The sequence below is a fragment of the Phragmites australis genome, chromosome 20 (genome assembly GCF_958298935.1).
Source record: "Phragmites australis chromosome 20, lpPhrAust1.1, whole genome shotgun sequence".
Taxonomy (NCBI): Eukaryota; Viridiplantae; Streptophyta; class Magnoliopsida; order Poales; family Poaceae; genus Phragmites; species Phragmites australis.
In genome coordinates this window covers 16,054,886-16,126,974 of record NC_084940.1, presented here as the reverse complement: position 1 = coordinate 16,126,974, position 72,089 = coordinate 16,054,886, and the positions used below count along the sequence as shown (strand labels likewise).

Genomic DNA, 72,089 nt, shown 5'->3' with positions numbered 1-72,089 from the left:
CTGCTCCTGCCACGCTCGTTGTCAGTCCCTACCACGGCCTGACAGGGAGGCGTGGGGATATTTAATGTACGAGTCCCATCGCAGGACATCCGGGGAGCCTCGGGATGGCATCGCGAATCCCAAGGCGCCCCGCATGCTACCATGCTGTGTCAGGTATACAAGACTGAGCGGGCACGCCGGGTTGTTTAGTGGCTGCCCGGTGGGCCCTCTCCGTGACACCCATTGCAGAACGGTATGATGATGAATAAGACCAGATGGGGGCGCGTTTTTAACCCTCCCCGTCACTTTGCGCAGCAGCCTATGATGGTTGCTTTCCATTTATGGCGCCTCAGAACTCGCGCCCTCCCTTTCTGGGCACGCTACCGCCCAGCGAGTATTTAAGGCGGGGCGGGCTCCCCGGAGAAAGGGAGGTTGAGGACAGCAAGCCGAGGAAGAAGACAGAGGTTCAGTACAAGCACAGAAGCTCAGATCACTGAAGAACAAGGAGCCCGAGGCTCTAGGCTAGACAAATATTCTTGTAACCAGTAATATCTCTAAGAGACATTCTCAGAGCATTTATAGCATGCACACAGGAGTAGGGTGTTACGCTCAGTGCGGCCCGAACCTGTCTAAAAGACCTCCTGTGCATTTACTACTTCTGCATCCGATCATTCCATTCCACCTGCATCGCATTTACGCCCATTTATTTCACCCATAAAACAGATTCAGAATCATCCCCCCGGCCGAATCTCAAAGGGGTCCCTCCGGATCCCTACTTGAGGAGTTCACCCTCCGATAATACCCATCACAGGTAACTAAGAACCATCCACTGACATTTACCCATCACAGGTAACCAACCAAAACAACTAAACCAAACTAACTAATCATGTGAGGATCCAAGTCTCTCATGACCGTGAGCATGGTTGATATATTAGATTGTACACTATGCAGAGGTTATCCGGCTTTTCCCATGAGTCGTGATTTCCTTGTTGCTGTGTTGCGCAAACGCTTAACACACGCTAGTGGTATGTCACCCGAAGATCACTGCAAGACTATTACAAAGGATCCTCCCTACAAGAATAAGCCCGCTAAGGTTTCACCGCCATCAAAGTGGAGTCACACCACCCAGAAACCCCCTCATGCGCCTTGTAGCTCCGAAAAGAATCACTCTTCCCTTCCACTACACCATCAGCGGCTCATTCTATGCTGATGATCCGTTAATTACTAAGCTAGGCCGTACCCGTATAAGTCTCGTGGATGGACGATAATTCTTGGGTTGTCACTCCATGAATCGGTCCTTAGGACACCAACCAAACACTACCACCCACCAAAGTGTTTTACACACTTGTGCCTCACGCACCATCATCAACCAACCTTCTGCTCGACATCCCTAAGTTCCATATTACCACACAAGTTACCATAATTCCCAACTCATAGCTGCATAGTTCATTAATCATGTTTAACGGATAACCTATCCATACCCTTGTGCAAAACTAAGCATAAACTACCCATAAACCACTACTACAGCTAGGCGATAAGGAATATATGGAACATGGTACTATAAGTAAATAGGATTCAAACTTAATAGCATGCATGTTTTAAATAAATAACACATTTGAAAACTTGGATCAAAATATTCACGGACACTTGCCTCTTCCAACTTGCTGTTCAGACTCTTCAAAGGCTTGGTTCTAGAGATTCTCGAACTGCTCTTCGTCGGCTCTCGGAACACACCTGAAAAGCACACATAAATCTAGCTAAGAATAGTACACCAAACAATAGCTAATATCTATAAAAATGGTACTAAAAATAGTACACGCTGCTACGAACGTGAGAGAGCAAAAATCGCCTAAAACGGAACTAAAACGAGAAAGTTACACTAAAAACAAGTTTTGGACTAAATCTGAAAAAGAAAAGGACCTGTTTTGAATAAAATAGAGAGCACATGGACCTTTTTGTAAAAATAGAGGGACCTAATTATAATTATGAAAAAGTTTAGGGTTTAAACTATAAAAAGACATGCATTTTTGGTAATTTTAGATAAGTACAGGGACTTATTTGAAAAATTGGCATTTTTCCCTAATTAAAAATAAAAGGAAAAGCTGACTGGGTAATTGCTAGCTGACAAGGCTTTGACGTGGCATGATACATCGGCTTTGGAGCTGAGGTGGCCGGCTGACTTGGCGCATGGGGCTGACTGGAATTATGGTTGCCACATGGCAACACACGATTGGCTCTACAAAGAGGTATTTGGATTCTAATTTGGGCCACATGTTTTAGATCCAACAACCACGGGAGAGAGATGGCCGGAGAGAGAGACTAGCGGTGGATAGCTCAAGCACGGTGGCGGAAGGGGAAAGACGGTGGCTGCCTCGCCGGCACTCGAGCAAAAGCTCATCACCAGCCTCGAAATTCAACTACGAGCGGCGGATAACACTGTAGGGGCTACGACAAACTCGTTTGAGGGAAACACGGTCCTTACTGAGGTTCACCGAGGTGTCTCCACAGCGCACAACAGCAGAGAAGATAGACGAGCGGCGGAGGGGCACTTCCAGCGATGGAGAGGCGGCAAGGAGCAGCGAGGTCGACACCATGTGAGCACGCGGTCCTGAGGGTGCGCTCAGAAACGCTGGAGAGGCGGCGAGAACGGTGGATGACGAAGCTCGGTCGATGACAATGGAGATGGCGGTGGTGGCGTGGTGAGGGCGAAATAGATTGAAAAGAGGGGGAGGGCTCGCACTTATATAGGGGGGAGAAGACATAGGCGTAGAGAGCGGCTCGGATTCGGCTGAGGTTGGTTGGGATTTGGACGCGGAGGTCGGTGGCGGCATGCTTCCGACTCGGGCTCTACAGAGGAGTCCAGCATGGGGACGAATCCGACGCACGGGGCTCGCATGTCGGTGGCACAGGGAGAAGGCGGCTCGGGCAAGGGCGCCAGCAGGGAGGTGGGTGGCAACTGCTGGCTTGGCTAGGGCCTCCGGTCGGCCCAGGCGGGAGGCGGGAGAAGGAATGGTAGAGCGGGCTCGGCCCAAGAAGAAAATGAAGATGGGCCGAAAATAGGGGAAAGAAAAAGAAAAGAAAGAGAGTCGGCCCAAAAGAGGAAAATTGAGGTTTTCTTTTGTGAAACATTTTTCAAACTTTTCCAAAATTCTAATCGATGCTCCGTAGTGTTTTCAAAAATTATTTTCCACACAATAAAACCCTAATGCTTCTATTCCGGCATCAATGCAACACAACAATATAACCTAGATTGATTTTATTTAGAAATTAAACTTTTCTCCTAGGGTTTTCCAACACTAAAATTAACACCTCTAATTCTAATAGCAAAAATTATTTACTATTTCCAAAAATTGAAAATTAGGGTGTTACACCATGGCACGCTGACCATGGTATGTGTCTGTAGGAGCACTAGGGATATACTCCTGGAACTGAGTAGGAGAGTCCTCGTTGGTCTCGAGGAACTCAGGATACCTAATCGCGTGAGCTAGTAAATGTGAAATAAATTACATATGACTGTTGTCTAGTTAGAGACATCCCCTTTGCTATGGTATCCTCAATCTCATAGAGAATCAGATCCAATATATCAAAATACTGGTAAATGAGGATAGAGAGGATCAACCACTGCTGCAAACTGTTGATAGCCTCTCCGTAGCCAATCCTCGGTAACAAGCTGCGTCTTAGGGCCAAGTGGATGGCCTTCGCCTGAGGTGTCAACATGTCTAGTAGTCTCGGTGATCCTGGAGTGAACGACTGACTGAACAGTGGTTTGATCTCCTCATCAGTGGGAAAGACACCATGAGCGAGAGGATGACGAGGGGGCTCGATGTTTGGATGAACAAACTCGTGAAGAAACCTAGAACTTGCCTGAACCCCTAGAGCCTAAAGTATCATGTTCCTGAATAATATGATCTACTCTCCCTGGAACATGAACTTGATGAAGTTCCACTATGGTTCAACCCACACTGTGGCGTAGAAGACTTTGACCCACTCTACAACATATCTGTCCTCACATGTGACCAAAGCTGTAAGACCTAGGATGGTGTCAAAGTGCTGGCTCACGTCCACTCCCGCTGCAACCAACTGCATATAGTGCTAGTTGACCGTCCTGTGCTGGTTCAACTTGACCTTCTTCTTGAGATAAGAGTGAAAGAAGCTCTCCTGAAGAATGGTGTAGAACCTGTGATCTACCCCTCATTTTTGACCGGGGGAAACCACTCATCGATCATCACAAACCTCTGTTTCTTGATCTTTGGTGACTTTTAAGAGGTCAAGTCACACAAACGGATCTCTCCCTGGGGCTGAGGCTGCTCTCTCTGCTCTGGCTCAAACTACTCCTCCTCCTCTAGCTCTAACTCGTGACGAACCCTCTTCCGGCCGCCTGACTGGCCGGAAGGCGTCGAGCCCATCCTTGCGGCAGGACGGGTGCATGTGGACCGACGAGGAGGTGAAGCGATGTCTCTGATCTCAAAACCTCGTTAAGCATCTGCTGCATCTGCCACTGCAATGTTATGATCAATCTCTTTCTAAGCCTTTGACTTCTGCTACTCAATGGTCTTGCCCTTGCCCTTATCACTACGCCCACGACCCATCTGACAGATACACAGATGATAACAAGGTGAGAGAGCGCTTCAGGTTTTAAGGATTTGATATGAAATTACCCAAAATTGAACCCTAAGCATAAAATTGATATGAATTTTGACGAACATGCTATGGGCTCAAGCTTGTGACAACAGACATTGATGAATTTTAGAGAATTTGACTAGAATTTAAACAAACTAATCAAATTAGGCACGAATTTGAGGCAAAAATTGCTCAGATTTGAAAGAATTTAGCAATTAAAGCATAAAATTTGATAAACATGCCCTCAATTCGTGACAATTGATTGTAATTGCAACACATTGTAGCAAATTTGCACTGAATTGATCAAATTATACATCGATTTTGGGCAAGTTTGCATGAAATATGCTTCTAGGGTTTGCAAAATTGAGGAACCAACCGAATATGTGCTCACCATAGCGAAATTGAGAGAGAAGCCAGTGGTGAGGGAGGAGCTTGACGGTTGGCGGCACTGGACAGCAGCGGTGGCAGCTCTGGGCATGGCGACGGGGGCTCAGGGTGGTGCGGCTACTGCGGTGAAGCAAGGGCGACGATAGGTGGAGCTAGGAAACAGACCTGATCGACGGTAGGAGGCACGTCGGCGGTGAGGTAGGTGGAGGTGAGAGAGGTATGGGTGGTGGTGCGGATCGAACCAGAGAGAGAGATATGGCTGAGAACGAATGCTTTGTATGATAGGTGGGTCTCGCAAAAATTGCAAGCACCGGAAAGTCCGATGAAGCTTAGATATAGCACCAAACAAATATTACAGAGTGCCTGTCAAACTTTAGCCGACACCAAACTTAAACAACGGATGCTCCAGTGATAATATATTGAACATCGGACAGAACCACCAGACAACCTCTAAGAGAATTTTCAATTTTGAACACCGGATGTTTCGGTGACACTACACTGAGCATCGAATAGATCCACTGAGGTGAATTGGAGACCTTCTGATTTTGGCTACCACCGATTGAACATCGGAAGGTCTGGTCAAGAACACTTTGCCAACACCAGACCTTTTTCTGAGTGAAATTCAGTTTGCAAACACCGGATTAACCATTGATTCTAAATTGATCACCGGACACATGCACTGGACCTTTACACAGGAATGTTGATCTAGTAGAACTGAAGACCAGATGATCAGTTGATAAGAAAGGAAGGAGCACTGGACCATTCGGTGAGAAGGAAAACTCACTGTCGAACTAAAATGTCTTACTAAGTCCAAACTTCGAACAAACACACAACAAAAATACATGTGTGGACTAGTTTGAGTGAAATCCTTACCCTCTCAAATACTGATTTGCAAATAGTTGACAAAACGGCTATATCATACATAATTTATGAGTCAAATTGCCTATGAACTTACAGGTTAAGACTTTAAATTCGTTAGGACATGACTCAATAGGCATTAAACACTTACATCTATCTAATCACACTTATTGAGGTGTATGTTCACACCAAGAGTAAACAACAATACCAAAGAGTGATATTCTCCTTTGTGATCTCTCTACCGCCAATGCATATGCATTGTATAACAAGTGCATGAAAGTAAACATAAGTGCAAGATATATGACATGTCAATGTATAGCATAAAATAAATCTATCCTATCATATTACTTCCCTTCTCAAGCTTTTTCATGGTAAACTCAACAACATGCCTTGGGTGAAATTAGGGGGCCACCAACTCAAGCAAAACCAATATTGACCACTATCTTAAGAAGGTTAGACAAGCACCTATCATAAAGTGCATCTATATGATAAGGCATCACATAACATTTGAAGCATCTATCACATTCAACTCACTTCGCAATCTACAAAATATGACTTCATCTAGAGGTTTTGTGAAGATATTCACCAATGGATCTTTCGACCTGACACTACCAAGAGAAATACCATTTTTGGCCACATGATCTCTAAAGAAGTGATGACAGATATCAATGTATTTTGTGCAGGAGTGTTAAACAGGATTGTTTGCAACTTTTACGGCATTCTCATTGTCACAAAGGAGTCGAACCTTCTCTAGACGAACACAAAAGTCTAACAATATTTGCTCCACATAGAAGATTTGAGCACAACATGCTCCGACGTCTATGTAATCAGCTTTCACGGTGAACAAGGCTACAGAGATTTGCTTTTTATAGGACCAAGAGACTAGGGAGTGCCCTAGCAAGTAGCACCCACCCGGAGTACTTTTATGATCCACACGACATCCAGCAAAGGCCGAATCTGAGTAACCCAAGAGTAAGAAACTAGCACCTTTGGGGTACCACAATCCTATGCTAGGTGTATGTTTTAGGTATCTAAGGATCCTCTTAACCATGCAAGATGTGATTCCTTAGGATTAGTTTGAAAGTGAGCGCACATACATACACTAAACATAATATCAGGTCTAGATGGAGTAAGGTAAAGTGACCTAATCATAGAACAATAAAGCTTGTGGTCTACCAGTTTACTCATTTCATCCAAGTTGAGGTGTCCATTAGTAGGCATGGGGGTCTTGATTGGCTTGCAATAATCCATCTTGAACTTCTTAAGGATGTTCATCGTGTACTTTTCTTAATAGATGAATGTCAAATCCTTCAATTTCTTGATTTGAAATCCAAGGAAGTAGTTAAGCTCACCAATCATCGATATCTCAAACTCCCTAGACATCATATCACAAAATTTCTTGCAAAACTCTTTGTTAGTTGAACCAAATATTATATCATCAACATAAATTTGATAAAAGAAAAGCTCATTGTCGATGATCTTTGTGATAAATGTAGTGTTCATCCTCCCGATCTTGAATCCTGGGTTAATGAGGTTGTCTCGTAAGCATTCATACCAAGCTCTTGGGGCTCGCTTGAGTCCATAAAGCGCCATGTGCAACCTATTGACATGGTTAGGATATCTAGAATCTTCAAAACTGGGCGTTGTTCAAAATAAATAAGCTCATTAATGAAGTCATTTAAAAATGTACTCTTCACATCCATTTGATAAAGCTTGATGTTATGATGTGAAGTAAATACAAGAAGGATACAGATGGCTTCAAACCTTACCATGGGAGTGAATGTTTCACCAAAATCAAAACCTTCAACATGTTCAAAGCCTTGCGTGACTATTCTTGTCTTGTTGCGTATCACCACACCATGTTCATCTTGCTTGTTGCGCAAGACCCACTTGGTTTTAATCACATTCTTGTCTTGATGACTCTCTTCAAGTATCCATACTTCATTACAGATGAAATTGTTGTGTTATTCTTGCATAGCAATCACCTAAACCAGATCTTTAAGAGCCTCATCTACATGTGCGGGTTCCAAACATGAGATAAACGAGTAATGTTCACAAAATGAATCATATTGATGAGAGCGAGTTCTTACTCCCCTAGATGGTCTCTCAATGATCAAGTCAATTGGGTGATCCTTAGAAATGTGTGTTTGCTTCACTTGTGGTTCTTGAGGCGTATCTTGTGGTGGTCCAATATCTTGAGCTTGAGATTGAGCATCCTCTTGAGAGATATGGACATCTTATGATGGAAGTTGTTGATCATTATTCTCATCATCTTGATCAACGTGGGGTGCCATGGAGGTTTGTGGAGTGGAAGTAAAAAGTACATCTTCATCATCCTCCTTAGGCTTGATATCCTCAATCGTCATATTCTTCATCACATCTCTCAATGGTTCATCACCTACATCATCACAAGAATACCTTCTTCTTGGGAGCCATTAGATTCATCAAACTCCATATCACAAGTTTCTTTAACAAAATCAGTGGCATTGTTGAATACTCGATATGCTTTGGATTTTGATGTATAACCAATAAGAAAACCAATATAAAACATTTTTTAAACTTGCCTAAGCATTCTCTTTTCTTATAGATAAATCACTTACACTCGAACACCCAAAAGTAAGATATATTGGGTTTTCTTCCAATGAGAAGCTTGTATGGCGTTTTCTTCAAAAGTCATGGAGATACACTCAGTTAGATGCATGTCACACCGTGTTGATTGCTTCCTCCCAAAATTTCTTCAGTGTACCATACTCATCTAACATTGCTCTTGCAAGAGTGATCAAGGTCTTATTCTTTCTCTCCACTACACCATTTTGTTGAGGCGTGTAGGTTGATGAAAACTCATTCTTGATGCTTCTATCATCACAATAATCTTCAATTTGAGTGTTTTTGAACTTCGAGTCATTATCACTCCGGATCTTCACAATTATGGCCTCAAACTCATTTTGAGCCCTTTTTGTGAACTTCTTGAAGATCCCAACAGTCTTGCTCTTGTCATCTAAAAAGGAAGTCCAAGTGTATCTCAAATAATCATCAACAATGACAAGGCAATAGAGATTTTGTAGGTAGTTGGTCCAAAAAGGTCCATGTGTAGAAGCTTTAAAGTTCTTGATGTAGACATTTTTGACTTATATGGATGAGAACTTGCAACTTGCTTTCTCGCTTGACGAGCACTACACAATTTGTACTTCTCGAACACTACATCCTTCAAACCTACCACCACTCCATTCTTGAACGCCTTCTTGAGTTGGCTCATTCCAATGTGTTCAAATCGATGATGCCAAAACCAACCCATGGATGTCTTGGTGAAGAGGCATGTTGTGAAGCTAGCTTCATTAGAGGAAAAAATTCACAAGATAGATATGTACATATCTAAAACCTTTAAAGATTAGATCATTATGGTTCTTGCTAGTTATGACAATATTAACATCACTAAATAAACATGTGAAGCCTAAATCACATAGTTAGGCTACAGAAAGCAAATTAAAACTAAGAGACTTTACTAAAAGTACATTAGAAATAGAGAGATCATTGGAGATTGTCACCTTACCCAAACCTACCGCATTTGCCTTAGAATTATCACCAGAAGTGACTTTGTTATGATCGCCCACTTCCTTTTCTAAAGAGGTGAACATCTTTATATTGCCAATCATATATTGTGTGCATCCACTATCAAGTACCCAATGCTTTTCACTGGCTTTTTAGTTCACCTACACACATGGGAATAAGCTTTTTGTTTAGGTACCCAACCAAGTTTGGTACCTTTCATGTGAAACACAAGAGCTTTAGACACCCCAAGTTGCTTAGGAAGTTATCCCTTAGCTTAAATTCTAATGAATTTAGCCATAACTTTTCCACTTTTAAGCTTATACAATAGGAAATGATGATCATTGAAAGTGGACTTGTATTTAGGAGGCAAAGTAGAAAGGGGTTTAGTAGGATTCAGACACTCCCTTGTGTGGTGGCTGGTGACCTCGTAATGTTGGCAATATGAACCAACTAACTTAATGAAGTATTTCTTCATTTCTGGTGACTTGGTGGTGTTCTCCACCAGATTGGGGAAACATCCAAGGCCTCTCTTGTTATAGGATATGACATTCTTCATGAGGATTTTTTTTATGCTTGTGCTCCCCCTTGAGATTTGCAATCTCATTCATGAGCTATTGCTTCCTTGCATGGTTAGTCTTAGAAGATGGTATAGTATTACATGAAGAAGAGCATGGTATATCAAGAAAATCATCACAAGAAGTAGATGTATTGATCTTAACAACATCAATAGTAGACAATTCATTCATGCTAGGATCAATAGCACCATAAGCTAACTCAAGTTCTTGATATTTACGTTCCAAGTTAACATGCTCAAGTTTTAGCTTCTTGTTGCTCTCTTTAAAAGACTTGCTAGATACAAGTAGTTCATTATATTTTTTAAGCACATCATTGTATTTAGCAAGTAACTCATCATGACTAGAGCTAAGCTTAGCATTATCATTTTCAAGAGACTTGATTTTAACTTTTTGCTTCTTGATGATGGTAGCATAGTCATTTATAAGCTTAGATAGATCATTAGAAGAAATACCATTATCATCACTACTATCATCATCCTCACTACTCACCTTGTTGTTACCTTTTGCCATGAGGCACATAGGTGGTGGAGGTAGCGGTGGATCATTATTGGTGATGGCGAGGCCCGCGAAATTCTTGTCTTCATCATCACTTGAATCTTCACTTTAGTTTCCGGCTGAAACCCATTCACCAATAATATAATCCTTGTGGTCTTCACCCTTCTTGTTGAAGAGCTTCTTCTTCTTGTCTTGACCATTTTTCTTGTGCTTGTCCTCATCCTCATTTGCATCAGTCTTCTTGCTCTTGTTTTTGTTTCTCTTATGGGATGAGGTCAATCATATAATATGTGGCCATATTCATCACAATTGTAGTACTTCTTCTTGTCTCTGCCACTGAACTTGTCAAATTTCTTAGAGCAAAATTTGTTCTTTTTGGGATCATAGTTGTAGCCCTTCTTACCCAATTTAGATATCATCCTTATGGTTCTTCTCATGAGGAGGGCAAGCTTAGTGTCGGAGTCATCATCATCATCTTCATCGCTTTAACTTGTTGCTGGAGTCTTCACCATCTTCTTCTTCTTTTCAATCATTTTGACCTTGAGAGCAAGATTTTTCTTGGAGGAGGATTCTTCTTGATCTCCAAATAAGAACATCTCATGAGCACAAATCTTTCCCATGGAATTGGTGACGGTCATGTCATTGATGTCTTTCTCGTAAAGAAGAGAGATGACAATGTTGCATTGTAGCTTGAGAAGCACCATCAAGATCATATAAATAATGTCTCCTTGAAACAATTGAGTGGGTTCAAGAGAATTGATTTCTTCAACAAGTATATTCATATGAGAATACATATCATTGTATAGCTTATTGTGAAGTATCTTAAATTGATTAATGTTGTTCATTAGCACATGATATCTTTCCTCATAGATTTTTTATAAAACCCTCATGAATTTCACAATGACTGATCCAAATATCATGAGCTAATTTCTTACTCCTTACTCTAGAAAACACCTCTTCACTAATTTCCTCAAAATAGCATTTTTAGCCTTAGCAATCCATCTAATTTGTTGTTTGGTAAATTATTGATCAAACCCAATGAAAGCAGCTAGCCAAACTTTGTGGGAAATAGCCTCAAGATAGCTTGCCATGCGAACTTTCCAATAGGAGAAGTTCTTTCCCTCGAACCTTGGCATGCTACTTCTATTCACGAGGGCCATTGCTCTAGGATTTTAAGCCTATCAAGAGCACGAGCCTCTGATACTAATTGAAACGATCGAATGGCCTAAGAGGGGGGAGGGGAGTGAATTAGGCTATTAAATAAAAATTTACTCATACCAAATTCTAGAACAAGTAGCAACCTTAGCCTAGATGAAATAAAATATGACTATACGATCAAACTCGATAGAAGCATGAAATACAAGTAAGCTAGGACACAAGATAAATACGGAAAGTAAAGCTTACAAGTAAGTAAAATGCTCAAATGTAAATATGGGAAAGTAAGGAGATGGACAAGAGAATACCGATTTTTCTCGAGGTATTGAGGAGTTGGTACTCCCCCTAGTCCTCATTGGAGCATCTACAAAGTATATCACTCCCATTGAGTCACGAAGTCTCAAGTGTTCACTCATGATTGTCACTTCTCCATCTCCGGATTGGCAGACATCAAACCAAGCACATAGCTCTTCCCGGGGTTCCCACAAGAACTCTAAGAGCTCATCGAGACACCTCTAATCAACAAAGACCGGCTAAGTGTTGCCAACCACCAAGAGTAACAAGCCAATAGCTTCACTTAACCAAGATCAAGATTAGACTACAGCTAGATACAAACTTGCTACTCTCCAAGCACTACAGATGTCCTTAAATTTTAATTAAGAACTTTGGAATTGACTTAAGTGCACTCTCTTACTTCTTGATGACACACACAATATATGAGTTCTTCTGGGGCCGCCAGAGAGTCAACTGGAACCAAGTGAGGGGGTATTTATAGGCTAAAGATCCAAATTTAACTGTTGCATAACAACCCACTTTTCTGTTAGCACTGGATGATCTGGTGAGTATCTTCTTGTAATCACCGGACAATCTGGTGAGCACAACTTCCAAAACCATAATGTGCCAGCTGTCATTAGCCATTACTACTGATAATAGTCTGGTGCAGCCATCCGGTGAGCACACCTTTAGCACAGAACCATCCAGTTAGTTAACCTTCAATTTTCAAACAGCTGCAACCTTCTCTACAAAAATTACTTTTATGCTTGTTTTGTTCATCACCGGACCATCCGGTGAACTCAGCAACTTTAAACTATCCGAAATAATTTCTCTGCAAAAATTAGTCTGGTGGTCTCATTTTTCATCACTAGATAATCTGGTGAGTTTAACTTCAATTTCTCTGAAAAATTTCGCTTCTGTCAAAATTAGGCCAGTGCTACCACCATACTATCATTGGACTATCCAGTGTAACACTTCTCAAAATTCTGACCACATGTCACTGAGAAAAGGTTCCGGTGAATACCATACTTATACAGCGGATCATCCTGTGCCCTCGATGTCTACTATTCCAGGTCTAGGAACAATGATTCGGTGAGAACATAACATCGGACTATTCGGTGGGGCTAAATTTACTAAGCTCGTCCAATTCAATCTTTTATTGAGCTCTAACTTTAGGACATCTCAACTATAGGTTTCTATGAGCTACCTAGTGCTAGAATTTCACAAGTGTGTATCAAACTAAGTCTAAACTCAACTAGTTCAAGCTAGTACTCTTAGTCCCTCTTTATAGTATAGTAAAAAAACTAAGAAAAAAAATATATACTACTCTAAGTATCCTTCATCTCCTTTGAAAATCTATTACTTCGTTTTCTCTCTATATATTGTACTTTCATCAAAATATATTGAGTTTGTTTTTTAACACGAAAATATTATCTATTTGACAATCTATTAATATTATCATCAAAATTTTCTTTTAAAAAATATCAAAAAATAACACGACAGCAATGTCTATACTAAACCAACAACGAATAAGTCATCAAACTTGGGTATTCCAGTCTTTTCACACTCAAAATAAGCAATCAACTGTATAAAAAACAAGACTGTCAAACGACCTGCTTCTACAGCCAGTAGATTCTCGTAACAACCAACTTTTCAAAACAGCTAGCTTCTAAAAAAACTCGTAAAAAAAAAAAGCTACGCCACCTTAGATCCGCCCTGCTGAAGAGCGAAGTAGAATAATTATTATTTTGGATGCTTGTGGTCTCCTCGTCGGCCCCCACGTTGGACAGGCCATGTCTCCCTAAAAGTGCACCAGATGCAAGAAATGTAATGATTTAACTGGGTCGGGTTTTGTGTAATTAATAGACCATAATACTGTGGTTAAGTGTCACGAGCCATAGAACCAAATTGATACACGTCATTCGCTATCTAAACAAATTTCTAATGAAACACGGTTTCAAATGAACCCACTTAGTTCAAAACAGAAAAAAAATCAATGTTACGAATTTCTATCTGCACCAATCATCCAACAAGACGACCACTTTTGTTCTGGAGAATACAACATACTAACAAGACGACGACTTACAGAAAAAAAAAACCCCCTTCATTAATACATAAAAGAAACATCGATCAAATCTCCAAGCAACAACCCTTACTGTCTGAGTCAATTCTAAACACCACCTTTTCTTTTCTCCTAGGAATTCTAAACACAACTAGGGATGTCCTACTTATACAAACAGAATGTGTCAGTCCATTACCAATGCCAATTTATCTTGTACATCATGCCCCTCGTACCAGATCCACCCTTATCTAAATTATAACACCAAACACCAAGCTCCTACACATGGAAGAAAAACAAAGCTCCTAATGAACTATCCATCATAGAAAGAAAAAAAAGACTACTACAAGAAATGAGGTGATACAGACGACAAATTACCAAAGATTTATCATCCCGGTTTGAGACTGCATCTCGATTTGTTATTTACCCACACTAGCTATGTTACACACTACATGCTGAAATGGACTAAGATCCATAAGAGTCTACCATCCCCTTTTACTGTACAAAATTGTCATGTGAATCTACAAGCCTTAGGTTCAGAAGCTATCCCTGCTACCAACTGTGATAACTTCTTCCCTCAAAAAAAACTGTGATAACTTCTTTACAACTGGTAACAAAGCCAACCGCCATGCTGAATACAACAGCCAGCTCATCGGAAATGGCCTAGTAACAACAAAACTCTCGAGCCTGGCTTGGCTACAAGTTTCCAATAAGTCACAGCTCATGATGCAGTTGAGCCAGCAGAAAGTGGACCATCTCTTAGCTGCTGTAAACAGTGTTGGAGTTGCTTTTGGATCATCTCAGCAACCATTCGCAGCCTTCCTTGGCCTGCTTCTCCAGTCACAGCAGACCCATTCACAGTCTCCACAGCTCTAGCAACCTTCTGCTTGCATCTTTCCCATTCCTCAAATTGCAACCAGCAGGCTCTCCCACCATGGCTCCCATCCATTGCAAGATATGCTATATGATTGTTGTCTCCAAAAGAATACCTTAGTCTCACAGAGACACAATATGGAAGCCAGGCAGCTCCACCAGCTACATTCATGTGAGGAATGAGAGCATGGTCAAGTACAAATGTCAGGGCAAACTCTACTGAACTGTGGGCCCTGTCATGATGAATATTACTCTTAGCTAAAGTGCTTTCTGTGTTATCAGTTGAAACTGATCCTGAGTGATTTTCCAAACAAAGCTCAATCCGAGCCCTCTGAGCAGTAGCAATGTCCCCATGAGCTTGGGTAAAACCTTTCTTCCATGCAATCAACTTCAAAAATTCACGAAGTACTGAAATCGGTAATGTAAGCAAAGTGATAAAAGAAGCAACTCTGGAAGCATCATATGGTTCAGAGGCAACACGCCTGCTAAAATAATCACATATTTCATTGATTTCAGCCGTTGCTAGCTCTTCCTGAGCATTGCTCTGAGCTTGCTGTTGCTGTTGCTGGTGGTGAAATCTTTTAACACTCAAAACTTGTAGCAGCAATTGAACCCGATGAACACTGACTGCAAACACATAACCTCTGCAAGGCAAAAACAAAAGAACTAATTTATTGGCAGATCCAAATATTTATATTTAACTGAAAGGAAAACTTTTGAGCTGCTGAAACTATCACTTTTCCAGCTTGTAACTCTAGACTAAGCTCAAATAATTACAGGTTGATAGCAGCAAAATAAATAAACAAACAGAAGAACAATATCTATATTCAGTAAATACAAGTCTAAGGCACATCACATATTCAATGCACATCTGAGACATGTAAAGTAGATGAATGGGTATAGGATTTGAAGCACACACATTAACAGAATGGGCATTATTTCCCAAAGAAAACCAGCAGAAGCTCAAAATTGCCAGGGGGATATAAAAAATCCATGCACAGTAAGGATACTTGGGCCAATGACTATTATGTAGCAGCTGAATCTTACTGGCACATTGGGAAAGGAATAACAAATATTTTAATAAGATCATTATGCTAGACATGGGTTTTCAATCAAGTGCACATACTAGTTTTATAATTTCTTACCCAACATAGAACCGGAGTGCAGGTTGCTCTTGATCCAAATTCAAAAGAGCCCCCTCATTGTCCTTCAAAATTGATCCCAGTATCTCTTTCAAAAGATCAGGCAATTGCGCAAACAACCATAGAACTCCAAGGTACTTAAGGATCCCTCTTAACACCTTTTTCAGAGCTGCCAAAGGAACCCAGCCACCACCGTATCCACCATCATCCCCAAGCCCAATAAAAGCTGTGTTCAGTTCTCCTTTCATATGAACAGGAAGGCCAGTTCCAGGAGTAAGTCGCACAGGAGTTCCAGCAATCCCTGAAGCAAGAGCTGACGAAGCCAACATGGCATTTCCTGCTCGACTCAAACTGGCTGCTACATGATTAGCAACACCAGAAGTCGGCCTGGACATAGCAACACCAGGGGTAGCACTTAAACGATTTGCACTAGGACCAGATTGCGGAGCTCCAGCATTGCTATTTAAGTGTGCACTAGCCTGTGTAGAATTCATGAAGTTGGGCTCAAGAGCATTTAGACCCTGAGCAACATGTTCCATTATGAAAGGTCGAAATTGTGGGCATGGCAATGATCCACCAACTGAAGGTCCACCTTTAGGAGGGGTAGCTGGCTGTAGCCAAACTTGATCTCCAGCGAAGCAGCGCATGTCAACAGAAAATTTCTTGCGATATATAATGCGTATCCAGTATGGCCCACGAAGCACGACAGAAACATCAAAAGGCAGTAATGAACTTGGAACAAGTCCAGGTCCACCCCGTCCAGCAGCGGAAAGCATAGCAGCAGTGTGAAGATTATGACCGCCCAAATGGGCTGCTACTGGATTTGAGGGGCCAGGTGCATGATGCATGCTTGATGAAGATGAACCATTTGCTAATGGCCCCTGTGTGGGGATGTTTGCCTGTTTTGGCATGGAACTGTATCCAGAAGAAACAGTTACAGGCATTCTTGCAGGACGAATTGCACCCCCAAGGGCAAGTAAAGGTCCTGCTGTGAGCCGAATGCAATCCAAGAAGGATGCTACCTCTCCACCATTCACAAAATCCTCCAAAAACTGCATTTATGCGAGCTTAGTTACAAGACGAATCTAGAAACTAGATGTGAAATTGATTACAGCATAAATTAAGTAATCTCATGGAAAATGTTATGCTTAAGTATAAAGTATAAGCTGTACTCAGGTTGTTGCTGTACATATGTACATGTAGGAGCCAACTGGAATAACTCTATCTGCTACTGCCAGTAAAGCAGAGCATAGGCATCGTCCTGTAGAACAACAATTAATTGCCAGTACCCATTTCTACTCCCAGAATATAGAATAGTGACCCAATTTTCAAATTATAAATAAAGGAGAAATCCACCATAAAAAAGTTCTATGGCCATGGATGTCAATTTGTCCACACAATAATCCTCAAGTGTGTGGTCTCAGATTAATATTGGTGGTTAGGATTTATGAATAATGATTTGAAGCTTGCTACAGTGTGTTGAGAGGTTCAGTAAGAACTAAGAGGCTAACTATGCTTACAAGACCATTACAGTAGCAAGTAGGAACTAGAAACAATTCTATAATTTTTCATCAAAAGCCTTAATACAATTATTTGCAACAATTCTATCATTTTAGTTAGTTATATGGAAAGATTAGATAGCATTTACAGATAAGATTAGGTTAGATTTGTAAGGCGTCATTTAAAAGGTAAGATTAGATTTGTTATCAATTAGAGATAGGATTCGAGTTGATTTATAAGTTTGGTAGGAGATAAGTTAGGAGTTGGAATTGATTTAGGATTGTAATTTTCCCCTCTCTATGTAAAGGGGCAGCCACACATCATCGTAATCAAGCAAAGAAGAATTAATCTAAGTCTCCCCAATCTATAGTCCAATTCCTCCCCTAGCAGCCGACGCCGCCCAGCTATCCTCTCTGCAGTGTTTATCCTAACAATTTGAGTTACCAAAAATATTGTTGATAAACTCTAAGACATTCCAAGATTCATATACCATTTACTCGTATTCTTAATATCAGTAGCAAACTTGGTCATGGTGAAAGATTCACTGATTAAAATTTCATTTACCTGTATTCATCTCATGCATGCTGTTTTGAGACAGTATACCTGGCACACCCCTTTGGCTTTCAGTACTATGTTTTACAATAGGCACGTGCAATGAAGCAAGAAAAGGGCATCCAATATAACTAAGAATTACTTGAAGAAAACATGAATCAGGCTGAAAAGCAAGAACAAACCTTTGTGTGTGGCCAAAGCTGATCGGGAGAAACATGCATCGTGCAACCTCCCTTAGCAGTCTCCCATTCAACAACAATGTGTACCATAGGCATGGTGCCATAACTGAACCACAAGCTCATTAGACCAACAGCTTCAATCCTGAATGTTTTTCTCATCTGTTCAGATAGCTTGTCAGCACCGTCACTGTTACTTTTATTAACAGATTGTGACTTCATCTCCATGGATGCCTGATTGTCATCTAGCTTGGCATCAAATCTCACGCCAATCAATCTTCTCATTCCACGAGAAAACGAACGAGCATTAGAAAGCCGTCGTAAATCTGACACAAGCCTCTGAACACTATCTACCTCAACAGTGCTGTAAGTTAAAACAACACCATCGGCATCAAAGAAGATATGTGAATCCATTTCTGAGGTGTTTGCAATGCGAACACCAACACCCCATTGTGTTGTGGTGCTTCCTCCATTGAGCTCCCAAAGCTCCCTGAAATGTGGATCGTTTATGGTAACATCCCAAGACATGCTTCCAGCCTTACCAAGGCGCAAGCATATATGTTTCCAAGAATCATCTTGAGCAAAAGGTAGCCTTAACCAAAGATTAGAGGATGGTGTCCGCAGACCAACTTCTTCAACATATGGAATCACAAGAGAATCCATCTGAGCAGTTAGTTGAGCATGTTTAATGCACAGAGAACAGTGTCTAATGACATGCAGTAGCACAGAAGCATATATAGTGGCAGGAACATAACTATTTCTTTCCACAAGAACATTTCCATTCGAGAGGCTGGCTCTTGATTGCAAATTAGATGAGTATGCCTGCAAGTGAAGAGGATTATGCATTGCTTCTGATATTTTTCTTCGCTTATTTGGCTCACTAGATTCCAGTCCTTGTAATGAAGGGAGACTTGGTAAGAAATCTGAAAGAGAACGTTTTCTAGGTGCACCATCAGAACCTGCGGTAGTGAGCTTCCCTGATCCTGTCAATGGCACAAGATAATCATATCCATAATAACAATGAAGCCTTGTATAATTGACCATGATTCTACTTGAAAACTGAAACCTAATTCTAATATGGACAAGAAATTTTGGCAAAATACCTCCTGCAGTAGTTGACGAAGGCACAAGCTGAAGTTTACTTCCATCTGCAATACCATGGTCGCTAGGAGAGCTCAGTGAGCTCAGGTCATGATTAGAATTAGAACCTGACAACTTGGTTGCAGATGAATTCCTTACAGGGCTTGAGGAAGAAAAGGTGTTTGTGCTCTGTAAATGTCTCAAATTACTTGGGAAATGACTGTTCAAACTAACTCCAGAAGAAACTTTCGAAGTAGTATTAGCTTGGATGTGAGATAAGCCTCCATCATGCATTGGTGAGACAGCTCTAGCATTTACTCCTTGAAAACCAACCGAAAGAGAACCCCAATGAGAAGTGGATGGCAAACTAGACGGTGGCACAGAATGATTTGGTGTAGCAATAGAAGCATGTTCATATTCGAAAACCTCATCAACAATAGACGAAAAAGATGGTGAACAAGCAGGCAGTAGAGGAAGAGGCTCAATTCCATTCTGGATGGTAAGTCCATTCTCCATGATGTCAACACAGTTCACTATACCTTGTAGAGCCTGCAGATTAACATCAAAAGGATTGGTTCTGGATTCATTATTAAGTATTTGCATCTGCCCGACATCAATCTTGTTAAACCTCATAGCTTCTTTAGCATCTGCATTTGCATTAGCCTTATCACTAGCATTACACTGAGTCTCAAGCAAATGGAAAATAGGCCTGAAGTCCTTATCAAGTTGCATCAACAGATAATAGGTGTTTGCACAATGTGGAAATCCCATGACCATGAAATCTGAACCATGTAATATGGTCTTTGGAATCTTCAGAGTATCCTGAGACTGCTGGTAAACCTGGAATACAACCATTGAGTTTAGCACTTTATATTTGTAATAAGTTGAAGTTTAGCATGCTCTAATAAGGAAATCATTTAGTAATTAATGAAAGGATGTCAACTGTGTGACCACAGCTAGCCAGGCAGACACTCAGAAGAATACACTGCACATAAGTTGTCATGGTGCAGAGTAGAAATATACCGGAAATAACCTCCATAACATGATGATACACAGTGCACTATCCCATACGAGAGTTGACGATTTGGACCCTGTGAATTATATTTGTATGTTGTTCAACAGCAACGTGTAGTTAATGCAGTATTAAACTTGTTGTAACTGTCAAATGTATTTATTTTATTCTGTACTTTACAAACACTTTTTCCTACCATCCACTAAGCCTGCAAAAGTGAGTTCATGTGAGGGAAGGTTAAAAACTGTTTTGCAGCTCTGAGGTATTTGTACCTAAGACATTCTCTGGTAGTATAATAGCATGTTGTATGAAATATGTAGTTATAGAATCTACATCAAATCAATTCCACAACATTAACAATTCTATGAGCGGCAGAATAAAACGGTTAATCTGGAATTTGTTCCAGGGTCAAAATTACAGTGAAGGAAAAACAAGTCCTAGGATGTTGCATAATGTAATCCTTGCAAACATGTTTAACAGAAAGATGAAAAAGCCCTTTCACCAAAAGAAAAATTGTATAATTCCTTATCCCATGATTTGAAAAGGCCTGTTTGTTTCAGCTTCGGATTATGGCTTTCAGCTTTTACAATCCGAAGCTGAAACAAACAGACAGCTTTTGATTATAGCTTTTTAAAATCTGCTGGTTGGATTGCGGGAATCTGAGAAACTGGTTTTTCTCAGCGTTTGATAGATTGTGAAAGTCCATTTTACTATACTGTCCATCAAAGTTTTTTAGAACCTACAATCTAAAAGCTTTTTACAATCCAACTTTTTACAATCCAGTTTCTATAAGCTGCTTTTCAGAATCTCCAGCTGAAACAAACAGGCCCTAAACAACCAAACAATGAATTATAGATGAGCCACAGTGGACTGTTTTTCCCCAGAGGTTAATAAAATTTTCCACTTCCAAAAGCATCATTCCAATAAGAAAAGAAGCAAGAATTTATAACTGACAAAGCATACTTGTAAAGATGTCATTTCCTAGTCCTAATATCATTGATATTACAACAATAGATTTACAGATATTTTTTAAAAAATATACCAAGAAAACATCCTTATATGAAAAAAATTCAACTAATAAATTTCATATGGCCAATCTAGATACTTCTAACTTCTAAGGATATTATTGGCCAAAATCGCAAAAATGTAATTGCATGCATTCCAGAATGACACTTCGCTAGCTATATAAGGAGCACTAGATGACAGTACATCTGCTAAAATGAAAGTCAGACAATATGGTAGGATGAAAACTGTTGTCAACCTTAAGGCCAAAAAAACTTCCAGTTGCTGCAAGTAGGTGAAGGATGCTCCTGGTCCTCAAGCTTGCAAAAATGTCTGTAGCTGCAGTACTCCCTTTGTTTAGAGCTTCCTCACAATCTAGCAGCGCAGAATGAGGTAATATATTTTCCGGTGCTTGGAGGAGGAAGCGGCCGGTCCTTATGGAGAGAGAAAAGAGTTACTTACACAATTAGGAAGTACAAAAGGCTAGACAGGGATTGAATACATAAGACATACACATAAATGTATCATTACTCCTCTTCAGAAATAAATTGTACCATGCCTCCTTTTACCAGTTTTAATGCACATTCATATGAAAAGTTATTGGAAAATTGCAAAAATCGCCACAAAAGTCACTTTGATTATGAGTTTCCCCCCTATAACTGTTTTTTTTTTGGCAAAATCACACCTACTATTTCGACTTGGTTCTGGTTGGCGGCCTATCACCTTGTGCGCAGGCACCATTGTCAATGCCTCTTCTACATTGACAACGATGAAGATGGCATGCCAGATGATGTTGGTTGATAGCGGAGTTCAAGTTTGACTCCCTGAGTGTCAGCTCGAGGATGAGCTGTTTGCCGAGGGAGGGAGTGATGTTATGGGCGGTAAGAGATAATAGTCCAGAGTTGGTTTGATAGTTCGAATCAGTTTGGCTAGAGATAACATAGTTCAGAATTAGAGATAGAGTTAGGTTTGAATTAGAGATAAGACTAGAGATAGAATTGGATGTGAATGTGGCTGGCTGGGATATCTCTCAGCATCAGCCGAGAGAGACCAAGAAATAGATCAATCAGTTATCCTCTCTCTCTCATGTCAGCACTTTCTCTTTGTCCGACGCTCTCTTTCTCTTCTGTTCAGCACAGCAAATCACAGCCATGGCTGGTGGACGCCGGGGATTCAAACCCCAACCCAAGGTGTATCACAGCTACAACCTGCGGAGGCCAGGTTCTACCACAAGTGATGATGATAACTGTGTAAAGAATGAGTCACACAAGCATATCGCATTGAACCCAAAGTCACGAGCTATCATCCAATCGTGTCAAGTGACAAAAAAATGAATCTACAGCAACATGTCGCATGAGTGGAGGGGGCAAAACCAAACAAAGGCGAAATAACTGGTGGTTATTTGCAATTAAATGGGTTATAAGGGGGAAACTCTGACAAAGCAACTTCTGGGGTGGTTTTTGCAATTTTTCCAAAAGTTATTCACAAAAATAATGATATATTATTGTAGAAAGTATCCAAACCCAGAACAATTAGGGTGCACGTACACTGCCAAAATGTGCCAGAGCGAGTGAATTGCAAGCCTCCCTAACTTATAGAACCAGTAACAGTGCATTGGACTAGGCCATAGCAGATAAATATCGCAATCCTCAAAATAGAACCCTTGTCATGTCCAGCACCACCGGCTCCAATCCACGTTGTGCTATGACATTGTCGTTAGGGAGGGTGTCCAGTGCTGCCGGCTCCAATCCTTGTCCACTGTTGCGACCAGAGGCAAAGTCAGGAACATAGTGAGCAACCCAACGTGGATGCCCAAGTCCATTGTTGCCACCCCCTCCTTGTTGGGCTGAGCGGTTGTGAGCAGTATATTGGAGTCAATACAAACACGGACAGAGCAGATGGCCAGCCAATAGATAACAGATACCGGGATAGAGAATCGCATTGAGAGCAGATAGAGTAGTTTGGGGCAGCCGGAGGGTGTGGAGGGTGGGAGACGGGTATGGTGGATCCCATTGAGATTAGATGGTAACTGCTTCTAACGCCCGGAGACTGGTCGAGTTAAATTATACTTTGATTTATCTACAATGGACCTCAAATTCCTAGATCCACCATTGGGTAGAGTTGACAAACCCCAAAGTTCATAGTGGGTCAGAATTTTTTCCATATTATTTTGATGATTAACCATTTACGAAAAATGAAAATCTTCTCATTACACCAACTCATTTGAGTAGCGCAATTATACGTGAAAAGGTTTTAGATGTAATATACTACATCAATCAAATGCTGACAGACCTGATATTTATTCCAAGGCTAATATATGCTTGACCATATGCCCTTACTTGAAGCACTTCGTTTCCACAACAATCTGAAAAGCCTTTCTTCTCTGCTTTCTGCACAATTCATGAAAATATATGTAAGTGCATTAACTATCAGTTCCATGAACTAGTATGATGCAAACACTGCAGAAAGTAAACAAATACAAGAAAAGAGTTCATAAGGAATCAGATGCAACTGATGATGGATCAACAAATCTATCCTTCCATGTATGTGCCAAATTTTATCATCGTATCTTCTGAAACTTGTATTAGAAGAGTATTTTGGCACAAAGATTCAGCATGATTCATTCCATTGGCACTTTGTGCATTGAAGTATTTAGGAAGAAAAGAAGATAGACAGCATAAATAAGACCGAACATGCCACAAATCAAGTTCGGATGTCCAATGCATATTGAGTGAGGTAGCAACCTTGAATTTAAATGTTCAAACATGAGTACAAAAAAACAAATTAGCTATAACTTGTGAGTAACTCCTGTCACATGGCCTTTCCTGTTTCTTTTTACTTTATCATTATCATAGTTTTCTCTGTTTTCCAATTTGTTTTTAAGAATTATCTGTGTTAATTTGATGCAAAAACCTTGGCTGTTGAAATTGGCCAAGCTCTAGAAGCCACTCAGGGTTGGTCTGATTCGTACCAATACCAAATCAATCCAAGATCAAGCATGATCTAGAGTTGAACCTGGATATTTGTTGTGCTTGGCTAGAACATAATTATGTTATAATTTTTAAAACAGGACTCGTAAACCTCAAACGAACTTGAGCTTATGGCCCCGTTTGGTACAGCTCCAGATCCAAGATTTCTTGGAGCTAGTCAAACCTAGCTCCAAGAAATCTTGGATATGGAACTGTGGTTGGATTGAGGGTATTTAGTTGAGCCATTTGGTTTTCATTTTGGACAAAAAATAAAAATTTAAACCACTTTATTTTATCATACAAACTCCAGATCCAACATGGATCTCGGAGTTGGAGTTGTGCCAAACAGGCCCTATGTTTTGATCCTATGAATATTGTTTGAACTTGCACAAAAACAACAGAGAAAAGAATAAGAAAGTTCAAAAACTACCAGTCTACAATAATACTATAAAAACATATAAAAAAAGGGAAGTGAAACACATCCATGGCATCTCCGACTGCAATAATACTATAAAAACATACAAAAAAAGGGGAAGTGAAACACATCCATGGCATCTTCGACTGCAAATAAAGAAACATTTAGGCTTGACACAATCTGAATAAAGTCGCATACCAGAGCATGAGTAAAAGGGCCATCCCAAGTTCCAACCATACACCAATTTCAGTGGTCCAAGAATAGACCCATTAAAAAGTTTCTAGAAATATGGGCAGCAACATGCTACTAGTTTGTACATTGGTAAACTCTTTCCAAGCATACCCAAATCAAAACACACATGTGCAACCAATACATATTATACACAACAAGAGATAACACCTGCTACAGCACATCAATCTCTATTTCACTACCCTTCATATCACTTGAGCAAATTATACGAGTCCACCACAAGTAAATATTGCAGTGTAATACGCAGGTTTAGGGAATATTTGCATATCCACAAATGGTACAAGAAACTAACATTCTGAATAATAATGTTTAGTCAATAGTAGATCAGTAAGGGCTTGCAAACACAAAGGTAATAAACAGAATATTTTCTATCATTACCTTCTGTGGGTCTTTCACTACATTGGCATCTCGTTTCAGGACAACATCCTTTGGGGACTGGGAAATTTGAACATTTTTGCACAGTTGTCTCTGAATATCAAGAAGACGTGTGTGCCTATTGCAAGCAATTGCCCTCAAAATGAGTTGTTCAACATCAATGCAACTGAGATCAAGAGAAAGATTGGCTTCTTTATCTGTAAAAGGATCGAGTACAAATGAACTATGCTGACACTTTATCTGCATGTCTTGCCCTGCCTCAATTTTGATGAATGGAGATGAATCAGATTCTGCAGAGCTACTGCTTTTCTCATCTAACCAATAATTCAGTTTTAGGCCAGGTATCTTAAAACCACTTAAATCGAATTCCCCATCTTGACCTAGCTGCATTAGAGCGGCATTCCCAGTTTGTCCAGTGGTGCTGTCGGAGATAAGTTCAGATTTTATTGCATCTTTCCACCTCCCTTGTCGAAGAACATTAGCCTGCCCAATAATTGTGTCCATTGCAAGCGAGATGCAGAATTCATGAAGTATGGTATATAGCACTGTGAAGGGTTTCTCAGAAGCTGCCATTCTTCTTTCTATATCATCACCAAGAGAAAATCTCCTACTTTCTTCCAGCTTTATTGGGCCTTTCTTCTCACCAACAAGTAACTCCATATGCAATATCCTCCATAGGTCTACATTACCACGGTAACCTAAAGTAAGAAGAACTTTAAACTCTCCATCCACACGAAAATCAGCTATTCCATCAGTTACTGAAACATTAGATACTTCTTTAGGTCTTGGTGTCACAAGTACTTTATACCGCACACTAGCGTCTAACTTCCGCAGAGCACATTTTTCCTCATCTGGGGAAAGTTTGTTTTGACTTCCTATGTCTTCCATGCATCTTGGCAGCCTCTGATAACCCCCTGTAAGCATGACTTCAATAGCAGATGGAACATCAAACATAGGAGCTCTAGCTTGCTGCAACCCCTCATGCATAAAGAACAGCGAGTCAGCTGTTTGGGTGAAGCATGTTTCATGGCTGGAGAGAGTTGATCCAAGCTGTTGACAGTAATGGACCAAAGGAACCTGCATAAATTGAAAATAACTATCTTAATTACAAAATACAGTATGATTCAACTCTTAGTAAAACTAAAGCAATGAGGAAATTTTCTGAACAACTCAAGTACACCAAAATAACAATGGTACAAGGGTAAATAAATTATGGCAGGACATAAAACAAACAATACTGCAGTTTATCATACACATGGGCAGCAAATAGTGTACCTACAGACAAACTGCAGCTAAAATAACAGATGGAATACAATGTCTGGCAAAACAACCACTTTTAACAACAAAAACATTTCTCGTTGCTATTGGAAATGAAGAAATAAGGAGTCATCTCTAATGCAAACTTAGGTTTGCAAAGAGAACTGGCAAAATTAGTTGGAAAATTAATCTATGGATTGTTAAATATTTCATATTCAAACTAAATGATGCTAGGAGCAAAGAAATGAAGAAATTTACAGTGAAGGTGAATTGAATTCGAACTCCATGTTTTATATGAATATAGACTCAATTATAGTTATCTAACTCATATTGATATAATTACCAAACAAAAAAGGCTTTGTATGGTTGTACCTTGGCATTTGTTTGCAAAAGACATGCCTCCCAATAAATAATTTACAATAGCATAACCGCCGCAGAAGCATATTTCAACATACAGCATAATAACATGATTCAAATTTCAATGAGGCATACTGTAACTAATTTGGGTCACATATACCATAATAAATCAGAAAAGCTTCAGTAAGGCAACATGGTACTTTGCTAGACTAGACTTAGGTTACTGAGCAAATAACAGCAAGACAAAACAATTAGCAAAAAAGATGGAGAAATTAAAAAAATATTGCTACATGAAAGATCCAGTAGCAAATAATCCATCAACTCAAGTAAAATGCCCTGCAAAACCTAGTTAATAACTCCCTCCATTACTGAATAGAAGTCTTTTTAGAATCTGTGCCCCCAAACTTCTAAGAAAATATAAACAAAAAAATAGTCTGGTCACATGGAAATAATATTAGTAGCTTGGTCGTAAGAGTACTTCAATATCTATATTTTTATGGCTTTTATTTAGCATTTTTTTAGAATGTGTGCAACCAAACTCAAATAATACGAAAAAAAAGAGAGATTGGTCACATGGAAATGATATTAGTAGGTTGGTTGTAAAATGGGGCAGCTCATGATTTTCATATCGATCTATTATCCACCTCCGCATCTATTCTAAATGCTATATTTTTCTAAACTTTTATTAGCATGTAACAAGAAAAATAATGGTCAAATATGTATATTAGATAACCTGCCGATGTCTGAAATAACATGTATTTAGTAACTGTGGGATAATTGCCTGATATAACAAAGGTAGTGTGCCTGCATCAATCTGATTTTAAACAAGTTTTACAACAGTAACACTAACACCCATTAACCCACCAAGACAATGGCAGAGGGTTTCAGTGTATGTTTCCCTATAATGCAATCATACATCAATGGGATAAAGTCCTTTTTGTGCCTAGCTAAGACCACATAAACATGGCAACTAGCAGCAATCAGGAGCCAACATACTTCTCCAACACAACAGTTTCAATCTCTGCCTGCTGATAACTTAAACGAGTGTGGTTAATTTCTTTTCTTGATTTCTCTTACCGTTCTCTTGGTCTATGTGCACAAGGTAGGTGATTACTATTTTGAAATGGAGGGGCTACATCGTAAAACGAATTTTTTTCATTGCTTGGTTTATGCCAGAGCACAGCACGAAAGTAACAGAAGTACAATACTCCCATCAGTCCAAAATATATGTTGGCATTACACTATTTATGGTACTACTAATTTGGAGCCCCCCCCCCCCACCACCACCACCAACTAAATTTGTTGACACTACACTATGATACTAGTAATTTGGAGCCATAACACCAATCAAATGAAAAAAGTTCACATGCCACTCCACTAGAATGATGACAAGGAAACTACAAGAGCAAGAAGAATCAGGGATGCTGAGTCCCAAATAGGGTCGAACCTGCTGGCACCACTTGGCGAGGACGTGGAGGCGGAGCATGCGCTGGCGCGTCCGGGCAATGAACTTGAGCAGGTCGATCTTCTTCTCGGAGTCGGACCGCTGCCGCCCGCCATTGGCGCCGCCGGCGCCCTTCCCCTCGGCCTCCCCTTGCGACTTCTCCACGAGCTCCCGCAGCGCGAGGTATGACTCCTCCGCCGTCCGCCGCACCACAGCGCCCAGCTCCACCGTCTGCTGCCCCAGTTCCCCCGCCATCCCCGCCCGCCGCAGCTAGGGTTTCACCTTCACCTTTCTGTTCCTCCCCTACTGGAACCCCGCGAGCGTCCGCGAAGGAACCCTAACCCCTCCCGCCAACGAGCGCATGCAAGGATAGGGCGGACTCGCGCGGGTTCCCCACGCCACGAATAGGGGTGGAAATGGGAGTGGAATTGAAAAATGAAACCAATCAACGGAGGCAAGGGGTTCCGGGAGGCGGCCGAGGCCGGCGGCGTGGGAGCGCGAGAAGGGGATCCGGTGGAGGGGGAGGAGGGAGATCGCCGGCGGCGAATCGGCGGCGGCGAAGGGGCGGGGCTGAGGCCTCCTCTCTCGGTCGGTCGGTCGGTCGGGACCGGACGGGGGTATGCGACTGCGCCCTAGTCGACGAGCCCACGCGGAGACGGCGGGTCGGGAGGTGTTATGGGCCGTACGATCAGGATGAAAGCTGACGGATCAACGGCTGGATGCAGACGCTGAAACCAGACAAGCTCTAGCCTTTTTTTCTAGTAGACGTTAGACGAGGAAGGATGGAAGCCTTCGCTGCAAAGGATACACGTAAAAACACTGACGCATAGCATGCCGCGCGCGCGCGGAGTGAAAAAAGTGAGAGGTGGCTCTCCAGAATGCGCTATGGCCGTTTCAAGACACAAGAATTAGGTACTTGTTTATTTTTCGAGCAGCCGGTACTTAGATTTCATTTTAATGGTCAGAACGAAGCTAAAAACGATGACTCTATTAAATTGAAATATCAAAAAATAATTAATATATAAATTATAAAGAATGTGTATTCATAACTCGTCAATTGATGACTTACTGTAAATCTAACATGGGTGGGCAACGATGCTAATTTGGGACTGAGAATCATAACCTGATCTAGTTGTCAATCTTCACCGAAGAAAGCAGTTGTACAGCAAAATGAAGGGTCGGAGCTGAAAATTCACATGAAGTTATTACCACTTCTGTTACATATCTGCACAAATTTTCTGAAAATCTATGTTCAATTCAGTACAGCACAGAGCAAAGACAATCGCATTTGCTAGAACTTCTGAGAGCATTTACAACGAGTAACTACTAACTAGTGAGTGATGAAGTAAAGCAATATGCTGCCAATACGTATATCGGATCAATCTCCAAATACAAATTAGAGGACTTTTACAGTACACCTAAATGAGTGTATGTCGTCCATTTTTCTCATCCGATGGTTTAAATTGGTCTAATGATACTCTATCACCCATCAGTATCATGGGTATCATTAAAGAGTATCATGGGTATCATAAGGGTAGGATTGGAAATAAAAAACCATGATAAATTTGTAAATTATATGTTTAATTAGGAAAGTTCAAAATATTAGTTTATTCTTCGGATAAGCTTTCACTTATTCTGTTCATTTCATTTATTAGGGTTTCCACCCTCCGTCGATCGGTCGATGATGGGTGATGAAGGTCCGAAGTCCGGTCAGTCAATGACGTAATTACCCCTAAGGGTATCAAGATAATTACAATAATACCTACTAAAATAGACGGTTGGATCACAACAATGATACTCTCCATCATCTAGTATCATGGTGTACTGTAAAAGTTCTCACAAATTAATACATGTTGGCTGGACGAGTAGTAGCAGTGGTATCCTAAACACCTGATGCTACCTGCACATTTCAGTAGCAAGGTAAAGTGAAGCAAAATCTACAGCGACACGGACAAGATCTTGCCCTCTGTGCGGTGAAGCACTACCTGGAGAAGTTCGACGTCATGGGCCACCAGAACCACTTCTTGTCCTCGGAGTCCCACCGCCTCATGGATTTGAGTTCCTCGTGTCAATCTGCTACGAGGAGTTGAGATCGCCAGTGCTAACCTGCTGGGTTTTTGGGTCCGAGGGGGCCGCCCCGCTGGCCCCTCTCCAGGGCCGGCCGTGCATACACTCTCCCGCATGGTTGCCAGAATAATAATAAGTGACTTTGCACCATGTGGTGCTGCCATTCGGTAATTCACAAGAAATTATCATTGCTTTTGTGTGTGCCGTTTCATGCCATCGCCTCCCTGACGAACAGGCCCCTTCGGTAGATCTCTAAGATTTCTCAAGCATTTTTTCGGATGGTCAACAGCTATTTTCCTTTATAGAAATGTTTCTAAAGTGGCCGAGAGTTTTCTAGTCTAATTTGGATATTTTTCGAGTGTGAAAACGAATTAGCCAAAGAAATCACCAACTAATAATTCCCAACAAAAAACCACCATCGGTTAATTACTAAATAGCACTCAGGAATTTTCCAAATATACTTGAAATCTCTTGGCCATTTGAGCAAATTTCTCTAAAAGGATAAAAATTGTCGACCATTCGTAAAAGAGAACTCGGAAAATCTTGGAGATTTTTTAGTGCTTATCTGCTAGTTTTTTTTTCATCTATTTAGTCCCAAGTCTCGGACTTTGTATACCCTCACGTGGCTTGTCATCAGGCCGAATGCGTGAGCATGTGGTTATGCTCGAGATATTTTTTCTTAACTTAATTAGGTAGGAGTAAATCTCTAGTTTATTATTTAGTTTTAGATTAACTTAATAATAAAAAATATAAAACTTGCATCCTTACCTTCATCTTTTGAAGTCGCCGCACGAATCACCGTTTTGCATCCTCTTCGCATCGAGGCCTTCTCTCACTGGCGGTCATCACCAACTTGTGCTTACCGTCTAACGAGCAATTATATTCCTGACCGTCATTCCGTTTTCTGTTCTTCTTCACTGGAAATACAGCTAGCTATGCGTATGCTTCGTATAATTTGAATGCTTGGTCCAAGTCCTTCAAGTCGATGTCCAAGATTGGTACGAATTTTGGCTCGGTATTGTCCATACAGTAAATCACACAAAGCAATTTTCTTTTCAGTAAAACACATCATTTGGATACTTCAAACACTTGGTACACCGAAAGCAATTAATCCAGCAAGCATTTTTTCAGTATACAAACAAGAAATGATTCAGGTATTATTTTGCATGAGAAAGAGAGAGAAGCTACTCATATGGACATATGTTTTCTCAGAGCTAGGCGTATCCATCTGTTCAGGGGATACATGTTGCAAAGGCGCCAGTGTCAGCTTGTACCTCAGCGCAGCCCCAAGCCACGGTAGACTCATAGCCAACGGCTCACCAATTGTTATTTCAGGTGGGGTCAAGCAAGCATCACCATGAGCCCGACTGTCCAGAAGGCCTCAAAAGCTATGCTCGACACCTGCATCGATACTGGCGACACCATTGTGCTGGCGTTTGGGTTGAGCGAGCTCCGTGGATGAGGGCCCTTCGCCATGTCGAAGATGGTTTACTGAAAGGAGCACAGCACAATTACCGCAAAGTTAGAGAGTAAACTTCTGAATGCAACAAAATTCAGTAAACCATCTTCACGTAAACTATTGAAACAATATTGCTTTTTTTGTGTTGAGTAACCAATTACCAACAGTGAACAGTAAAGTAGTGTAACAATCCAAGGGAGATTAATCACCATCTTTTTTCAATAAACTAATGAATGAACCTGAACGGATCATTTTTTATTCCTCTTTTTTACGCCAAACTACCGAACTAGACAAAAAGGACACAAGGAATCCAACAAGTGTAGAACTTCGGTGAACTACTGATGGTCATGAGAAATGAGGTGACTACTGGTAATGATGCATCAGTCAGCAAGTCAACGCTGGCGACTACTGATGCTGAAGCAGACTGCTAACACTTTTACGCAACTCCGACTATCTACCATAGATCATGATGACTACTGATGATGTACTCAACGCGACATATTACTGATGCGAGGTACTACTGACTACCGATGAGGCAGAGGAGGGTGTGCCAACGATGAGGAATAAGAAGAGGTGGGCTTGACTCCTGACCAAACGTGGTGGGTGCACCACCGATAACGTCTCTTGTCAATAGTAGACTCGCTGAGGTGGAAGAAGAGCTCCGATTTGCGACAGCACATGCTAAGGATCAGGATGTTGGAAGCAGAGGCGTAGGAGCTCCGATGAACAATGATTGCTGGGATTGTGGTGCCATGTCAACCTGGTAGATGGAAACATAGGTGTCGAGGAACTCCAACTACCGACGCTTCCTGAGATCACACTGGTGTGTCACTTCGTACATGGAAAAGGATGCGAGATGAGCTACCAGTGCAGCGCTCTGGTTGGCAAGTGGGTCAGTAGTGTCGGCACGGCACTCAGAATCGGCAAAGAGGCGGGGACGATGGTCCAACTGATCATGATGACAACAACCCCGCAAACACGAGGGGCCCTGCCGCTCCGGCTACTAGAGACACCACCCAGCCTCCGCTGATGATAACTCATCCGATCCAAAATCCCAACGGGATTCAAGATCTAGCGTCCCTGATCATCAACTAGGAACTCATCACTTCACATCTGCAACGGCACATAGACTACTCCTTTAACAAGAGGCCCTTCTACAACCCCCTACTGCAGATCTGACTACACCTGATAGCAAGGGCTGGATCAACTTAATAATCGGCCTAACCAAGGAAGCCATCTTCCAAGCCGAGAATTCTCACCTATCTGCAACCGCGAATAGCTCTAATAAAGAGAAGTCTCGCTCTGACTCTTCCAGTGGTGACTCAGATTCAGAAAGATGCAATCCCCGGAACAAGATAGTTCGGGAGGATAATCGAGCGCCTAGCCATCACAAGACCTCGCTGATCAAGGACCATCCCATCAATGATTTGCGTGAAATCATCAATCAGCTAAGATGCTCAAAGATACCTGAGGAGGAACGATCACCCCTCAACGGTCTAACCGGAGGACGTCCCAACACTATTCGAGTAGGAGCCATGGCTGGTCTCCAACCCCCCGTAGGCATAACACCTGCATCTACCCAAACTAAGCGAGGCTCCATCAACGGGTGTCGGGCTTTCTCTCTGGATCTATGGAAGGTGAACTGGTCAACTGGATTTCGGCCCGGGTCGATCGAGAAGTACAATAGGAACCCTAATCCCATCAAATTCCTCCAGATTGACACTATGGTCATCTAAACGGCGGGTGGGGATGAGAAGGTTATAGAAAATTACCTCCCTACAACCCTTGAGGGGTCAATAGGGACCTGGCTGACCAATCTACTGCCAAGAACGATCTACTCTTGGAGCAGCTCTGTGACTTGATTCGGGCAACTTCTAAGGCACTTACGTTCACCCTGGCACAAAGAACAACCTCTTCCATGTCATACAGATGGAGAAGAAAAACCTTGCATGAGTTCGTCTATCGCTTCAGCAACACTCGAAGCACCATCTCCAAGATAAACAACTATGACATCATCCAAGCGTTTACTCGGGGGGTCAAGAGTCGATGATGCATTGAAGATATCGCCAGGAAGAATCACAAGAAGGTCAATGAGCTCATGAGGATCGTTGACATGACAACCCATGCCGAAGAGGCGCTCGTGCTGGTAAAGAAAAGGGATCAGGGCATCAACCACCCTCAGCCCAAACTAGATCATGACATGGCAAAGAGCAAGAGCAAAAAGAACTCCAAGGGAGGTAAGTGCAAGAAAACCAAAACTGATGAAGTTTTCGCAGATCTTCCTGACACAAGCTCTAACAAGCGCTCTGGTTCATCCCGGGGCAAGGACCACTAGCCAGGCATGGGTGAACATGATGGCAAGCTCTGGTGAGACTTCCACCAGACTGGTAATCATAGCCTCCAACAATGCCGCATCTAGCAGAAGCTGATCAAGGTTGAAATCGACAAGGCCAAAGGGAAGAAGACCCAGATCGCAACCCAAAATATGGACTTCATCTTCGACAGCAGTAACAAAGATGACTCGGGCTCGATGTCCTACTAGTAGGAGGAGAGATTGACCACATGTTTGGCAGCTCCGCATCCCACGAGTCCAAATAACAGTACAAGACGGTAGCCCAGAGAAGTCTTAGTTGTTGTCCCAAGGGCTGTTAGGCAGTCAAGTGGTCGAATGTTGAGATTTCCTTCAGCTAAAGTGACTACAAAAAAAACTTCATACGGCTAGGTCGCTTCTCGATAGTGGTCGAGCCTACGATCAACAAATGTAAGGTCTCTTGAGTGTTTATTGATGGAGGAAGTTATCCGAACATCCTTTTCTCAAGAGCACTCGATGCAATGTAGATCTCCTAATCCACCATCAAGCTAGTTAAGGAAGACTTCCGCGATATAGTACCCGGATCTTCAGCCACGCCCATCGACCAGATATCACTACCCGTCACTTTTGGGAAGCACGATAACTTTCGAACAAAGAAAATTATGTTTGATGTGGTAAACTTTGAGATAACATACAATGTCATCTTAGGACGACCAACTCAAGCCAAGTTCATGGTTGTCACACACTATGCCTACCAGTGCGTGAAGATCCTGGGACCTAAAGAGGTCATCATAGCCTGGGGTTGCCCCAAGGTAGGTCTTCGCTGTGACAAACGCAATCTCAACATGACGACTGAACACCAACAACTCGGCAAGGAGACCAAGAACCTGAGGCCTAATGCGGCTGTGAAGACTCATGATGAAGTCAAAACCATTTCTCTGGACCCATCAAAGCCATCCAAGATCGTTCGGATCGGCTCTAACTTGGATCCCAAATAGGAACTCATGCTCATCACCTTCCTTTGGGAAAACACAGACATTTTCGCATGGCAGCCGTTCGACATGCATGTTATACCTAGGGAGGTGATCGAGCACAAATTAGCTTTTCATCCAGATGCCAAGCTGGTCAAATAAAAGCTTCATCGATTCGCACCTGACCTGAAAGAAACAATCAAGGAGGAAATAGAAAGCACATGAAGATGAGATTCATCAGAGAGGTGGATCATCTCGAATGGCTCGTCAATCCCATAATGGTTAAGATGTCAAACGGCAAGTGGCACATGTCCATAGATTTCGTCGATCTCAACAAAGCCTGCCCGAAGGACACCTTCCCTCTATCGTGGATAGATAAAATAGTCGACTCAACCTTCGGGTGTGATTATCTAAGCCTTCTCGATGCTTACTTCGGTTATCACCAGATCAGTATGCATCTAGAGGACGAGGAGAAAACCTCATTCATAACTCCTTTCAGAGTATTCTATTATGTCAAAATACCCTTTGGATTAAAAAAACGTTGGTGCCACCTACCAACAAGGTATGTGGATAACTCTTTTTTGACATGGAACCGTAGGGAAGATCCCCACAACACAATGTTCGATTAAAGGTTGAGGGGAATAGGGAGTACAAAGAACAAAAAGTAAGAATATCTTACCCGGGAAGGGTGAAAGTGATATGCCCTAGAGGCAATCATAGAAATGATTGTATGACGTCTATGTTTATGCACTTCTGAATAATGTGTTATTCCAGGAATGGCTATCATTTATATTGGTTAGCAAGTATGAGACTTGTTCGTGAAACTCTTTATTTGTATCTTGATGTCATTCTAAGTTGATCCATGGCCACATATCATTATGATGATACATGAAGTCAGCACATGTATTAATTGACGATCATGTTTCATAGATCATATGTATAGAAATACTGAATCAACAATATAGACATTTATAGTAGAGAATATGATGCTGGATAGACCCACCTTGAGATACCACTGGGATTGTTATTTATGATGTGCCATCAGTTGTTATCTTAAATGATGTACTTGGAGGATGCTTAGACCTGGGATCATCATTGACTCCTAGAATGTGTAGTGACATACTTTGGGGCTACCAAGTGTTATTCTATAATTGAGTAGTCAAAAAGGTAGTTTTTGAATTTGTCATGGAACAGTTCATAGGGTGTGAGCGATCAAGATGGAATTTGCCCCTCCTTGATAATGGGAGAGATATCTCTAGGCCCCTCGAGGTAGTTGGATTGAGAAAGTGCATGACCATGCTAATATATGATTAAAGAGTTAATCACGATGAATCCACTACTTGATCGAATGAATGGTCAAGCTATCCTAAAGATGGCTTGTATCTTGACTTAAGCTTAATTGATATCATGAGGTAAAGGGATTAGTGCATGTTTATGTCAAGGTTCAACTGGTATGATCTTTGTGTATATTCAGAAGTCAATATGTTCTGCTAGTGTCGGAGGGTGAACTCCTCAAGCGGGGATCCGGAGGGACCCCCTTTGAGATTCAACCGGAGGGATGATTCTAAATCCGCTTCGTAGGTGAAATGAATGGGAGTAAATGAGTTGCAGGTGGAGGTGAAATGATCGGATGCAGAAAGGAGTAAATGCTCAGGGGATTTTTAGATAGGTTCGGGCCGCACTAAGCGTAACACCCTACTCCTGTGTGTATGCTATAAATGTTCTGAGAATGTCTCTCTGAGGATCTGCTGGGTTACAAGAATATTTGTCTAGTCTAGAGCTACGTACTCCTTGTTCTTCGATTGATCTAAGCTTCTGTCTTGTGTTCTTCGAGACTTGTCCTTCGCTCCGTCGATCTCCACTTGGTTCAACTGAACTCAACTTGAACTTCCCTTGAACTGTCTTTCTCTAGGGAGCTCGCCCTGCTTATATACCCGCCGGGGCGGTGGCGTGCCCAAAAAGGATGGCGCGAGTTCCGAGGCACCATAAATGAAAAGCAACCATCATGGGCTGCTGCGCTAGGTGACGGGGAGGGTTAAAAATGCGCCCCCGTCCGGTCTTGTTCGTCATCATGCCACTTTTCAACGGGCACCGCGGGGAGGGCCCACCGGGCAGCCATCGAGCAACTCGGTGTGCCCGCCCAGTCAGAGCAAGCCTGACACAGCAAGGCGGCAGGTGGGGCGCCTCGAGCTCTGCGACGTTATCCCGAGGCGCGTCGGATGACGCGCGATGGGACTCGTGCATTAAATGTCCCCACTCCTCCCTGCTAGGCCATGGCAGGGACTGACAGCAGGCGTGGGGGAAGCAGTTGGAAGTGACAGGCCACGCGCCCTCTTAAATGCGACCTCGGGCCTCTCACAAATTGACACCTCACCGTTGAGCCTTTGTGGGGTCCACCCGCGAAGGACTTCTCAGGCCCTCGGGGAACCGAGTGCTTGGGGGCCACTGTTCGCAGTCCCGAGCACTCTCTCCCGGATATACCCTTTCTTAGTCCTCGGGGAACCGAGTGCTCGGGGGCCACTGTTCACGGCCCCGAGCACTCTCTCCCGGAATTGACTGTTTGAGTCCTCGGGGAACCCAGTGCTCGGGGGCCACTGTTCACGGCCCCGAGCACTCTCTCTCGGAACTGGCTGTTTGGGTTCTCGGGGAACCAAGTGCTCGGGGGTCACTATTTATGGCCCCGAGCACTCTCTACCGGAACTTGGCTTTTCTTATCATCGGGGAACTTGGGTGCTCGGGGGCCACTGTTCGCAGCCCCGATGATGGGAATTGTTAGCCTGATCTTCCGATAGGTAGCGATAAGTTGATAGGTGGAGAACTCGATGTTGATGATCCAAAGGCTTCGATCCGAACAGATCATCTCCCTTGCAATCACTACGCCACAGCTCCGTTGGTTATCAACCGTGTCGCGCGGTTGACCTCGCTAAGAAGGCTCAATCCCTGCAAGCGTACCGAGAACACAAGTAAGAACGTAGAAGATGCAATCTGAAATATTACGAATAGAATTCAAGCAGTCGAAGTTGGGGTTCCACAAACACTTGCGGCGGCCTAGTCGGTCCGGAACAAGAGCGAAAATCTCATAATCTGTGTGTAGATCAATATCTAAGAAAAACCCTAATTGGGGCGACGACTACTATATATAAGAGTCTAGGGTCGGCCAAGGACCCCTGGATGCGTCCCTAATGGACTCCAACACGTTACACGGCCCAACGGGCCAAAAGATGGTGGCGCAGCACCCTAACAGATTCTGGATGTCCACTTGTTTCAATGATTCCTGTTGACTCAGAATTTTTTTTGACATGGGACCAGTCCCGTTGGAAAGCCTATCTCCTTAGCTTTCCAACCATGTGTAGAATGTCAAAAACGGAGTCCGTATGCGTCCTGGGCGACGATTTTAGTGCAGTCTGGTCCTGGACTCCGAAACAGACTCGAACTTGATTGGACCTCCACCTTGGCTTGAGCGCCCTTGCTGGTCTTCTCCCGTGTTCCTAAGTAACAATACATCACAATTATTCAGTAGCATACCATCCTTATCAAAATATAAAGGAACACTAAGGAACGAGCTCACCTCATGATTTAGTTGACGTGCACGAGCTCGTGTCAATGGACCTATTGTTGGAGGAATACTCGGTGTGTGTATCCGAAAGAGTGATGTTCTCATCATCCTCCCCCTCTTGAATTGGAGTCGTCCTCGACGCAATGTCATCTTCTTCTCCCAAGTAAGGCTTCAAATCTGAAATGTTAAATGTGGGACTAACCCCATAATCTGCAGGCAACTCAAGCTTATATGCATTATCATTGATCTTTTCCATAATTTTAAAAGGACCGTCAGCTCGAGGCAGCAATTTAGACTTTCTCAAATCATGAAATCTATCTTTGCACAAATGTAACCACACAAGATCACCAATTTCAAAAGTAATATGTTTCCGACCTTGGCTACCATAAGTTCTATACTTCTCATTCATCTTTTCAATATTTTTCTTAGTCAACTCATGCATTTTCAGAATCAAATCAGCACGTGTCTTAGCATCAAAATTCAATTTCTCGGATGTTGGTAAAGGCAGTAAATCAACAGGGGCACGGGGATTAAAACCATACACTACCTGAAACGGACTTACCTTGGTGGTGGAGTGAACTGATCTGTTGTAAGCGAACTCAATATGGGGTAGACACTCTTCCCACATCCTCAAATTTTTCTTCAAAACAGCCCGTGACATGGTGGATAATGTGCAGTTCACAACCTCTGTTTGTCCGTCGGTTTGAGGGTGACATGTCGTCGAAAACAGTAGCTTTGTCCCAAGTTTATTCCAAAGTGACCTCCAAAAGTGGCTCAAAAATTTTGCATCACGATCCAAAACAATGGTGTTAGGCACTCCATGCAAGCGAATGATTTTCCTGAAAAACAAATCAACTATGTTTGTAGCATCATCGCTCTTGTGACAAGGTATAAAATGTGCCATTTTTGAAAAATGATCCACAACGACAAATATACTATCCCTCCCCCTCTTGATCCTAGGCAATCCTAAAACAAAATCCATAGAAATATCCTCCCAAGACACACTAGGAACAGGAAGAAGCATATAAAGTCCGTGTGGGTTCAAGCGAGACTTAGCTTTATTGCAAGTAGTGCAGCGTGCCACGTAGCGGTTGACGTCGCGCCTCATCTTAGGCCAAAAGAAGTGAGCAGCCAGTACATCCTCAGTCTTCTTCACTCCAAAATGTCCCATCAAACCACCTCCATGCGCTTCCTGCAAGAACAATAGGCGAATAGATCTAGCTAGGATGCATAGCCTGTTAGCACGGTATAGCAATCCATCATTCAGCACATATTTATTCCAAGTTCTTCCTTTTTTACAATTTTCAAAAGCATCTTTAAAGTCCAAATCAGTAGCATATAATCCTTTAATTGTTTCTAAACCAAAAATCTTATGATCGAGTTGAGACAGCATGGTATAACGTCTAGATAACGCATCTGCAATGACATTATCTTTACCTTTCTTGTGTTTAATGATATAAGGAAAGGACTCTATAAATTCAACCCATTTAGCATGACATTTGTTCAGTTTGGCTTGGCTTCTAATATGTTTCAAAGCTTCATGATTAGAATGAATAATAAACTCCTTGGGCCAAAGATAATGTTGCCATGTTTCTAAAACTCGCACTAAAACATACAACTCCTTATCATAAGTTGAATAATTCAGAGATGGCCCATTCAATTTCTCACTAAAATATGCAACGAGTTTACCTCCTTGTAGTAGCACTCCTCCAATTCCAATGCTGCTAGCATCACATTCTAACTCAAAAGTCTTACCAAAGTCCGGAAGTTGGAGTAGAGGTGCATGCGTAAGCTTCTCATTCAGCGTATTAAAAGCTTGTTCTTGTGCTGGCCCCCATTGGAACGGAACGCCCTTCTTTGTCAACTCATTGAGTGGGGCAGCAATGGTGCTGAAATCTCTCACAAAACGCCGATAGAACCCTGCAAGGCCATGAAAGCTTCTCACCTGTGTGATAGTCCCAGGGGTCGGCCAGCTCTTGATGGCTTCAATTTTAGCTTCATTCACTTCAATTCCCTGTGGAGTAACAACATAGCCAAGAAAAGTAACTCTATTCGTGCAAAAGGTGCACTTGTCAAGGTTAGCAAACAAACGTGCCTCTCTCAAAACAGTAAAAATAGCACGTAGATGATCAATGTGTTCTTCATGTAAGTTGCTATAGATCAAAATATCATCAAAGTACATCACCACAAATCTTCCTATGAAAGCACGTAAAACCTCATTCATCAATCTCATGAAAGTGCTAGGTGCATTAGTTAAACCAAAAGGCATCACTAACCACTCATATAGACCGAACTTAGTTTTGAAAGCAGTTTTCCATTCATCTCCCAATTTCATTCTTATTTGGTGGTAACCACTACGCAAGTCAATCTTTGTGAAAATAATAGAACCACTCAACTCATCAAGCATGTCGTCTAGCCTAGGAATAGGGTGACGATACCTTATTGTGATATTATTAATGGCTCTACAATCAACACACATGCGTCATGTATCATCTTTCTTAGGAACCAAAAGAATAGGAACAACACAAGGACTAAGGCTCTCTCGTACGTACCCACGGTCTAACAGGTCTTGGACTTGTCGCTGAATTTCCTTAGTCTCCTTCGGATTGGTCCTATATGCAACGCGGTTTGGCAAATTCGCTCCCGGGATCAAATCTATTTGGTGCTCTATCCCTCTCAATGGTGGCAGCCCCGGAGGTATCTCAGCTTGGGCGCCCTTGCTGGTCTTCTCCCGTGTTCCTAAGTAACAATACATCACAATTATTCAGTAGCATACAATCCTTATCAAAATATAAAGGAACACTAAGGAACGAGCTCACCTCATGATTTAATTGACGTGCACGAGCTCGTGTCAATGGACCTATTGTTGGAGGAATACTCGGTGTGTGTGTGTATTCGAAAGAGTGATGTCCTCATCACCCGAGCACTCTCTTCCCGAAACTTGGTCTTCTCAGACCTCGGGGAGATAACCCCCGAGGGAGGGCGCCACGTGGCACTCTGCTGTTCTGGCCTTAGGACTCGGGGACCCCTGGTTCCTGTGTCAATGGACCTATTATCGGAGCATGAACTCCTCAAGCGGGGATCCGGAGGGACCCCCTTTGAGATTCGGCCGGGGGGATGATTCTGAATCTGCTTCGTAGGTGAAATGAATGGGAGTAAATGAGATGCAGGTGGAGGTGGAATGATCGGATGCAGAAAGGAGTAAATGCTCAGGGGATTTTTAGACAGGTTTGAGCCGCACTGAGCGTAACACCTTACTCCTATGTGTATGCTATAAATGCTCTGAGAATGTCTCTCTGAGGATCTGCTGGGTTACAAGAATATTTGTCTAGTCTAGAGCTACGTGCTCCTTGTTCTTCGATTGATCTAAGTTTCTGTCTTGTGTTCTTCGAGACTTGTCCTCCGCTCTGTCGATCTCCACTTGGTTTAACTGAACTCAACTTGAACTTCCCCTGAACTGTCTTTCTCCAGGGAGCCCGCCCCGCTTATATACCCGCCGGGGCAGTGGCATGCCCAGAAAGGATGGCGCGAGTTTCGAGGTGCCATAAATGGAATGCAAGCATCATGGGCTGCTGCGCGAGGTGACGGGGAGGGTTGAAAACGCGCCCCCGTCCGGTCTTGTTCGTCATCATGCCACTTTTCAACGGGCGCCACGGGGAGGACCCACCGGGCAGCCACCGAGCAGCCTGGCGTGCCCGCCCGGTCAGAGCAAGCCTGACACAGCAGGGCGGCAGGCGGGGTGCCTCGAGCTCTGCGACGTTATCCCGAGGCGCGCCGGATGACACGCAATGAGACTCGTGCATTAAATGTCCCCACGCCTCCCTGCCAGGCCGTGGCAGGGACTGACAGCAGGCGTGGGGGAAGCAGTTGGAAGTGACAGGCCACGCGCCCTCTTTAATGTGGCCTCAGGCTTCTCACCAATTGACACCTCACCGCTGGGCTCTTGTGGGGTCCACCGGCGAAGGACTTCTTAGGCCCTCGGGAAACCGAGTGCTCGGAGGCCACTGTTCGCAGTTCTGAGCACTCTCTCCCGGATATACCCTTTCTTGGTCCTTGGAGAACCGAGTGGTCAGGGGCCACTGTTTACGGCCCCGAGCACTCTCTCCCGGAACTGACTGTTTGGTTCCTCGGGGAACCGAGTGCTCGGGGGCCACTGTTCATGGCCCCGAGCATTCTCTCCCAGAACTGACTGTTTGGGTCCTCGGGGAACCGAGTGCTCAGGGCCACTGTTCATGACCCCAAGCATTCTCACCCGGAACTTGGCTTTTCTTATCATCGGGGAACTTGGGTGCTCGGGGGCCACTATTCGCAGCCCCGAGTACTCTGTTCCCGAAACTTGGTCTTCTCGGACGTCGGGGAGATAACCCCAGCGGGAGGACGCCACGTGGCACTCTGCTGTTCTGGCCTCGGGACTCGGGGACCCTTGGTTCCTGTGTCACCGACAGCTAGGGACCGTTATTGGTTCCGGTTCGGAAAGCGTTTTCGAGTCGTAGCCATTTGTACATGAACCTATTGGGCCACACATTTAATGGGTTAGAACAAAACATACATATTGTATTTGCATATGGGTTTTATTAGATTGTGATCCATAGTGAGTTAGAGTCCTAAAGGGCTTCCAACGTGGGAGCCCATTAGCGAGTTCTATATAAGGAGAGGCGTGGGATGAGGCGCGATGGTGAGCCACTCCAAAAACCCTAGCCACAACCCTCCACATGATCTCTCAAAACCCTAGTTGTGCGTGCGGTTATAGAACTGATGGTCTCTCACAAACCCTAGTTGTGAAAACTCAGGTACCTATTGTCATATCATGTAATCAAATTCAATCTCGATAAGATCAATGCCATTGAAGAAATGCAACCTCCCATGTTAGCATGAAAAGTTCAAAAACTAATTGGGTTTCTAGCATCTCTTAGTCATTCATATCCCGACTCAGAGATTAGGGGTTTCCCTTCTTCAAGTTATTGCGCCAACATGACAAGTTTGAATGGACTAAGGAAAGATGATACATTCAAATATCTAAAGAGGTATCTTCCCCCCTGTGGCAGTTGCTCGTGACCCAAATGAAGAATTATTGTTATAAATAGCGGTTGGACCATGTATAGTAAGCAAAGTGTTGGTAGTGGAAAAAGGAGTGTTCAACAAGCGAGAGAAGAGCCAATGACCAGTATACTATGTCAGCGAAGTGCTCCATGGTCTCAAGGAGCGCTACATGTAAGCACAAAAGCTGCTATACACGATACTGATGGTCTCCGACAAACTAAGGCACTATTTTCAAACTCACAAGATTACCGTACCATCAATATTCTCACTCGGAGAGATCTCCACAACAGAGACGCCATTGGTTGAATAACTAAGTGGGCTATCGAGCTTAGGGGATTTGTTGTTCGCTTCATACCTCGGACAACGTTCAAGTCCCAAGCTCTCGCTGACTTTGTCATCGAATAGAAAGAACTCTAATGATGAATAATAGATAGTTACCATATTTGGATACCTCAGGGTGTCCTGTAATTCTCGGAGCATATCTTTATCTCTAATAAGGGGATCTCTGAAAAAAAGAAAACTACCTGTAGGTACCCAAGGCATCCCGTAACCAAGAAGGTCTATCTCCAAGAATCGAAAGGAAGAGTCCAGAGGACATACGACACCCCCATATATGTACAAAGTCGAGGGGCCCTGAGGAGGACAAGTGACTAGAAGTCATCAAAGGTGATCTAGGCTAGCTACACCCCTCTTGTAATAGGTCAAGATCAATACAAGATAAACATAATATAGGGTTATTATACTCAGGGAGGCCCGAACCTATCTAAAAACCCCTATGTGTTCCCCTTATGATTCGTCTATTCAAAGCATCCCCTATTCTTCAACAAGTTCATTAAATCGGCGGTTTACCAATTATTGATAGATGGCGCCGTCCATGGGGATCATGACAAAAGGCATTGAATAGTCTACACATGACATGCCACTGACATCACCCAATGCTTCGCCAAAAACTAGTTTTTCGGATGAGGGGTTCTATGACCACTTTACCTCTCTTCCCGACGAACTAGTGATTGATCGGGTGGATTTTAGTGGTGAACTTTCTAGCGACAATTCAAGCGATGAGGTAAGTCAGTTTATAAATCAATGCACCAAAGATTACGGCATTGAGTTCGAACCACTCGGCTGCCAAAATAACTGTGAATGTCAACATGGGATCAATCCCCGCAGTTTCTGACAACATGGATTGTCAAGATACCAATCCGGAGCAATCCGATGAAGCATCAATCATAGATATAGACACCTCCTCTAATGGAGATTACCCCCGAGAAGTCTGAGCTATCAGAGATGGAGGTGATTATCCATCATGGATCTAGACACCTCCTCTAACGGAGATTACCCCCGAGAAGTCTGAGCTATCAGAGACAGAGGTGATGATCTAGGTCATCATGATGAAGACCCTACAAATGGTCGGGATCCTCTGGCCTTGGCAGCAGGCAATGATCAACATCACATGGGCACACCACCTCATGCCCTTATTGGGGCCCTGATCATACATTCTTCTGTTTATCAACAGGGGCTGACCACTTTATATTCGTGATTGTTAAGAGGATCATCCTTCTATAAGAAGCCCTCATGCACCCTCTAACCACAGATTTGGCTACCCTAACCGATAAGGATTGGGTTAACTCGGTGGTTGACTTAACAAAGGAAATCATGCTCCAGATCGAGAACTCCCATCTGGCACTAACAAAAAATAGTACTAATCGGGGCAGGCCAGACAATCCCTTATCGCGAGACGTGTCGAACCCAGAAAGGTGTAATCCCAGGAATAAGGCTTCCCGGGATGACAATTGTGCAAATAACCACCATCACTAGTCAAGGGTCAACCGATCAATTACTTGCATCAGGTCATCGACAACATACCCCAGGGCTTCTCAGGAGGTTTCTTCTACCCCTCATCGATCTAATCGGGAAACGTCCCAACATTGATCAAATCTAGACAAATCTTTGATTGTCAGAGGAAAGACTCCCATAGGTGTTGGAACCAAGCAAGGCGCCATGAACGGATTCCTGGCCTTCTCTCCAACTATGGAATGTAAGCTGGCTGGCAATGTTTCGCCCCAGGACGATCGATAAATACAATGTAAGCACAAATCCTATTAAGTTTCTCCAGATCTATAGCGCGAATATCTAAACAACCGGTGGGGACGAGAAGGTAATGACTAATTACCTCTCCATGGCCCTTGAAGGGGCAGCTAGGGCATGATTGACCAATCTATCGCCTGGGACAATCTAGTCGTGGGAGTAGCTTTATGACATGTTCTGACCTAATTTCCAAAGTACGTATGTTTGCCCCAGCACAAAAATGATCTCCACCATTGTTAGAAGATAGGGAATGAAACCTTCCGCTAGTCCATGCACCGCTTCAGCAATACTCGGAATACCATCCCCAAAATCTATGACTACAATGTCATCTAGGTGTTCACTTAGGGCGTTAAGAGCTAATGTTGCATTGAAGACATCGCCAAAAAAGAACCCAAAATGGTTAATGAGCTCATACAGATCATCGATAAGTCTGCTAGTTGGTCAAGGCGGAGGTCGAAAAAGCGGCTAAGGGAAAGAATATCCAGGCCATGACCCAAAGCAGGAATTCTGACTTGGATGATAATGAAGATGGTATAGACATTGTCGGAGAGTGAACTCCTGTCGCAGGGATCCCGAGAGACCCCTCTTTAGAGATTCGGCCGGGGGGATGATCCTAGAAAAGCTTGTACGGGAAAAAAGCGGGAACGGAAGTAAATGCGCTGGCTTGCGGGTACACCGGGTTTTTGAACAGGTTCGGGCCGCGCGGGGGCGTAACACCCTACTCCTGTATGAGTGTTATATCTATCCTTGAAGGGGATCCTTCAAGGATATATCTGGTTCTCCAAGGAGAGCTGTTTACAAAGAGCTGGAGGCTCTTATGTTCTAGCTAGCTGGTCTCTTGATCGTCTTGCGATCGGGGGCTGTTGTTTTCTTGTTCTTCGACTGACTCTCTTCTTCTCCTTTTTTCTCCTTCTTTTTTCGGTGTCCTCCATCCTTTCCTTTTATAGATGCGCCGACCTCGACATATCCTGAATGGGAAAGAGGGGACGCGAATGCCCAGGTGCCACGGAGAAAGGCGTAATCATTTTATTTTGGCGAAGTGACAGGGGCGGTGGAGGAAGGCGGCGTGCATTCGACCACCAGCCGCTGCGGAAGCTTCGGGGTGCTCTGAAAAAGGGCCCACCGGACAGCCTCAGAGGTGCCCGGTGCGCCCACCCTGTCTTGTTCTCCTGCCAGGGCAGGGTGGCAGGCCGAGCGCTTCGATTCTGGCGACGTTATCCCGAGGCGCGCAGGCGAAAACGGGACGGGACCCGTGCATTTAATGGACCCACGCCCCCCTGCCATTGCATGGCAGGGTCTGACACTGGGGCGTGGGCAGCCGAGAATGTCAGGATGTCAGAATGTCAGGCCACGCGCGCCTATTAAATGCGGCATCGGGCCCTTGACTGGATGACACCCTGACGACGGGGCCCTTCGAGTCTTTGAACGAGCTTGCGCGAACCTTCGGGGGACCGAGTCCTCGGGGGCTGCCACGTGCAGCCCCGAGCACTCTCTCCCGAGCACTTCAGCGGGACCTTCGGGGCACCGAGTCCTCGGGGGCTGCCACGTGCAGCCCCGAGCACTCTCTCCCGAGCACTTCAGCGGGACCTTCGGGGCACCGAGTCCTCGGGGGCTGCCACGTGCAGCCCCGAGCACTCTCTCCCGAGCACTTCAGCGGGACCTTCGGGGCACCGAGTCCTCGGGGGCTGCCACGTGCAGCCCCGAGCACTCTCTCCCGAGCACTTCAGCGGGACCTTCGGGGCACCGAGTCCTCGGGGGCTGCCACGTGCAGCCCCGAGCACTCTCTCCCGAGCACTTCAGCGGGACCTTCGGGGCACCGAGTCCTCGGGGGCTGCCACGTGCAGCCCCGAGCACTCTCTCCCGAGCACTTCAGCGGGACCTTCGGGGCACCGAGTCCTCGGGGGCTGCCACGTGCAGCCCCGAGCACTCTCTCCCGAGCACTCTGTTTCTACCTATCTTGCAGGGTGGTGATATGTGGTGGACGGCCGGTCTGGCCTCGGGACTTAGGGACCCCTGGTTCTAAATACACCGACAGTAGCCCCCGGGCCCGCTGGCAGTCGATGGGACGGAGACTGCGAATGGGCCCTTCGTCGCGACCGAGGCCAAGGCTGGCCGGATGCCATGTGGCAAGCTTTCGAGAGGTGGCCCCTGCGGATTTTAGACCTCAAGTATGCCCCAACGGGAAAATGAGTGGTCGCGTGTCCATACAACTTCCGAGGGGCACGATAATCATACGGGCGGCCCGCGCGGTCGCCGCGCAGATCGAGGAAAATACGCCTGGCAACCGCTGACATCGCGCGATCGGCGGGAGATTCGCCTGACAGTTGCGTCGACCGAGGCGACGCTTCGCCGAGCGAACCGTCCGGGGCGGCAGTTTTTGAATTTTGAGATATAAAAGGGGGAATGGATCGGTCCGTTCCCCTTTTTCACGCTCTCTCGCACCCGTGCTCCTGCTTCCTTTGCGCTTCGAAGCCCCTAGGAAATTCCCAGGCGACCGGAGCGTTCTTCCTTCTCTCTCTCTTCACCACCAAAAAACGCCTTCCACTCCGCTGAGATGACGAGGGTTGGAGGAGGACGCCGGGATAGGACTCCGGACAGCATCTTGCCGGAATCACGCCTGAGGAATGAGGAGGCGGCGGATAAAATCAAGAAGCTGCTGGTGCCGGAAGGTCAGGAGGGTGCTGTGGTGGTGAGGCCGGCGACTCTGACGCCGACGACGACCGTTCCTGGACGAACCGTCCTCTTCACCTCCTTCGTGGCGGCGGGGCTAGTGCCGCCGTTCTCCGCCTTCTTCCTGCAAGTGCTGGAGACGTACGGCATCCAAATGGCGCACCTAAGCCCCAATTCCGTCGTGGCGTTGGCGGTCTTCGCACATCTCTGCGAAATGTTCGTGGGGGTGATGCCGTCGGCGACGCTGCTTCGCCACTTCTTCGTCCTTCGGCCGGTGGGGAAGAAGAGGGGGCACTCCACGGCGGACGTCGCGGGGTGCTGCAACCTTCGGCTCCGGGAAGGCCTGGGGGACCATTATATTCCCCAGGTGGTGCGCAGCAAGTGGGAGGAATGGCGACGGGACTGGTTCTTCGTCGACATCGACCCCCACGAGCGGCTCGAGTTGCCAGAGAAGGCGGCGGAACCTCGGCGATCGACGTGGGAGGCGCCGCCGCCAGAAGATGCGAGGCTAAAGCCGGTGCTGGAGCGCATCTTGGAGCTGCGCGAGTCCGGGCTGACCTCTGTTATGGTGGTCGTGGACTTCCTGCGTCGACGACTGGCGCCCTTGCGGGAGCGGGCCCGACCAAGCTGGTTCTATACCGGGCCGGAGGACATCACTAGGACCCAGATCGGCGCGAGTTGGGACCTGGGGCAGGCGGAGCTGCGAGGGATGACCCGAGTGATCACCGGGTCGGAGGACATGAGCCGGGCGGAGCTCCCGTGGCCGGAGATGGCGCTCTGCGCCCATCCCGACCGGGTGGCTATCATGAGGCGGCTGCCGGAGTTTGACGCCCAAGGGCCCGTGGACCGGCCAAGAAGCCGGAGTCCCGAGGCCTCTGAGCTCCCCGGGCTGGAAGAACTCCTGGGTGAGGAGGTTGTTGGCAGCTCGGCGCAGGCTGGCGACGGGGCCGCCACAAGCAGTAGCCGCCGCGCCAGAGAAGAGGGCGCCCCTGAAGCTGCTGAAGAGTTGACGCTGGGAGACCGGGGAAAACGACCCCGGGCCTTGATCCTGCTGCCGGAGTCTCCGCCGTCGCCGACGGCAGCGGCGGCGTTTCCGGTGCTGGAGCCGCGCCTGGTGCGGATGGGGCCCGCGCCGACGCCTGCGACCTGCGCGGCGGAGACCGAGACTCGTGCGGCGGCACCCGAGGCCCGCGCAGTGGCCCAGCCGAGCCCTCAGCGGAAGAGGCGGCGGGAGGGGTCCGGACCGACGGCACCGGACCCGGACATTAGGCTCCCAGCGGCCAAATGGCGGTATCGGTGAGTCATTTTTCTTGCTTTTCCATGGGTCCTTTCGGCCCGAACTAAGTTTTGACAACTCTTACTTGTCTCCCGTAGGCCGGCCGCAGGCGTTGCGGCGACGGAGAGGGAGCAGGCGCCAAGGCCAGAGCCGAACCTGCCCGCTGCGCCAGCGGAGGTCAGTGTAGGAACGGCGGAGGCGCCAATCGACGTGGAGGCGCCAATCGACGTGGCGGCCATAGGGAGAGAGGCGGTGGCGGCGACTACCGGAAGGGCGCCGGCGGAGCCTACCCCGGGCGCGGAGAGCCCGGGGCGGAGAACGGTGGAGGCGGATGCCTCGCCGGGGCCGGTGGGCAAGGCGGCTGATGCGGGAACGCAGCTGCCGTCCGAGGCCTTGGCTCCGGAGGAGCCTACCCCGGGCAGGCAGAGCCCGGGGCGGATGGCGGCACAGGGCCCTGTGGAGAGCTCGGCCCCCCTGGAGGCATCCGGCGGAGAAGCCTGGGACCCACCGGCGCTCGCAGTGCCTGGCCGGCCTGCCGATCCCCTCTTGGCCGCCATTGAAGGCGTCCGAGCCGCAGTCGGGCAGTTGGGCGCGGCGGTGGAGGCCAAGGAGGGGGAGCTCGAGGCCGAGCACGCCCGCCTGGTACTGGAGAAGGCGCAGCTGGCGGGCGCCCGAGAGGAGGCCCGTGCGGCAGCCGCGCGGGAGCAGAAGCTCCTGGAGGACATCCGTGCGGAAGCCGCGCGGGAACGAGAAGGCCTGAGGACCGCGCGGGCAGAGGCCGCGTGGGAACGAGAAGACGCCGCCCGCCTGGCTGAGGCGTCGAGGCAGCAGGCTGCCGAGGCCCTTGCCAGGATGGGGCAGGCGCAGGTGAGGGAGGCGGCAGTCACGGCCCGGGAACGGCTTGCAGAGGAGCGGCAGGCCGAGCTGGCCCGCCGAGAGGGCGCGGTCGAGACGACGCGCGCCGACCTCCAGCGCTGGGAAGACGACCTCCAGAAGATCAGAGGAGAAGTCAAGCGCTGGGAAGAGGACGTCTCCATCCGGGAAGTGGATAACGAGCTATTAGCGTCTGATCTCGGAGCCCGGGAGGATTCGGTGGTCCAGCAGGAGGAGGTGCTGGCCCGACGGGAGAATGAGCTGAGTCGCCGGGAAGGCGAACTGAATCGCCGAGAGGGCGAACTGAGTCGCCGGGAAGGCAAAGCCGCTGCCGCGGCGGCCACCGCGGCTACCAGGGCGGAAGAAAATGCGAAACACGAGGCGGAACTGACCGCCCGTGAACAAGCCCTGTCCGAGGTGGTGGCTAAGGCGAAGCTGGATGCCGTCCCCGCCGCAGCTAGCGGTTCTTCCGGTCCGACCGAGGACCAGGGACTCGAGGCACAGCTGCGGGCCGCCAGGGAGAAGCTCGAGGCAGCCTTTGTTTCGCGGGTCAACCTCGTGCAGATGCTGGAGGATATACTCCGGCGGATGCGACGGGCCATGGAGAAAGGTGGTCTTGGGCGGCTTGTCGGCGACACGAAGGGCGACGGCCCCGCACGACAAGTGTTGGAGCTGCAGCAGGTCTGCGAGCCCCTCGAGACCCTGCCCTGGGCAGTTCAGGAACTTGCCGCCCGGGAGGGACGTGGCTTGGCCCAAGCCGTGGCCGAGCATGTCCTGGCCTGCTACCGAAGCAGGGACCCGGACTTCCCATTGGAGCCGGCGCGGGAGGGAGTGGTCGAGGCTGAGGAGGAGGTCGCCCGAGCAGCGGTTAGGAGTACCGCCTCTGCGGTGGCGGCCGGCTTCAGGCGAGAGGTGCCGCCACCGCCAGCCCCCGGGGACGACTCAGAGGACTCAGCCGACGCCTCTGCCGCTGACTAGGCCTTCGGCGCCCTTTTTTCTTTTGTTGTAGATGCAGGAGTGAATATTAGGAGTGAACCCTTAGAAAAATGCTTTGTCTATGTCTTGTGAATATAATGGCAGCTTTTCCTTGGGCTCGCAACTCCAATTTCTCTGTATGCTTGATGTTTCCTCTGGCGCTCCGCCTGGAAGTCCCGAGGAGTACTCAGTCGGGCCGCTCCCGACCTTCCCATCCCCGAGAAATGAAGTTGTTCTGGTTGCTGGCGTTGGCGCAGCCAGCCTTCAAGCTCTCGCGAGTCCGTACTGCCTAGTTTAAGAAACAAAGACACAGACTCCCTTGCTCGGGAGATGGAACGGCCCTGCCCGGAACACGCCGTGCCCAGCGGACACCTTTTCACTTTGCGACCACTCAGCCGGTAGAAGGGAGACGCGTGTGAGCGAGAATGTGACCAAGAGTCCTCGCGGTCCGGTGGTGCCCGGGCTCAAAAAGGGCTGGACCGAGAACTGACAGCCTGCCCCCAAGGCCTGAGCTCCGGACTACTCGAGCAGCTCGAGTGATAGGATTACCCAGGGCACCTGAGGACCCGGTAGTGCTCGGGGTCCTTAAGAGCGGACCGAACACCACGACCACCACGAAGGGCTTCGGTCAGACGTTACCGCACGCACGGTACTCCTTTCTATGAGCCGCTCTGTCGTTCTGGAAAAAAGCCGACACGCGGCAGGGTTTTTGCGTGCCAAGAGACCACCTCACCGAGCAGATTAAAGCGCAAGAGCCCCCGAGAATGACTCGGGAACATAAATTTACTGAAAGCAGACTTGTCTGAACATAACCACTCACCGGACAGCCGTCGGCCTTCCGGCCAGCCGACCCAGAAGGGGTTGATTCCGAGCTCGGGGGCCCGGGGACTTGATCCTTTCAACGGAGCGCCCGAGCGCCCAGAGTCATACGAGGCTCCTAGGGTCGGGTGATCTCGACCACCCAAGCCTAGGCGGTAGGACCACCCGAAGACCCTTGGGGCCGACCAGAGACCGGGGCATTGAAGCCCTCGCGGCCGAACTGCTTGTGATTGCCGACCTGTGACTTAAGAGAGAGAATATAGAATTTCTTTGTCTGGTGCGCTCTGTTAGTGCGGTACTTGCCATAGACTGCTCTCGTTTTTTCGACCCGAGACCTCTCGAATACCCGAACCGGCAGACAAAGGCGGACAGAGGCATAACCTAGAGGTCCTATGGTTCGGTGGCGCCCGGGTATGACAGGCCAGACCGAGCACCGACAGCCCGCTCCGAGGGCCTGAGCTCCGGCCTACTCGAGCAGCTCGAGTGATGGGATTACTCAGAGCGCCCCGAAACTCGGTTAGTGCCCGGGAGCCCGTCACGACACCGAACACCACAGCCTACCATGTCGGACGTAAGTCAGCGGCGACTGCTCGCATGTATATCGATTGGGATTCTTTTGTCAACGGGAAAAAAATGAGAGAGCGAACTTTTTCTCGCACAACCGAGCACCTCACCAGACAGATTAAACATAGGGAATCCAGAGAAATAATTTGACATAGTGATTGCTTATTAAAATACTGAATGTACGATATTTACAAGGTTGGGTGACAGCAATTTACCACACGGGGCGAAGCCTTCAGACTGCTCGGGCGGGGAGAAGCCCCCGGCCTTATCAACCTGAACCGCGAGCTTGACCGTCTACGGGTAGAAGCGTCGAAGATGCTCGATGTTCCACGGATTCGGGAGTGGCTGCCCTTCCTCCGTAGTCAACCTGAAAGAACCTGCCCGGGGTAGGGTCTCGAGGTGATCCAGAGGCGGACCTAGCGGCCGGGGCCCCGACCATCTGCTGGGGGTCGGAGAGTACGCCGGCAGCGGCGGCGCTGATGGGCCCAGCGCCCTGATCCCCTTGGGCGGGAAAAAACCTCTTGGTCGTGGGGCGGCGTTCCGTTACTGGAAGTGGAGCCGGAACGCTGGAGACGGTGCCCACCGGCCATCTTTTCCTGTGGAGAAAAAAGGGAAACAAACAATCTAGGGATATTCCCCCCTACCTGGCGCGCCAGCTGTCGGAGAGTGAACTCCTGTCGCAGGGATCCCGAGAGACCCCTCTTTAGAGATTCGGCCGGGGGGATGATCCTAGAAAAGCTTGTACGGGAAAAAAGCGGGAACGGAAGTAAATGCGCTGGCTTGCGGGTACACCGGGTTTTTGAACAGGTTCGGGCCGCGCGGGGGCGTAACACCCTACTCCTGTATGAGTGTTATATCTATCCTTGAAGGGGATCCTTCAAGGATATATCTGGTTCTCCAAGGAGAGCTGTTTACAAAGAGCTGGAGGCTCTTATGTTCTAGCTAGCTGGTCTCTTGATCGTCTTGCGATCGGGGGCTGTTGTTTTCTTGTTCTTCGACTGACTCTCTTCTTCTCCTTTTTTCTCCTTCTTTTTTCGGTGTCCTCCATCCTTTCCTTTTATAGATGCGCCGACCTCGACATATCCTGAATGGGAAAGAGGGGACGCGAATGCCCAGGTGCCACGGAGAAAGGCGTAATCATTTTATTTTGGCGAAGTGACAGGGGCGGTGGAGGAAGGCGGCGTGCATTCGACCACCAGCCGCTGCGGAAGCTTCGGGGTGCTCTGAAAAAGGGCCCACCGGACAGCCTCAGAGGTGCCCGGTGCGCCCACCCTGTCTTGTTCTCCTGCCAGGGCAGGGTGGCAGGCCGAGCGCTTCGATTCTGGCGACGTTATCCCGAGGCGCGCAGGCGAAAACGGGACGGGACCCGTGCATTTAATGGACCCACGCCCCCCTGCCATTGCATGGCAGGGTCTGACACTGGGGCGTGGGCAGCCGAGAATGTCAGGATGTCAGAATGTCAGGCCACGCGCGCCTATTAAATGCGGCATCGGGCCCTTGACTGGATGACACCCTGACGACGGGGCCCTTCGAGTCTTTGAACGAGCTTGCGCGAACCTTCGGGGGACCGAGTCCTCGGGGGCTGCCACGTGCAGCCCCGAGCACTCTCTCCCGAGCACTTCAGCGGGACCTTCGGGGCACCGAGTCCTCGGGGGCTGCCACGTGCAGCCCCGAGCACTCTCTCCCGAGCACTTCAGCGGGACCTTCGGGGCACCGAGTCCTCGGGGGCTGCCACGTGCAGCCCCGAGCACTCTCTCCCGAGCACTTCAGCGGGACCTTCGGGGCACCGAGTCCTCGGGGGCTGCCACGTGCAGCCCCGAGCACTCTCTCCCGAGCACTTCAGCGGGACCTTCGGGGCACCGAGTCCTCGGGGGCTGCCACGTGCAGCCCCGAGCACTCTCTCCCGAGCACTTCAGCGGGACCTTCGGGGCACCGAGTCCTCGGGGGCTGCCACGTGCAGCCCCGAGCACTCTCTCCCGAGCACTTCAGCGGGACCTTCGGGGCACCGAGTCCTCGGGGGCTGCCACGTGCAGCCCCGAGCACTCTCTCCCGAGCACTCTGTTTCTACCTATCTTGCAGGGTGGTGATATGTGGTGGACGGCCGGTCTGGCCTCGGGACTTAGGGACCCCTGGTTCTAAATACACCGACAGACATGATGTCTTTTCAACCGGGCGAGAGGACAATCAACTACATGTTCAGTGGTTCCGTGTTCTACGAGTCCAAGCAACAATATAAGATGGTGGCCCAAGAAGTCCTAGTCAGTATCCCTAAGGTTGTCAGGCCATGAAGTGGTCAGACACCAAAATATCCTTCGGCCAGGAAGACTACCCCTAATAATTTTGTATGACCAGGTTGCTTCCCCATGTTGGTTGAGCCTATGATAAATAATTGCAGGGTTACCCGATTCCTTATTGATGGAGGGAGTTCTCTAAACATCCTCTTTGCTAACGCACTCAGTGGAATGCAATTTCTTGATCTGCTATCAATCTTGTTACTCAAGCCTTCTACAATATAGTACCTATGTCTTCGACCAGTCACATCGGCCATATATTGTTGTGCGTTATTTTCGGGAACCAAGATCACTTCCGAACAGAAAAAATTATGTTCGATGTGAAGATCAACTCTTGCCAAATTCATGGTAGCAAAACATTATGCTTACCAGCGTGTGAAGATTTAGGGACCCGAGGGAGTCATCGTCATCCGAGGTTCCATGAAAGCAGGTTTACGCTATGATAAACAAAGTTTAGATATGGCCACACAGCATCAACATGACAAGGAGATGAAGAACTCGAGGCCTAAGGCCATCGTGAAGTCTCACGATGAAGTCAAAACAGTTCCGTTGGATCCAACAGAGCCATCCAAGACTGTTCGGATTAGTTTCAAACCAGATCCCAAATAGGAACTCGTGCTCCTCACTTTCCTCTGTGCAAACACAAACGTGTTCGCCTGGCAACCGTTAGACACGCTCAAGATCCCATAGGAAGTGATTGAGCATAAATTAGCTATTTGCCCGACGCAAAACCGGTCAAACAGAAACTCAGACAGTTCACACCCAATCGAAAAGCTCACTAAGGTAGCCTTCATTTGAGAAGTGGATCACCCTGAGTGGCTCGTAAACCCTGTTATGGTAAAAAAAATTGATAAATGGTGAATGTGTGTCGACTTCACGGATCTCAACAGCCTGCCCTAAGGATGCTTTTCTAGAAGATGAGTAGAAGACCTCCTTTATTTCCCCATTTGGGATCTATTGCTATGTTAAAATGCCCTTCGAATTGAAGAATGCCAGTGCTACATGCCAACGAGGAATGAAAATAACACTACTTGATCAGATCTGCCGGAACATAGAGGCCTACGTCAATAATCTTGTCGTCAAAACCAAAAAGAAGGAAGATCTCATCTTCGACCTATAAGAAACGTTCAACAATCTACGCAAGAATCGAGTCATGCTAAATCTGAAGAAGTGCGTGTTTGGAGTTAATGCGGGAAAATTACTCGGATATCTAGTGTCTTACCGGGAAATAGAAGTCAATTTCAAAAAGATCAAAGCTATTGAAGAGATGCAACCCCCAAGTTATTGTGAGAAGTTCAAAGACTAACCGGATGCATGATAGCCCTTAGTCATTTTATTTCCTGGCTCGAAGATCAAAGATTTCCCTTCTTCATGTTGTTAAGACAACATGACAAGTTTGAGTGGTGAAAAGAAGCACATGAGGCATTCAACAATTTAAAGAGGTATCTTTCTTCCCCAATGTGCTAACCACTCATAACCCTAATGAAGATTTACTCTTATACATCGCGGCCGGACCACGAGCTGTAAGTGGTGTATTGGTGGTGGAAAGAGAAGCACAAGACAAATGAGAGAAAAACCAATGACCGGTATACTATATTAGTGAAGTGCTCCACGGTCCCGAAGAACGCTATTCATAGGTGCAGAAGCTATTATATGTGGCACTAATTGCCTCTCATAAGTTACGACATTACTTCCAAGCTTACAAGATCACCATACCATCAATATTTTTATTGGGCAAGATCCTTCACAACAGAGATGCAATCGGCTGAATTGCCAAGTGGCTACTTGAACTCGGGGAATTCGATGTTCGTTTTGTGCCTCGTACAACAATCAAGTCGCAAGCACTTGCTGACTTTGTGGCCTAATGGACAGAACCAGATCAACTCTAGGATGATTGCGACAACCTATTGGATGTATGAACTTTATTCTTCAATGGATTACACACACTTGAAGGCATGGGGGCTGGGATTATGCTAATATCTCCAACAGGAGAAAGCCTATAATATACTTTACAGATCAATTTTCTAGCAACAAATAATGTAGCCAAATATGATGGTCAGCTCAATGGAGTCCGAGTAGCTTCTGCTCTTGGCATCCGCCACATGCTCATGAAAAGGGATTCACATTTGGTGGTGAAGCAAGTTAGCAAAGAGTATGAAACCTCAGATTGGTCACAATGGTGGTGACTACAACAGACTACCTTGTGCTGGTGAGGTAGCTAGAAAAGAAATTCATCGGACTCAAGGTCAAGTATAACCCAAGGAAGGATAACTACATCGCTGATAGTCTTGCCTGCACGACATCCTCACAGTCTCTAGGACAACTCATGATTTTCATAGAGAAACTCTCGAAGCCATTTGTGAAATTATCAAATAATGTAGCTGAAGGAGTGGTGGTCTGCGAGACCTATAACAAGATCAGGGGCTCTTAAGAGGTTGACGCCCTAAAAGGAGTCACGGGGGAACTTGTGGTTCAGCTCGAAAGAGAAGTTTTGTGGATGACCGCAATCCGTAAGTACCTTCAAGATCGAGTTTTGCTTGAGGACGTAGCACTAACCGAGCAAATTTCCCGTCGATCCAAGATGTATACCTTGTTGGATGGCATTATTTATCGAAAAGGTGCTCATAGAGTACTCATGAAATACTTCTCTCAGAAGCAGGGTAGAGAACTTCTCAAAGAAATACATGGAGAGGTGTGTGAAGCTCACGCTTCCTTCCGAACGCTAGTTGGAAATGCATTCAGAAAAAGGTTTTTATTGGTCTACGGCTCTCCATGATGCAAGCGAGTTGGTAAAACAATGTACAAGCTATCAATTTCACCGTAGAAGAGTACATCAACCCACTCAAGACTTACAGATGATCCCTTTGTCGTGGCCTTTCACAATTCGGGGGCTGGATATTTTGAGGCCCTTCCTGGTAGCACCCGAGGATTCAAGTTCCTATTTGTTACCATTGACACCTTCACCACATGGATGAAACTCATCCAGTTAGAAAAATCACGTTGGCGGCCACCAATAAATTCATCATGAAAAGTGTCATGATAAGATTCGACATTTCGAGTAGGATCATCACTGACAACGATACTCAGTTTTCCAGTGTGGCATTCATCGATTACTATGAGGAACTCGACACTATAGTCTGTTTTGCATCCGTGGCACACCCACAAAGCAACGGACAGGTCAAGCAGGCAAATGACCTAGTACTTTAGGGAAACAAAACCAACATCTTGAACCACTTATCCGCCTAAGCTAAAGCTTGGCCTTCCGAGTTGCTTAACGTACTTTAGGCACTCCGAAAGACGTCTAGCATGGTGATGGGTGAAACTCCTTTCTTCCTAATCTACGGGGTTGAAGCAATGCTGCCTTTTAAACTCTAAAGATAAAATCTCCCTAAGTCAAACTATACGCCGATAAGGATGAAATCCCAAGAAGACATGTTAACTTCATTGTTCTTGAGGAAAAAGGACTCATGTGTTAATAAGATTAGGGTGGTTCCAGCATGCTCTCTGATGCTACCATGACCAGAATATCTATAAAAGATCTTCTGAACCAGAAGATCTGGTTCTATGACTTGTATAAAGGCAAAAAAAGAAAAACAACAACAAGCTATCTCCAAAGTGGGAAGGTCCTTATAGGGTGGTCAAATCCAATCGACTAGGGTTGTATAGGTTAGCTATGGACCCATCGTCAAGCTCCCCCATTAGTACGTGAAATGACGCTTCGACGAATCAGAAGCTTAGTCAGCAAAGATAAATGTTTTGACTGACCTCATCTTTGAGTAGAACTCAGGTCCCTGGGTAGGATGATACATCTAACTGGGATCTTAGAGTCATAGGGTCATCTATCTAGGGTTCTAAATACCTCTGAGTTCGAATTGGAATTCCGATTCATCCAAGAAATATTATCCCAATCTTTGAAATGATGGGGAGAAATGACATATCGCTGATCGGGTTTGATTTTGTTGCAACAAAGATTTTTTGTTATGGTTAAAATAATCTTACTTGGAAAGAGATCATGATGACGTTTGGTAACTATGTGAGTACGGTGGAGTAGTGTGTTGTTCTCCCTGGTGTACTGTTTGAACTACCTTGCGTGCATCAAAAAATATTGCGGGCATTGAATGTGACGAGACATCACCGCAAGAGATCATAGCTCTGAGTTGTATTCGGAACCACTATCTCGCTAGTGGGAGGCCCATCAAGTGCCTCTTTATTTGTGCGAGCCCGTTGGGTAGATGTGATTTGACTCTCGGTAGATGCTTGATTTACTGTGAACCATTATGTGGCCGCACTCGCCATACGACACCCGAAGATTATGAGTCACAGTCTGGATTCCCTTTTAACCCCTGGGTGGCGAGCTCTTGTTACCTCAAGTAAACCATCTTAGCATGTCAACCTAGTCATGGACTCTTTGTCATCATCCAACTCAAGAGTAGTTAGGGTTTCATCACCATCAGGTCATTTGCCTTCGTAACCACGGTCTCCCCCACCAACGTCATCGCCTTCCTCAGCCGAGTCCAACTCTGTTGTGGAGGTTTTCAACATCTCCTTCGACGATGAGATGGAAAAGAAGTGGCCACAAGTTATGCTATCAGCGAGGTTGACCAGTATAGCGAGGTCCCGATCACCAAGCGTTCATCCTCAAGCCAAGAGGATGTGGGCTGGGATGCCCTAGTGGAAGAGGTATGGGGGGAGGAGGCAGTGGCTGAGGAGAAGGAGGAGATCAAGACTTCTGCTTCGTCCTCATCCACAAGTGATGAAGACGACGATGACGGCAACGAAGTAGCCAACTACTACATCATCTGCTATGAGGGGAGGAACCTTAGGTTTAGGCTCTTTTATGAAGGCCTTCTGATATTCTATTTCTTCCTCTCCCTACACCATGTCGAGCTAGGACTTGGGTCTTTGGATCTTCCTATTGGACGTATAGTGTTTCTACCATATATGTAAAAAGAAACTCGAAATATCATTGATGAAATTTCTATTTTCTACTGCAACACCTATGTATGAGTGCGAGACTTCACGAACGCAAGATATAGAAAAGCATGCATCTGCTTATCATGTTTAGCCTTTAAGAAGTTTTCTTTTGAGATTTTCAGGAAATTCGTAGCCACTTGTCGGGATGTACCATGTGGATTGGCTTAGGTCCAACTTGAGTGAAAAGCGTCATAGCCTTTAGGCACTCAAGGACTCAATAAGGAACCTCAAAAGCCACATATGTGACTTTTAAAACATCATCCCTTCTCATCAAAAATCATTTTGAGGTATGCACGACATGTATTTGCAAATTTTAGCACCCCTGATTGGTAGTTATACGAATAGCGGCTTATCACATTGTCAGGCATTGAGTTTAAATGTTGACAAAGAGGATTGAAAAAGATGTATTCAACTTCTCGGGTAATATGACAACTATTATTACAAAATGCATCCTAAACACTTACACATAGAACTAATGAAGTTGGTCAATATTCCAATTTTTTTAAGGATTTGACCATCTTCCATTGCAAACCTATACTACCCAAGATGATTGGATTCAACCACCTTATAAGGACCCTCCCACTTCAGGGATAGATTGTTAGTATTTTCTGGCTTTAGACGAGTAGTAGAAGAAGATCTCTAGGTTGGAAGGATCTCTTTTGGACGTTCTGGTCATAGTAGCACTACAGAGCTTGCTGGTACCTTGCCGATCATATCAGCACTTGAGTCCTTTTTTCTTCAAGAATATTGATGTCATCCTGTCTTCTCGGAATTTCATCCTTGTCAGTGTACAGCTCGACGTGGGGAGATTTGACATTTAGTTCACATGGTAGCATGGATTCATCCCCATAGACTAGGAAGAAAGACATTTCAGACATCCATGCTTTAGCGTAGGCGGATAAGCAATTGAAGACGCGGGTCTTGATTTCTTGTAGCATCAGACCATTGGCCCACTCAACTTGTCACTTGTTTTGTGGATGATCCACTGATGCAAAGCAGACCGTAGTGCCTAGCCCTTCAGAGTAATCAATGAAGGTTGCACTTGCGAACTTAGACGTGTTATCGGTAATGATCCTACTTGGGATATCGAATCTTATCATGATGAACTTCTTGGTTGAAGTCAAGATGATCTTGCTGACTAGCTCAGCTTCAATCCACTCGGTAAATGTATCAATTGTGATGAAAAGGAACTTGAAGCTCCTGGGCGCTACCAGGAAGGGTCTCAGAATATCCAGCCCCCAAGTCATGAATGGCCACAACAAGGGGGTCATCTATAAGGTTTGAGCGGGCTGGTGTACGTGCCTGATGTGGAATTGACATATGGTACATGTTTTAACATCTCGCTCACATCATGGAGAGTTGTAGGCCAGTAGAAATCTTGTATGAATGTCTTTCTGACCAGGGTTTGGAAGGAAGCATGAGCTCCGCACACCCCTCCATGGATTTATTCAAGTAGTTCTCTACCTAGCTTCTGAGAGATACACATCATGACTGTCCACTGGGATGTACATCCTGGATTGACAGGATATTTGCTCGGATAGTGAATCGTCTTCAGGCATAACTGGATCTTTAAGGAACTTGTGGATTAGTACTCAAGTGGAGCCATGAATTCCCCTACACTCCTTTTGGGACATCAATTCCTAGCGAGGCCCCAAGTTAGTTACAGGTCTCATAGACCACCACTCTTTTGGCCGTGTTAGTTTGTCTTGGAGATCATGAGGAGGCTAGGTGGGCAAGACTATCGGCGAGATAATTATCCTTCCTAGGTATATACTAGACCTCGAGTCTGATGAATTTCTTTTCCAGCTTTCTCACCTCTGCTAGGTAATATGTAATGGTCTTATCTGAGGTTTGATACTCCTTGCTAACTTGCTTCACCACCAACTGTGAATACCTTTCATGAGAAGACGGAGGATACCGAGAGCAGAAGCTACTCAAAGACAAGTGAGCAAACCCTCATACTCGCTGACGTTGTTTGTGGTTAGAAAGCGAGCTGCAAAGCATATTCAAGCTTTTCTCCTATGGGAGAGATGAGTATAATTCCATCCCCTGAGCTTTTGGAGTGTAAGTGACCTGTCGAAGAAGAGAGTTCATACTTCGGACATGTCGATGCAGCTACTACAGGGTTGATTGATTTCTTCTTTTTGACAATGAAGTCAACGGGTACATGAGACTTGATCACTACCCGAGGTACGAAGCGAACATCAAATTTCTCGAGCTCAGCATCCCACTTAGCGATTAATCCAATGGCATCTCTGTTGTGGAGGATCTCTTCAAGTGAGAATATTGATGGTATGGTGCTCTCATGAGCCATAAAATAGTGCCATAGTTTGCAAGCGACCATCGGTACCGTGTATAGCAGCTTCTATACTTGAGGGTAGCACTCCTTTGGACCATGGAGTACTTCACTAACATAGTATACCGGCCATTGGCTCTTCTCTCGCTTGTCAGGCTCTTCTCATTCCACCACCAATACTCCGCTCACAGCATGTGGTCCAGCTACTATGTATAGCAAGAGTTCCTGTTTGAGTCGTGATCGACTAGCACATGGGGAAGAAAGATATCTTTTTAGATTTTTGAACACCTCATCAACTTATTCAGACCATTCAAACTTGTCATGTTGGTGAACTAACTTGAAGAAGGGGAGCCCCTAGTCTTTGAGTCAGGATGTGAAATGACTAAGAGCTGCCATGCACCCAGTTAGTTTTTGAACTTCTTGTACAACCTGGGGGTTGTGTCGACAATTGGTAAACCACCGATCTTACAAACTTGTAGAAATAGTAGGGGATACTTCATGTACACAAATAACATAACACACATAGAGTTTTATACAGGTTAAGACCTCCCTTAGGATAATAGTCCTACATCATGTTGATATTGTATTGATCTCCAAGACTTACTACAAGGGTGTTCTTGGCTAGCCTAGCTGGATCTAAACCTAGTTAAAAGGCTCCTTTGTATGTAGTCGGGGAGGGTTACTATTGTAGATCTAAAATACAAAAGGTTCGAGGGTTCAGAGCTCCTATTGACTTGATGGCTTCAATAGACTTGTCCTCCATAGGGTCCCCTAGCTCGGTATGTATAAGGGAGTCATCATACAACCTTTGGAGTCCTTATGTGCCATTCTTAGAGATAAACTTCCCCGTTTACGAGATATCCTGGGTACCCACGGGTAGTTCTCATACGTTCAGAGATTCCTTTACCAGGGATAAAGATATGTCCTAACAATGTAGGAAACCTTGGGGTATCCGAATATGGTTGTTTTACGCTACCCGTCGTCTAGCCCCACATTAGTACGTGAAATGAGGCTGCGACGGATCAAAACTTAGCCAGTAAAGATAAACACTTTGAGCGATCGCTTCTTTTAGTAGAACTCGAGTCTCCGGATAGGATGATACATCTAACCAGGATCTCAGAGTCTTCAGGTCATAATCACATGATTTTGAACACCTTCGAGTGCACAATCGAGCCACAACAAAGATTTTGTGTGGTGGTGAAAAGAATCTTCACCTAACAAGAGATCACAATGACGTTTTGAAATTACATGAGTATGGCGGAGTAGTGCGCCATTCTCCTTGGGAAATTATTCCAACTGCCCCGCGTGCGTCAAAAAAATATTCTGGACATTGAATGTGATGACACATTAGCGTGAAAGACCATAGCTTCGAGTTGTACTCGGAACAGTCATCGTGCTAGCCGGAGACTCGGCAAGCACCTCGTTGTCTGCATGAGCCAGATTTAACGGCTGGTTGATGCTTGGGTTTCCATGAATAATGATGTGGTCAAACCCATTGTCCGACGCCTAAAAATGAAAAGTCACAGCTGTCCCACAACCCAGAGGCCTTTTTAACCCCCAGGCGGTGAGCCCTTGTCACCTCATGTAAGCCACTTTGGGTCCCAAACTTATTCATGGAGTCTTTGTCATCGTCCAACTTGCGAGAAGTTAGGGTTAGGGTTGCATCACCATCAGGTCTTCTGCCTTCATCACCATGATCTCCCCCTTCAGTGCCACCTGCCTCCCCAATCGAGTTTGACTCTATAGTGGAGGTTTTCAACATCTCTTCCTATGAGGAGATGGAAAAGGGAGTGGCTACCGGTTCCACCACCATAGAGGTCAATCCGTACGACGAGGCACCGATCGATGAGTATTCATCCTCGAGCCAGGAGGATGTGGACTAGGATGCCCTGGAGGAAGAGGTGCAAGAAGAGGAGGCAGCGGCTGAGGATAAGAAGGAGGAGGCAAAGGCTTCCACTTCTTCCTCATCCCCAAGCGATGACAACAATGGCAATGACAACGGAGCAACCAACTACATTAGCTACTCTAGGGGGAGGAACCTTAAGTCCAAGCTCTTCTACTAGAGCCTCCTCTTTTATTCCTCTTCTTGCTTGACATCGAGCTAGGGCTTAGAGCTTTTTTGGATCTTCCTTTTGGATGTACAAATTCCCTGTCATATCTATAAAAGGAAACTTGAAATCTTGTTGATTTCTATTTTCTAATGCAAGGCTTGTATATGATTATGGGACTTCATGAACATAGGGTATAGAAAAGCGTGCATCAACTTATTTTGTTTAGCCTTTGAGATATTTTCTTCCAATTAGTTCTGGAAATTCACAGCCACTTGTCAGGATGCACAATGTGGATTGCCTTGGGTCCAGCTTGAGGGAAAGGCATTATAGCCTTTGGGCACTTGAGAACTTGATAAGGAACCTCACAATCTCTGGAGATGTGACTTTTAAAACATCATTCCTTCTCAGTAGAAGTTGTTTTAGGGCGTACACTATAAGTATTTGTAGTTTTTAGCACCGAATACCTTTTAAGCCCCCAACTAGTTATCGAGGAAGAGTTTTTGGATAGACATCCTATAATGTTGAGCGCGCATGTGGGTATAGTTACTCGAATAACAGTTTTGTTAAGCATTGAGTCTCAAATGTTGAAAAGAAAAAGATTTATTCAACTTCTTGGGTAATATGATAATTATTATTACCAACTATATCCTAAGTACTTACACGTAGAACTTACGAAGCTAGTCAATATTCTAAGAATTTTTAAAGACCTGGCCATCTTCCATTACTAACCTATACGACCCAGGATGATTGGATTAGACCACCTTATAAGGACCCTCCCACTTCGAAGATAGTTTGTTACTATTTTTCTATCCCTGGAAGAGTTGTAGAACTAGATATCCGTGCTTGAAGGATCTTTTTTGGACGTTTTGGTCGTGGTAGCACCGGAGAGCTTGCTGGTACCTTGCCAACTGTATCAGTGCTAGAGTCCTTTTTTCTTTGAGTATCCTGAGGTCGCCCTACCTTCTTAGGATTTCATCCTTGTCGGCATATAGCTCGACGTGGGGAGATTTGATTATTAGTTGACATGGTAGCATGGCTTCAGCCCTGTAGACTAGGAAGAAAGGCATTTCACCTGTTGCCCTACTGGAGGTTGTCTGGAGTGCTCAGAGTACATTAGGCAACTCGAACAACCAGGATTTAGTGTGGGTGGATAAGAAGTTGAAGATGTGGGTCTTGATTCCTTGTAGCACTGGACCATTCTCGCTCAACTTGTCCATTATTTTATAGATGAGCCACTGACGCGAAGCAAACTATAGTGCCTAGCCCCTCATAATAATTAATGAAGGTTGCACATGAGAATTGAGTCATTGTCGATGATGATCCTACTTGGGACATCAAACCTTGTCAGCACGCTTTTCATGATGTACTTCTTGGCTGCTACCGAGGTGATCTTGCCGACTGGCTTAGCTTTAATTCACTTGGTGAAGGTATCGATTGTGATGAATAGGAACTTGAAGTCCCCAGGTGCTACCGGGAAGGCCCCCAGAATATCCAGCCCCCAAGTCGCGAATGGCTAAGACTAGGGATTGTCTGTTACACTTGAACGGGCTGGTGTACGCACCAGTTGTAGAATTGACATCTGTCGCATGTTTTTACCATCTCACTTGCACCATGGAGGGCTGTAGGCGAGTAGAAACCTTGTCTGAATGCATTTCCACTTAGGGTTCTGAAGGAAGCATGAGCTCCACACATCCCTGGATACATTTCTTTAAGTACCTCTCTACCCTGCTTCTAAGAGATGCACTTCATGAGTACTCTGTGTGCACCTCGTCGATAGAGGACATCATGCACCAGGGTATGCATCCTAGATTGACGAGATATTTGCTTGGATAGTGCATCATCTTCAGGTACAACTCGGTCTTAAAGGAACTTGCGCATTGGATCCATCCACAAATCATCATACTCAAGGAGAGCCACAAGTTGCCCTGCGACTCCCTTTGCGGCGTCGATTCCTGACGAGCCCCCAAGTTGGTTACAGGTTTCAGACCACTCATCCTTTGACTGCGTCATCTGATGATTTCATGGACTGCTTCGAGAATTTCTCTATGAAAATCACGATTTCTCCTAAAGATCATGAGGAGAATAGGCGGGCAGTGTCTTGTTAAAGACAACAAGCTCCGAGCGCCTCAGGTCCAAGATGAGGTGGACAAGGATCTTGGAGGAGGAAATAGAGAAGGAACAAGTAGCGGTTGAGGCGGAGAAGAAAGAGGCGTCCGACAGCATCTCTATTAAAGATGGCAAAACACCCACTACTTCATCCTCTCCGTCCTCATGTTATTCTGGCGATGGTGGTCAAAGGAAGTAGACAATGCGACTGCCCCGACGATGGCGGTTGGGAACCAATCCCTCCCTTGAACCATCATCGTAGAGCAGCAACCAACAATGGGGAGTCCAAATCGTCATTGTCAGAGATGTCGATGATCTCAGGCTTTGACACCAACAAGTTCAGTCAGGAGTTGGGACGCTACTAACCTCAACCTCTCATTGGGCAGGAGAGTTAGGGCAGTATCTCTTTCCTCTTCACTGTAGCTCTTTTAGGACTTTTTGATATCATCTCTCTATTAGCTTATCTATAAAAGAGCTCAAAAAAACAGTGGTGTAAATGTAGGCAAGGACTATCCAGAATGTTATACTACCCTACAAAACTTGGGTTTTGCTCCCCTATGGTGGCGCGGCATAGAGTTTTACCACAGAATCTCGTGATCCAACTCGATTTCAACCTTGGCTCTAATTGTGACCCAATATCTTGGCATAAAGTGCGTGATCGGCTCTCAATGAAGCAACGAGAACTTGATTGAAGTAATGGTGAGTGAAAACTCGACGACATCGAGAACGAGGCCTCAACAAAGGGAAATAATGTGATGAAGAAGGGAGCGGAGATAGAGGGTGGTGGTAGATTGATGAAGTCGACTAGATCAACACCGATCGATGAGGTGTTCAAAACCCTTGATTTGCATGAAGATGATGATGAGGAGGTGATCTTGGTAGAAGACCTTGACAAACTGCAGGCAGATGCAAGATGGATGGCCCTAGCATGTGTGCACATAGAGAAGAAATTTAGTCATGGTGCCCTCTTTGGCAACATGAGGGCGACATGGAACTACGCAAAAGACGTGGAGTTTAGGGCAATGGAAAACAATCTATTCTTGGTGTAGATGAACTATATCGGTGATTGAGAGCACATGATGGAAGATAGCCCCTGGATCTTCAGGGGATGCCATGTCTTGCTGCTACCGTATGACAGCTGGTCGAAGGTCAGAGCAGTTGATCTCAAGAGTTTTCTGGCGTGGGTTCAGGTGTTGGACTTCAAGGAGAAGATTAGAACTGGGTGAGTGGTGTATCAAATCGCTCGTCGGGTAGGAGAATTTGTCAAACTGGATGAGAGCTTTGTTAAGGGCCATGGTGAAGGGGTCAGAGTGCGTGTGAAAATTAATGTATGTAAACCGTTGTCACATGCAGCGAGCTTGACATTGACGAAGCAGAAGAGGTACTTACGCTTCCAGTATGAGAAGATGCTTGTCTTCTGTGGAGTTTGTGGATTTGTTGGGCATGCCACCAAAGAGCATGGTGATGGTGTTCGTGATGAATATCCTGAAACCCTAAAAGCTCCCGAGTTCCGGAGAGGAGGACCATGGATGAATGGAGGTGGAGTTGGGTATGGCAGTGGAAGGGGTTGTGGACGGGGCCATGGGGGTCATGGGTCCATGGCCGGATATGAAACTAGGGAGTACGATTATGAGGATGAAGACATGAAGAGTACAACATCGAGCCCGGCAAAGCATAAACCCAAGCCGACAAACTCTATGTCATCAAGCAAGAGACATTTATTGTTGGAGGATGTGGATAGGCCTAAGGGTGCTACGGAGCAAGGAGATATGGAGGAAGTGCAGGAGTGGTAGGATGTAGTGATGCATGCAAAAACCCCGGAAGTGAATGAGAATGAGGTGGAAAAGAATGCAAAATCATGAAAGCAAGAGAATGAAGATGGCATAGGACACAACATAATCTAAAACTATTGACTTGGAAACATCGGCAAGCTCCCTCCAGGAGTGCTGCCTGACCTAATGTGTACTCGATGCTAGAACTGTTGGGGGATCAGGCGCTCCCGGACAGTTCAGGAACTCATCTGCGTTGTGCAGACGCATCTCTCGAAACTTGCTTCCTCTCAGAAACCAGACATGACAACGAGATGGTGATTGGGGCTATGTAATTGTTTTGCAGTCAATGGAGAGGGCAAAGGAGGATTTCCCTTTTCTAGGATGAATCAGTGACGGTAGAGTTAAAGTCTTATAATAAAAGGCATGTTGATGTGTTGATTCAAGAGGCATCGAAGAGTGTCAGATAGCTTGGAACCTTTGTGTACGGCGAGCCTAAAACACAGGACATGCATGAGATGTGGATGCTGCTATGTCGCATCAAACCAAATGCAAATGAACCCTGGATGATGATAGGTGACTTCAATGAAGCAAAGTGGTAGTCGGAGCACTTCCCGAATATGAGGACACCAGAGGGGCGGATGAGAGCCTTCCGTCAGGTTCTCTCATTCTACGACCTTCGTGACTTGGGATTCAATGGCACACCTTAGACGTACAGCAATAAACAGGGAGGCAGAAGGAATGTATGTGTATGATTAGACAGAGCAGATGCAGATCCAACATGGCTGAGGTATTTCCTGTTGGGGGATGATCTCCTGTACCCTTTTGGATGGCAACTCGAATTCTGCCTGTAGCTGAGCACTGATGAATGTTGCAGTTGTGTTTCAGGAAATGCAGGTAAAGGCTTTGGCGGGCCTTTGGTAGGAGGCCGAAGGTCGATACACGACTTCACCTACCTGTGTAGGTGAAGGTTCTGTCGAGCCTTCGATCGGAGGCCGAAGGTCGATCCGTGACTTCACCCGCCAGTGCAGGCGAAGGCTCTCGCGTGCCTTCGGCCGGAGGCCGAAGGTCGACCCGCGGCGGCGGGGGTCAGGATAGGCGAAGATCCTGACGAACCTTCGGGTGGAGACTGAAGGGTGACCTGCGGTGCAGTGACAAGACTGGCCGAAGGCACCTGGTGGATGTCGAAGCCCACATAGTCGCTCAGGGTATAGTTGTAATTATGTAGATGTACTTGATAGTACCATAATGCCCCCGAATATGCCGGAAATGTGGTAGTTGAGGGGGTGAAACTGTAAATCCTAGCGTAGAGTGGTTGAGTATGGGCTATAAAAAGGGTCATACTATAACTGAGGTGACAGAGGAATTAAGATTATTTCACCCTCTAAACACGTGTCACACCCTAAAGCCTTTAGCTCCCCTCCAAGCAAATGCCTTCCTTGTTTGGGGACTTAGGTTCCAACAGTTAGCGCCATCCGTGGGGATCGAACAAACCGAAGCTATGCACCTAAAAACAAGACGAAGCCACTCGGTGCATCGGAGACATTGCCGGAGCGCCCGACTTAGCCAGGGCTTCGGCCGAAACGCCCCCTTCGGCGGTGCCGGGCCCGAGAAATACTTTGACCGGAGGAGCCTTCGGTGCCCGCCAACAACACGATTGTGTCGATGTGGCACCCTCGAGCGATAACGGAGACAGCCATGAAGCGGCCATCTAGGAAGACACAGCAGGAGCAGTGTGGGGCGTAGAAGCTAATGTTCGCGCCCACTTCGAGGCTTCGGCAGAAGAGCGAAGAAAGGTGCATGTTGAAGAAGAGTGGGATGACCTGGGTAACTTTGGAGAATATGAAGACGGAGATGAGATAGAGGAGGAAAGAACTGCCAGGCTAGAAGCTAAAGAATTGGAGAGGCAAATTGCACAGAAAAAGCGCATGCTGGATAGCTTGGCAGTAAGTCAGAAGGCCGTAGAATATCACTGGTGAACAGAAGAAGCCAAAAAAACACTGGAGAAAATGCAAGAAGAGATTGATATGCTGCATCGCGCAGATGAAACGGCTTGCCACATGACTCTGTTAGAAGTCATAACTCGATCGGTGCAGGATCTTTGGCCACGGTCGTGCGCGGGTGATCCAGAGTCACCGCTCTCCATTGGCTTGCAGAACCAGCCGTGGCCTTCGGGCTTCAAGATGCCTAGAGTGGTAATGTTTGACGGAGAGTCAGATCTGAGAGAGTTTGTAATGAGTTTCAAGGCGGCAGTCAAATCCGCGGTCAAAGGGATAGTAAGGTCGTGGTACTCCGCATTTCCTCCAGGATCCATTTATTCATGGGAGCAACTGCGCAATGCCCTTTATAGCAATTTCTAAGGAAATCAAGCGGACAAGGTTACCGCCAGCGACCTCTTCGCACTAAAGCGATAGCTAATGGAGACATTGCAGAGTTATATGTGTCGCTTCGTACACATTCGCTGTCAAGCGAAAGGCTTGAGCGAAGACACCCTCATTGATGCCGCTATACAGGGCATCAAAGGAGGGCTTCTGGCAGGAAAACTTACACGAAAGAGGCCAGGGAGCGTACAAGAGCTCCTCAATAAGATGGAAGAGTACGCAAGGTCCGAGCTAGATCACCTTCGGCGGAAGAATGAGATGGCAAAGACAAATACATCAGCCAGCGAAGCAAGCACTGGACATTCCAGAGACAGATCAAAGCATGTCAGAAAAGCCGAAGCATTTGAGTACACATCGAAGCAAAAAGAAGTCAACAAGATAGACTCCGTACCAGTCGAAGTCGCCCAGGCAGTAAGCGAAGTGCAAGGTGGGGCTACTCGAGGAGGCCAGGGTGTCAGAGGCCGAGGCCGAGGAGGCCGAGGTGGACGGGCTCCGCAGGACCCGGCCACATTCTACTGTGAGTTACATGGCAAAGGTGCTGGTCATAGGACTAAGTAGTGCCCATGGATCATGGCCATGAAAGAAAGCTTACCAAAGCAATCCTTCGATCATGCAAGAATCGTGCATTATGCCACACAGTTCAGCCATTGCGAAGCGTGGGAAAACAATCAGAATCGCAACCCACGCACAATGTTTACTAACCAATGGTTGCGCGAGCACAACAATATATTCCTGTAACTTTGGCCCAGCCAGACCAGACGGCTGGCCAGTTGGCTTTCCAAGGAGAGCTACCTCCGCCTCTACCAAGACCAGCGATCGAAGCCCCCCCCCCCGGAGACCAGCAGATCGGTGAGCACAGTAAACCGTGGATACAACGTTGTGTTGGCAATCTCCAGAGGATCCAATCAGGAAACAGAATCGAAGAGGCAGCGGAAAGAATATGTGCCAAGGGTTAACCATGTTGGTGTAGGACCAACTTATGTTCACTCAAGATGGTCCAATGTGCCTATTACCTTCTCACAGGAGGACATGAGGATTCTAGATTACCCACACACTGACGCCTTCATGGTTACAGCAAACATTTTAGGAAATAAAGTGCATAGAATTCTGATAGATGGCGGAGGTAGCTCTTCACCAGGCTGGGTCCCCACTACTAGGCTTCAAGGGAAACACAATCAATGCTTTGGGGAAGATAGCAATCC

At 45.8% G+C, this 72,089-nt stretch overlaps 1 protein-coding gene across 1 annotated transcript; it reads right to left on the bottom strand.

Annotated features, from left to right (window-relative positions):
- Positions 1-13,998: 13,998 nt before the first annotated feature.
- On the bottom strand, positions 13,999-29,012 carry LOC133901758 (mediator of RNA polymerase II transcription subunit 14-like). Its single transcript, XM_062343236.1, has 8 exons — positions 28,357-29,012; positions 25,299-26,372; positions 23,580-23,677; positions 21,547-21,721; positions 19,297-20,113; positions 18,200-19,176; positions 15,969-17,017; positions 13,999-15,467 (listed from the first exon to the last, which is right to left on the bottom strand). Exons 1-8 carry the CDS (start codon positions 28,606-28,608, stop codon positions 14,672-14,674), a joined length of 5,238 nt encoding a protein of 1,745 aa, XP_062199220.1. The 5' UTR covers positions 28,609-29,012; the 3' UTR covers positions 13,999-14,671.
- Positions 29,013-72,089: the final 43,077 nt, after the last annotated feature.

What these genes read in the sequence shown, in the direction of transcription:
- LOC133901758 (XM_062343236.1), bottom strand. Translation starts at nt 28,608, where the DNA reads ATGGCGGGGGAACTGGGGCAGCAGACGGTGGAGCTGGGCGCTGTGGTG. An exon ending in AGCCTTGGAATAAATATCAG is followed by an intron (nt 21,722 to 23,579) that starts GTCTGTCAGCAT and finishes TCTCTCCATAAG; the next exon opens with GACCGGCCGCTTCCTCCTCC. An exon ending in AGCTTTGGCCACACACAAAG is followed by an intron (nt 17,018 to 18,199) that starts GTTTGTTCTTGC and finishes GCATAAATGCAG; the next exon opens with TTTTTGGAGGATTTTGTGAA.